Consider the following 71,871-nt stretch of genomic DNA (forward strand, 5'->3'; position numbering starts at 1 on the left):
ACATTAGACTGTGCAAGTCATGAGCATGTGTATGTTCAACTCAATACATTTATAGAGGGGGAAAAAAAAAATCCATCAAGGGCCATTAACAAATGTCTTCCCTTTGGCTCCTAAGTTCCTACATAATGGATTGCTGGAAGTATATACCAAGAGAAATATTATATATATATATATATATATGCACATACGCTTATACTGTTCTCCTTCTGGCCACAGTGGACTGTAAGTCTGAAACAAAGCAGCCATTTTTATATTACTCTTATTTCCATTTTCCTCTTAAAATTGCCTCAAAACAAAAGTTCAATTTGGTCCAAAAATAATAGTTTAAGTAGTAGTTTAAGGCTGCAAAAACCATATCAGAATTAGTTAGAACTTGTCCATCTGCATCTGTCAAATTTACAATAATGAAAGTATTTCTTTGATTATTTTACCTTAGCAAGATCTTCTAATCTACTTCTGCTTTCTTATTACCAGAGATACTCAAAGTGCATCAATAAATCCAGCTAGAGTAAAGATCTTTTAAGAAAAAAAAAGTAATAAATAATAGAATTTTCTCATACCTTGACTCAGTTTTGATTCAAGTTTGTTATATGATAATTCTCCGCTCCTCAGAAAGCCAAAGCAGGTCCATTTATAAGGCCAGAAATGCCTAAAAATGTGAGGTAAAGTCTGTTTGATGGTGTCTGAACAGATGACTAGAGCAGATTCCTTTGGTCTCTCCCTAGGTTTAGAGCTTKAGGGCTGGGAATTCAAAACCAAGTCAGCCTCAAATCTCTGTCTCCCACTTGTTAATGAAAGTTTTGGGTAACCAGCAAAAACTTCTCAGAAAAAATAATAAAAAGAAAATCCAGAAGAATTAGCAAGGAAAATCATTAACAAAGGTTACAGGTAACAGAAAAGCAGAACTTGGCCAATACCTGTCCCTTGTGCTCCCGTGCCACCAGTTCCTCAGCGCTTTGAGGACCAAACTCAGCCAGCTGTTACTTGCATTCAGGTTACAATTAACATTTTTTCCAACAGGTTTCCACTGTTTTGGGACTGCAACTAACTGCATTTAGCCAAAGTGGTGCCTGACATAGTCACTCTGTAGGAAATAAGGATTGTTATGATTAAGAAAGCATGGAAACGCTCGTGTGTTCCTTTCCCCAACTACTTTAGTGTTTCTGCTAAATAAAAATCCATTTTTATTCTTAAGGGAGCTGAGCAGAGAGATGTTGTTTTACGTCCCAGTTTTTGCCATTGATGATGTATGTCCCTTTTACAAACTTATCTCTGGGTTTTTGCTCAGTTTATAAGCTAGGAGCAATCTTTCTTTCCTAAAGCTTCCTTCTCTCACAGTCTGCAGGAACCTTGAGATTTCCTGCTGGTGATTTAAAGGGCTATAATGCTCGCAGGCTAGATTTGTTTTAGTGTCCATAAAACTCAAAAATTTCATAAAACAATTGGTGAAAATAAAATTACCAAAAAGTGATGTACTGCCAGCAGACTGTATAATAGTTACGGGGGAAATGGAGAATATGATTCACTGGGGTATAAAAATGACAATGTATTTATTGCAGCGCAGTGACAAGAAACTAATTTGTCCCTTTTACTTTTCAGACAGGGCTAGAATTCCGATTTTTCTCTTTTGCCTCCACTGTGACAAGGTAGCAAAATGCAGCCTACAACCATTTGGCTGAAGAGGCAGCTGTATCTGCACTACAAGTTACTGTATCATTGAAAGAAAAAGAGCACAATAATATTTGCCACTTTACAGAGTGCAAATGCTGTAGAAAAATTAACTGCAAACAAACAGCATTGGCTAAAGTAAGAAGATATTAAAATATTATTCCAGAAATCAAAGCAGTTTATTTGACTAGATGAAAGAGAATCCAGTTAATTTTCCTAAATCCTTTTCTTCTCAAAAAGAAAATATATGATACTTCCAAGACCCAAATGTTTCCTTCTTTGGTGTCTCCAGATACTCACAAGAGCGAAAATAGTCTTAAAAGCCATCAAATATCCCAAAAAATAGAGGCAAGTGAGGGATCTAGCTCGGTGACATGTGTTTTTTGCTAACCTCCAAGTGTGAAATGCTTGGCACGCTCCTTCCCTCCAGCCTTTGGGCAAGCTGCTCCCCTGTTCTGGGTGTCTCAAGGCAGGAGGAGCTGGAAAACAAAGTTAAAGCACAGACTGAAAAACAGATCTGGGAATTGGAGGAATACMTTGGGGGAATTTTTGGAGGAACACATGCACAGAAGAAGATTATGATGCAACTATTGAACTAGAAAGCTACAAAAAAGTCCATTTTGATACGTCCAAAGAAAATTTTGCCTTTTTTTTTTTTTTGAAGATATGCAMAATGAAATTAAAACATTCAAAAAAAAAAAAAAAAAGGAACAATGGAGAATAGTGATTTTTGGCACAACAAAGTCAACTGTATGGGTCACACCAAGCTCCAGTTCTTTTTTCATGGTCTCTTTTGTTCAAGTTATGCTATCAATTGCAAATAATTCAATAGCACAGGGACTAGAAAAAAAGCAGATGAGTGCCTTCACACATCAGACTCCACAGGAAGGTTCTCCATGGCCCACAATGAGGATCATTTTTGTCTATACATCTGCTTCCTACAAAACCTATAGGTAAATGCAATAGTTGTGTTTTGTGCCTCTTTAGAACATTGGGTCACGTCATAAAAGGCTCCCCTGGCAGCCTCTGCTCTAGAAAGCCMCAGAATAGACCAGAATTGATTCCAGGACAGTATAAACTAAGTTTTATGAGGCAAGTGAAGCATCTAAACAGATTGCCCAGGTCATAGTCCTAAGAAGCAAACATAAAAAGTGCTCTAAATTCTCTATGTTTTGGGGATGGAATGAAAACCTTACTTTTTTTTCCAGCTTATACAGGTCTCCAAAGTTAATAAGATTCTGCAGATTATAAAAACTCAGAGCTGGATTTCAGCACCGTTTCAATTTTTTCTTTCATTTTGTGATATTAAATGTATTTATTTTTATGACCATCCGTCTTTCCCCTTCTATTCCTGCATGCCTGGGAGCATAGGAGATATGCTGTTGTTTGATACTAGCCCACAATCCTATAACTCCTTTTGGGCCCCACCAGCACCTCCCAGAGTTCCTGTATAACATAAGAGGCAGTGGGCCAGCTATATGTGAGCTGACTTACAGGATGCTGTTATGGAGATAACTCTAAATGTGTGATCATAAACAAAAAAAATGTTTGTCTGTGCTCTTTCAGTGGCTAATGCACAACACACAAGTTTTCCTTCTTGGTATTTCTTCTTAAGTGAGAGATGCCAAATTTTCCCGTTAGAAAACTGTTTAGCAACAGATATAATCAGCTATTGTCCTTGAGATTTTCTTCATTCAGCTGCTAATTTTGATTATACTTTGCACCATATTTGTACGGGAGAGAAACTTAATTCAGGTTCCTCAGTAGGCAGGAAATTTCTGTTATTCCAGTCTACAGAAGGGGCTTGTGAACTTTTAGGCTGAAGATGAACTTCCTAGAAAATGAGATATACCTGCATGTGGACTTTGGGATCAGCAAGCTGTCCATCCTCCCATAGCTCCTTCTGTTGATAAACTAAAATTTGAGTTACATTTTGAATACCCAAGTCCTCCACTAATTTAACTTCTTTCCAGTAAAAAGTCTCTGTATTCTACACATTGTAATTCTATGACAAATGAAGCAACTTGGTGATTAAACAGTCAAAAACATGCTGCTTGCATCAGATAATAAACACTGGTTTCAGTTAAGACATTGTGAACTTAATCTTTCTATTCACACGGTCAAACTATTAATTTTGGATATGGAATATCGGTGCATGCAGCTTTAAACTTCATAAGAAAAAAGGTTTCAAATCAGCAGATTTACACTGTTTGAATTTTCATAGGAAGTACTTGACAAAGAGGCGTGAATACAGCTGAAAAATTCACTTGAGAAGTTTTACACTTCCTTCAAATTGTACATGTGTTTAAGAGCTTTGCTGGGCTAAGAACCAAGAAACTGGTCACAAAACCACTTGCTATCCACCCTTCTATTTTGTTTTAGTAGTTCTGTTCCACCCACACAAGGCTGAGGTTTCTAGCAGACCTGCAACACTGGAGATGATGCTCACTGCTGAGCTCTCATGTTCCACTTGCATTGTCAGACAAGGTCTGCTGCTGTCAAAGGAACTTCTCAAAAGTAATGTGAAGCATCTCATTTCAGCAGTACTTCCTCAATTAAGTCTATTACTCTTTAGAGACCAAAAACAATCTCAACATATAGTTTTGAAGACAGGACAAAAGGGCAGACCGTTCATAATCTTGACACTGTCCAGCGCCAAAGGTAACAGTCACAGGCCTACAAGCAGCAGGACGGACGCTACACCCTTCTCATCAAGCGAGGAGGACACCACCATCAAGTGATGTTTCTATGACCAGTTAACTATCCCTACCTCTTTTTTGTTCACCAGCATATATACTCCAGAGGATACTACATTGCTGCCCAGTAATTTTTCAGAGAGATAGTCAGGGCTAGTTTAAATATTACAGGTCGATCTGATCCCCCAACCTACCCTGAATTTTTTTGATGGCAGTTTCATAGCCACCTCACCCCACCAAAAAAGAAAAAAAAAAAAAGTTGCACACATTAAAAAAAAACACATTTATGTTGCATCACCACTTGTCCATCCTGGATTGTAATTGCAGAAGTTCCTACTGGCCCTTCCAGATTTTCAAAGTGAAAGAAATTCATTATGAAAAGCTACCATCCTGCTAGTTTGGCTTGCACTTGCTTTGCAGCAAAGGGAGCGACACAAGAGGAGGCAAGCAGAGTTTCAATAGCAGTAGGGTAACACCCCTTGGTCACTTCATTAATTAGACCTCAGTGTCCAATAATAAAAAACACAAATAAATATTTCTGGATAGATGGATAGATTTAGACAAGCACGACACATCCGTCTAACTTCTCTCCACAAAGCACAAGTAGCTCAAAATAAATAAATAATGTTTTTTTCAACTAGTTTTTATTTGCCTTAAAGTTCCTGAGTCTTTACAGTGGAGCCAGATCCCATTTTAAAGCTATTCTCACAAACCACAATTCTCACGCAGCCTCCAGGAGCAGGGGCTACAAATACAAGCCCTGATATCTCAGGCCTCAATAAAAGCACAACACAGACAACACTGTCTCCAGTCTCAAGTATTAAAAAGTATTAAAAGCTCTGGTCATTAAAGGTTATAAGCCCAATACTGAAGGATTTGTGACCTGAGAGCCTATCACACAGTTGACTTGCGCAGCTCTAATTTTATAGATAAAGCTCAAAAAATAAATATGCCATGTAAAAGGTCATTGACAAGTTCACAGAGGGAAAGCCATCCTGGATGAAGGTCCTCGTGTTGACTCCAAGCAGCTCCAGGAGCTCCATGGAGCTTTGGAGCTGCAAGACCCCGGGTGATTCCCATCCCCACCAACGACCAGTTTCAGCAGATCTGTTATTTCTCTAACTACTGAACTTCTGGAAGAAGAGAACAGAGGAAGAAGCAGGGAGGGAGGGGAGGAGACTGAGAGGTTTAAGGCAATAGGAGTATTTGAGAAGGGTTTTAAAGCTTCCAGTTAAATACAAATACATTGGCAGTTGGGGCGATCAGATTTTACTGTCAATTTTACATTCACATAAAGTTTTACAGCAGCAGATGACCCTGCGTGTTTCCATGTTCGCAGTGACCTGCTGGCTGCCCTCGCTCTGCTCCTCGCCTCGCCCCATAACTGATTATTTATCTGATGCAAGACCGAAATTAAATCTTTGCATCAATTTACTGTAAGAGGACAGAAGCAGGTGGTGGGGACCGGCACACATCCAATGAAGGATGGATTTCCCCATTTGCACGTGATAGTCAAACCTGGTCACTTCAGGGTGCAACGGCCCTTTAGTGCTTGAGGAAGAGCCACAAGAAAGTTGGTGTTTCTGAGATGCTGGAGGCACCACGTCCTCTCAAGTCCTGTTCTCCAGCAGCAAGTTCCTGCTTGTGAAGGACAGCAGCTCCACACTAAGGTAGAAAGTCAACATGTTTCACAAGGGAAGGGAGGGCAGAGGGCTGGAGGAGTGAGCGTGGACAGAAAAAAAWCAGAAGAAACATAACTAGACATTTTTTCTTTGTTAAAGGATATAGAGTTGGATCAAGCAAAACAGCATTTTGTTAATTCCTACTGTTTTCTCTTAACCATCTCAGTCAAAACTGCTACCAATAAATTCAGGAATCAAAAGCAAAGTATCATCTGTACATTTTCAGAATAAAATATTTTCAGGCAAAATGAGAAAATATTTTGAAGTTTATTTTAGATGATTTGGGCTTAAAATGGTTCAAAAATAACCACGCTGCTCTGTTTGCCAAGAATTTGGGTTGGCCAGAAATCAACAGCTCTTTGACACTCAAAAATCTGCCAGTAAGCTGGAAAATTAATGAGCACTTATTCACCCACCTTTCCTCTCTTCCCTGGCAGCTAGGGCAGTGYGCTGGTGGCACAGATGGTACAGGAGAGGGTTCTCTTTGGGACATGTTCTCCGGGATACCTGAGGGGAAGATCTTGAAGAACGAAGGGAAGAAGGGGCAATGGGAAGGGAAGGCTGATGCTGATGGTTGAGGGTCAGGGTAGGCCATGGAGGTGGCCTAGCCCTGACCTAGGAGGGCTACAGGTCTTTAACATGACTCGTATGGAGAAACATGCAAGACAAGTACGGAGGTTGGTCTCAGCCTTATGCTTCTCTTATCTCGTTTAGTTCTGTATTTAAGCAGTGCATCACTCAAATTTCTCTAGAAAGGATACAGCAACAAAATGAACATGTAATAAATGCTATAGGAATATCCCTCATAATGGATAAATTCAGAGTAGAGCCCTTTTGTCTTAGTGTATCAAAGGTGTGTCCATAAAGTCTAGCATCTTCTCTTTGGCCTCTCAAAAGACCACCAGCCTTTTCTGGTAGTCTGCTGGTAGTCTGCAGAATACCCAAGTCTGAGGAGCTGTACAGAGATCCCTTCCTGACCTTCAGCTGGAGGTTCACACCCAGAAAAGAGTCATTTAATAATCTGAAAACATGTAGCTTCACAAACTTTAACACAAAAAGATGCTTTGAGAGCTACAAGTGCTTAAGAGCTCACAATGGAATTAATCTTCGTTGCAACTTCGGCATGCCCGGTTCAAGAGGAAGAATGGAGGCTGCAGACAAATAATTCTTCCTAAAACATGGTTAAGCTACACCATAGATGGAAAAAAAAACTGAGTCATGTCATTAACTGATTAGCTGCTGTATCCATCACGGAGAAGGAGAGACATCGTTCATGTAGTGGTGCCACGGGCAGCCAAATTCATCCATAGAACCGAGATGGGGCTAAAGATTCAAATCAACTAACTTGGAAGTTTGAGAAATAAGCTCATACCTCCCATATAACACCCCATAGTGCCACTACTGGGGCTAGTTGTGCTGAAAACACAGAGCAGAGTGAAGTCACTGTCTAGTAAAATCTTAATTGGCCTCTTTTTTTTTTTTTTTTTTTTTTAAATGCTGATGGTCTCCTCAGTAGAATTAATCATGTCCTGATTAATGATTGACTTCAAAGCCATACAAATACTTCACTAGAGGGCCTCCAAAAAGCTCTGCCACCGTTAATGGATTTTACATGATTCTCAATTCCATTTTACAAAGGGCAAAGACAAGTTAGGGAGATGCTAGCACTGGCACAAGCCAAGAGGAAAATAAAAGCACCTTGGCACCCCGACATGCACAGCAGAATTCCTACAGCTCTGCTGAGGGGCAGCGGGAATAAAAAGCCAACCATCCAGCTCAGGTTACCCCTTGTATGTACTCAAAGYGCTAAAAATAAACCTGCAAAAGAAAAGCTCCCGCCTGGCGCACCAAAACACAACAGGCATCAAATTGCATTAGAATGTTTATATAGAGGAAAATTGCATCCTGCAAACTTAAATTATCTCTCTCCTCCCTCTCCCCTCCCACCTGCCACGGCCCATTTCCTATTATATTTTTCTAACAAACCAATAGATGCTTGAAATCACGGAAAGCCATAAAGAATTGGAATCAAATTAAGTCTACATTCTAACTGCATTAGGTGCTGTCAAGCATAGTTTACTCACTTTTCACAGTTCTATCTAGAGGCTAAACAATTTTGTACCCTTTCTCTACTAATCAAAACTGATTACTCTGATAATGGACCCCTGACGCTGAACACTTTATGAAGGTAAATTATGCCATATCGAACAGGAAGGGGAATGGAAAAATCACCCAGAGATAAATAGGTCTAAAGATGCATATATTGATCTCGCACTCATTCTTTCTCTCTCTTTCAATGTCTGCAACGGCTAAAGGTTCAATCAATACTTTCAGTGCTGTAATGCCATCTTTTATAATACCATCATAATTGGCCGTTACCACAGTTTGCCCTCTCGTTGGCTTGTGCTGGGGGCCTCTTAGAGCTCAGGTCTTTCATTTCTCCCCTTCTCAGGTCTCAGAAATGAAGGGGCAGGTTAAACCCAGCCCCATCGCACTAAGATCAGGCTACCCCTGCACACCCAGGCAAGGGCTGAATAAAGATACTCAGCCATGGCCTGGAAGCCCTGGCCATTCCAATTCACCTCCCAAGAAACACTCAGGTACCAGCAGCTCTTCAGGGCGAGTGTATTGATTTTTGATTGCAAGAGTCGGTGCATTTTGATTGTTCTGAAGCTTTGAAACTCTTCCCATCCATGAAAAAAAAAAAAAAAAGATGGCTTTAGTTTACAAGACCTTTAACAGGCAACAAAATGGACTGCACAAGACGAAGAGGTCCCAGAGAGCTGCCCGCCAGGAAGAATTTCAAGAATTTTGGATAATTTTGTCAAAGGACAAGAAAACCAACCAACCACCACAACCTGCTTCCCTCCTTTACCCTCTTTACATTATATTGCCCCTTGTCCTATCACTGACCACCACTGAGAAGAGATTGGCTCCCTCCTCCCTGCATTCCCCCTTCAGGTACTTGAAGCCACACGCAGTTCAACAGGCACAGCCCCTCTTCCATCTCTCCTGCCCTAAATACTGCAAATCTGTTTTCTTGCAGATTATAGGTAAAACACAGTTCTACAGAAATCCTTCTGTTTTCAATCCAGGATCAGTATCTTCCCTCTCATTCATTTATTATCTTTAAAAAGGAGATACTGGATGTTTTTTCATGCAACCTGTGAGCATCCTGAATGATAACACATCATCTGCTATTTCTATCCACTGTCTTCTATGGAATTGGAATAAGAAATGTGTGATCTGTAAGGTAAGGCCTCTGCAAACACAAAAAAAAAGGCGCTGCTTTAACAGTGGAAAGCCTCTGCTGTTACAACAGTCTAAAGGCTTATAAAGTCATAAAGAGCAATATAAACATCAAATTCTCCATAATCACGGGTTAGGACACAAGATGCACTTGTGTAGATTGASTAAGCTCCTCTAGAAAATCAGTTAGCAAGATAACTAGTTATTAGATAGTTATCTTGTGTAGCAAGATAACTAGATATTTATTAGTTAAGATATCTAGATAGTGCTCAAAACAGAGAGGAAATTTGTTACATCAAATGAGAGCCCTACAGAAGATATAAGCTAAGATTCCTCTAAAACAGGCTGTCTGGTTACAAACTAGATCACAGGGAACAGAAAAGATCCCCTTTCAGTATTTGGCAACATTATCCTGGGAATCATCTTCAGATGAAGAGCAAAAAGCAAGCAAGGCAAGTGGGAGCACATACCAACAAGACACCTCAGCAGTCTACTTCCCACCTATCATCACACCTGGTCCAGACAAGAAGACCCATACGATGTCCTAACAAAACCACTGTGCCCCAAGGAGCATCTCCGCTTTCCTGTGGTCTCCACCATGCTTGACTGAAGGAAGACTACTCACAAAGCTACGACTGTTGTCTCRGTTAAAAATTTCTGTCCTGAATAAAATAGATTTAAGTTTGGCTCTAGGACCAGAAAATGGCTGTTTAATCTAATTTCACTCATTAAAGTAAGTCTTATGAAAAGGGGGAAGCAACTCTTYAGTTATTAAGGAGGAATGCAATGGTTTGGATCAAGATCTGAGAAGTCTTTGGAGTTTACAACTCCCTAGGTCCCATCAGGACATAGCTTGCTTTCAAAACACTAGCTCACTGGTGAACATTTAGAAATCAAAACAAAAATAGAAGTGCCATTCAGGGTCCAAACCAGCTTAATTAAAACAGTCCCCACTCGAGCACCATCCATCACCACAAACCTGACCTCTCCACAGACATCCATGTACAACCGCTGGTGATCCTGGACTCCTGGCTTCTCACGGAAGCTCAAAAAGATGAATATTCTCCTCTCCAAGTTGAGATACCTCTCCCACAAATCACTGCTCTCTTCCCCCTGCACCTTCCCTTCCTTCTAACCCTCTTCCATTACTCATCCACAGGAAGAAAATGCAAAGAGTAATAATAATTAGACAAGGACAAATAGGCCGACGGTGATGCGGGTGGTGCGTTGCACAGACCCGGAGCCGTTACCATACCAACCGGCGGCAGAGCGCTGATCTAACAGGGCTCGGCTTAATCGTTCATTATCCAACAACTTGGTCTGGCCTCTCCGAGGCACGCGGCACTGCCCAGGTCCTTGGGCTCCATCCGTTTATGTCGGGAGGGATCGTTGTTCCTTATTAGGGAGCACTCAGTACCCCTGTKTTAGCAGCAAATTGGGTTCAGCTTCCCTTTGGGAGGGAAGGCAGGGATAGAATGAGCAGGATGGGCCACTCCTAAGCCCTTCATGATGAAGAACACCAGAGCCTTGTTAAACAGAAGACCAGAGTGGTGAGAGATGGCCACCACTCAGACATGGACTCAGACTGGACTACCAAGCTGGAGTACTGAGGCTTACTGTGAAACGGGACAGCACTTTTCATTTAGCCACTTCTCCTTTCTCAAAAGCTTGAGTAGACTTCCCTGGGACAAACATGTCCAGAGCACAGTAATAGCTTGGATCATAGTACGCAATAAGGGTTTATAAATAAAAATCTATGGTAGAAACAAAGCCCTCAGAGAGGTCACAGGTAGGAAATGGTCTTCATGTGAAGGGCACCTGCAGTGGCCACACTCCCACATACACGTCTCTGTTGGGAAATGGGAATCTTTTTTTCTAAGATGTCAGAAGCTACAAGGACATCCATGAACCAAAAGGGAGAAATTAAGAAAGGGATCAATGGCCTCAGTCCTTGTGACAGCAGGAAATCTGTGCCGTTCCTCAAGCTTCCCGTGACCCAGATCCAGCAAGGTAATCCTYATGAAAATATAAATGATTGGGCATGACATGGGACATAAGATCAGTTAAAGTTGAATGGGAAACCTCTGAGACTTTATATCTAAACACAGTTTTCTGATGTAACAGCACTCACAGTAGCAATGTAGCTACTCAAAGATCTGGATCCTTTAAAGAAAAGAAACTCCCCTTTGATTTAAGGAGTAGACAAACTCTCTCTCTGATCCTGGCAAAGTTAACAATGAAGTWAGCAACAAATCAAGCTCAGACATTTTTGGAAAAAGCTTGTCGTGGGTGCTCTTTGAAGGTCAGCAGCAAGCTACCTCCCCACACATGTGCTGCTGCGCTGTGATTTTGGTGGCTGTTCAAGAGCCTTCATAATTCCTCCTGTCTGCCCTAGGATCTCAGCTCGTGACTTCTGAAGTAAGAGCATAAAACCCAATAAGCCTTAAATAGGGCCTACAAAAAAAACCAAACAAACAAACAAAAAAAAMCCCTGTGCTCAGCAGCTGCACACTCAAGATCATGGATCTTATAAAAACCTTGATCTTTGCTCCTAGTTTAGGTAGGGGAGTGTGGAAGAAACGACAGCCTGGGAGGCCCATCAAAATAAATACAAGTGTCCCTCTCTGAAGCATGTTTATCTCTGGGATTTGATCATAAAATGCCCTATGCTCAGTTTTACGCTTGATTCACCAGGAAAAMCAGCAAAAACATGTTTATCTTCACTCCATCTCTCCTCTTCCTCCACTCCACATTATGTCCTCACAGGAAAGGCCATGATCCACCCAAGTTATTCACTCAAGCTGTTTTTACTGGCCATTTTGCTTTGCTGGAGCATTGCACATCAGGAGAGATACAGCAATTAATCTATCCTGTAATGTGCGGTGGATTTAATGGCTTAGTTATCTGAGATTCTGAGATGGAGAAGTGTGGTTTTTTGTTTGCTTGTTTTCCTCCATTTCATTACTCTAAATGTAAATTTTCAAGGCACAAAACTGGAATTCATCAGTCATAGATGAAAGGAAATGGAGATTCCCTTCAGTGGAAGAGCTATAAAAGCCTGTCAAAACACTGGGCACAGAAGCACATGGATAGAGAGAAGGCAAAGGCCATGGCAAAGGTTGCTGAGGGTCAGAAAAGAAGCAGGAGCACATGAGGATTGTTAGGGGCAGGATGCTGACAGAACCCAGCACCCACAGTTCTCCATCGACCAATGCCATGATTTGGGCACACATTTGCCCCGACAAACCTTATAGCCCCACAGCATGTGTAATGACAGTATAATCTTTAAGACATGTTGTTCTCATGCTACTCTAAATCTTAATTTCCTGGTCCCTGCAGCASAGGATGATTGGCTGAGAGAGGCAAGCTCAAGAGGACCCTCTGCCTCTGAGGTCCACCAGGTGTCCGACTCATCTGGAAAAGGGAGCTTATAGCCTCACTGCACTCAAGTATAGAGCAACCATCTCAGAGGTAACATCAACAGGAACTGGGGAAGAGCACTTGGAGCAAAGCAAGGCTGTTGTCATTTAAATACCTTTTGATAACAGGTGAGGCTGCAGTGTGGATGGAGCATCCCTTCTTTTGCCCTAGTACTTTCAACACTAGGAGAACTACTAGCAAAAGAAAAACCTCTGAAAAAAAAGACATCAACTTTTCTGTTATGTGAAATGGATGGGGAAATGAGGAGACTCAAACTTAAATACCTTTTAAATTATTGCAGAAATTTTTCATGAAAAAACAGCTGTTTCATCTCTCACATTGGAAGGGTAGTCAATTTTTCTCCCGAAGTTTTTATATAAGATTTTATTATGAGACTTAGTGACCACATATTGATTTAATTAAATTAATCTGTCTTTACTCTTTGATCTGTCCTTGCTGCATGTAGAATAGTCAATGTCACAGGTGAAATCTGCAGTGCATTTCCAATGGTAACCCTATCCATCACTGTAAACATTGTCTTCTCATTTTAGGGTCTTCAAACAGAAATTTAAGGTGCAGCCATTTCTAGTATCATATAGAAATCTGACGAGGACAGCAACTACTTWAACATTTCTTCTCTATAGCTAAGTTACATAAATTCCCTTCTTTGCTAGCTTCCTTTTGGGACTCTCCTCTTCCCCACYGCTCCGAACCTTCTCAAGGAAGCTTTTCTGATACCATTTCATTAATATGACAGGGATCTCATGCATACCTTAAGTTAGTATTTGTTTCTTCTTCTCCTTCTTTATTCCCTAAGAGAGTTGGGCAAAAGCTCCAGAAAAGACAGACTGCTGGAACAAAGGGACATTTTAACAAAAAGTCRTCAAGCTGATCATTTAGCCTTACACAGAAACTTCTAAAATATGCAAAATGGCAAAGACTTTACGAGAGGACATGAACAYTGCTGTGGCGTACCAATGCTCACCTTGGACAACAAGCTTGTTACAACAGTTTGCTTTTCCTTAGTTACCTTTGTGGGCCATTCAACAGGAGTTGTGAAACTCCAGGAGTCTGATGTTCACCATCTGGAAATGACCTCTTTCCATAAAACGTCCTTCTCAAGCAAATGGCCACTGGAACGGGGGTCTTTTTCCTGGACAAGGCCTGCTCCTTACCTACAGGTGTCTGCTGTCACTGACTTCTGCTCCCCAGGTGCAGCAATCCCCAGGCTCTACCTTCTGGCTTGAGGTCAGATCTTGGCACATGAGGAAGTCAAGGAGATAACTGGGTTTGTTGCCGCCCTGGCATACCTTGCTGATCTGATCTATTGAAGAGAGAGAAAGAAATAGGGCATTAAACCCCCCAGCCCCATTTTGTCTGGCAGCGAGCTTGGGATGTGACACCAGGCCAAGGTTTCTGCCCAGATGCTGGGCAGATTTCAGAGAGATTTCAGAGGACACCTGCAGCACTGTTGGCTCTCCCCAGTGCTACCAGCTCCTCTCTTCACTCCATTAAAAATCCACAGCGTTTTCAAAAGCTTTGGTTAACATAACCAACCTCCGCGTATTCCAGTTCCCTGTCTGTGCCTCTCCTCAGTGCTGCTTTGTCCCCTTTGTGCTCAACAAGACAAAGAAGATGGTTAACAAGAACTTTTGCAGATACATTTTATTTTTAAGACCTTCGCAAGCCAACTCATCTGCTCTCATGGGCTTCTTGCTGATACGTCTCACTTTATTAGTGACTTCGGCCTTGAGCGTCTCAGCTGTTTGATCAATACTGCAGGGGGTCAGTGATATTTTCTCACTTTTAGTGTCTCGCTGCCTTTAACTTTGTCACCTGATGAACAGCGCTACCCCTGCAACGCTTATCTCGTATCGATTTTCTCCAGGCTCCTACTGCATTTCCTGCTGTCCCGCCATTTCCCCCCCTGTCACCGCATGCCCATTTAATGTTAACTTATCCCCTTTCTCCTCAGCGCTTCGTTCTTACAGTTCCTCCCCTCCTCCCTCCCCACAACAGCAGACTGTCAAAAAGGCGATTTCCTTTTTTCACCTGACTCACTGTCATCCTTCAGACGTTCCTAGTTTGTCAGCCGGGCGCCCGCAGCCTCCATTGCAGCAGCTCCACATGGGGACATCCTAGCAAAGATGCCAAGACCAGGCAGACCGAGCGAGGCCTTTAACGTTCTTCATTACAACTCCCTTATACCAATACAGATACTTCGCTAGATACTAAAGAGCTACCAATCTCAAGTTTATCCCAAATCCCAAGTTTAATGTATTTGCTGCAGCTTTGACGCTTTTTTAAAGACCCCTGTAAAAACCTAACCTGCTCTGTCCTTGAACATCCTAGAATTAGGCATCTTCCCGCTAGCTGAGCAAAAATACTTACAAGCAGAAAGCGCATCTTCCTCACCAAAAATGAAAATATTTCCTCCCATCTCAGTAGCTCGGCAAAATCTTAGGCAAAATAAAGAGCATTTCATGTGGCCTAGGAAACTGAAATGCTCCCTCAGTGGTTCCCAAATGCACAACTGTCTGTCTCTCTATTGATGTAGATTTAAGCCAAGTCCAAAGGATTTCTTGGGGAATCCTGCATAGATCTTGAGGCACAGGGGGTTTAATCTCACTGTAAAATGCTCTGAAACAGCTRGAGTACAAGGAAACCTTTCATGTTTCAGGAACATCACTGGCAGCAGGCAGCTGCTTTTAAAACTAGCCAAACGCTGCCCCAAATATCTCTAAATATCCAAGAAACTTTCCCAGGTACTAAACCAGCTATTCCAACCAATCTCATTTCCAGAGCCCTTGGATTTCTACCCTGTCCACCCAGCAGCTGATGACTCCCACTTCACATCTTAGCTCAAATCTGAACAGTTGGACACATCGTGTATGGGAACACAAATATACATGTCCTGTGATTAAGCAATTTTACAAAGCCTTTGGAAAGAGAGCCTCTTGGGGCAATTATTTTCAYTTTTTTCCAGGTGGGTACATTACAAGTACTGTGAGATCAGTATAATCTGTACATGTACATCATATTTCCTCCAATGAAACCCACTATTATAAAGGAAAAATAAGTGTACCCACTTCTTTGGTCTTATTTCAAGGGCTGAAAGCTCACTGCACCTATCCTGCATGCACTTTGTGTACAACAGCTGCGAGGCAGTGAACACAAATCCATCAACTCATTTATTTATAGCATATGTAAAACTTAAGATTACACCTAGAATTAAACAAAATTTCACTCATCCACTTTATTTATGGAAAAAAATAAGCCCTAAATTTGGCATTTGGAAGCAGCATCCCTGGAAATCCCTTCTGCAACTTCCCATTCCCTGACCTTGTGTGGTTGAGCCGTGAAGCAAGCAGAGCGGGGGGAATCAGACAGGGAGCAGATCCACAGGGCACAAATATAGAGCAAACACAGAAAGRAAAGAGGCAGAAACAAGTAGTTAGGGGTTAGCTTAAGCCAGCACTACAACCAAGATCAGAGTTTGTGAATTCATTTAGATAAAGATAAAAATTAAAACAATTTTGGAAATATTAAGTCATTTCCATTTCAGAATTTTTAAAATATTATCATTTTTTTTTTCCTTTTAGAACAGCAGTTTCACTTGCAAGTGTGCCTCAGTTTAAAGCTAAAAGCAAAATGAATTAATTCACGTGGAACAGAACATTTCATACGGTCTAAATTAGAATTTTTGATTTTGCAATCCAAGAGCAAAAGGCAAAGTAAAAATATGTTTCATCTGATACTTAGATTTTTAAATTTCACTCATGTAGAAAAATAACAAAAAAAATCCAAAAGAATAATAAGTTGCACAGTTCTATTTTCAGTCCTGTTAGAAGTCCACAGACGGGGGAATTCCATTGATTTCAGTGAACCAAATCTAATAGGTTTCCATATTTCTATTTCCTGCGGGTCTATTAGAGACCCATGATTTTTAGCCTTTAAAAATCCCGAGCTCAGGGATGCAGAGAGCGTGAAAGGTGATTGCTTACCTTGTTGTACTTTTGCTATAGATTGTTGGCTGGAGATACCCAGCTGGAATTGCTGTGGTTTTAGGTACATAATATGCTCAACTTCAGGAGAACCCACTGCACTATCTGTATTAATACAGAGACGTTCCTCTGCGAGACTTAAGCCCAACCTATTCTTGAGTTTTGCTTTTTAATATATTGTTTCAATTAAAAAAATCACTTTTCCTCACTTAAATGTCTTCAAACTTGCAACTGCCTACATGTTGTGTTATCCATCTAGTGCTGCAGATAATTTCTAAACATTCAGAGGTTAATCCTTATGTCTAACAGATCACACTGTAGAATGAAAAAGATGTTATTTCAGAAGGGAAAAAAATAAAAAGTACAATCTCTTTTTCCCTGCCTCAGGTCCTGCTTGTTCTGGGAATTTCCTTCTACCTTGGGGTTCAGAATGGATCAATTCTCTTTGCTTGACTTCCTCGCTGCATTTTGCCTTTTGGTGCTTTAAGCATTAATGCCTTCCTATGAGTGCTTACGTGGGCAAATGCTGCTCTGCTGCGGTGCTGAATGAAGGGAGTCAAACCTCTTTCACGTGCTGCAGTGGGAAGGCTGGTGCATTGAGTAGCGCCTATGCCCAGCTCAGCCCTTGCACTCAGGGAAAAGGAGAAAGGAGGATTTATTTGCAGCCTTTGTAGCTGAACTCTCACCAGGGAGGTTGGAGAAGGATGATATTTGCCATTCCTTAGGCAGGACTGAGCAGCAGGACTTCTCCAGAATAACGGCTGTGGAGAAGGACCAGCGAACACTCTTTAGCAGCAAAGGGTTTTGCAAATGCTTCAATTTTCCAGTGGGACTAGTGGGAAGGAATCAGAGGCTGCTCACKAGCAGTTATGCTGGAGTCCCAGCGAGTGGCCAGGCAGAGCAGGACAAGCATAAGGGCAGATACAGCAGAGAGAGCACATCCCCAGTGCAAGGATGTGGCCTCCCAGCTCGCTTCTGCTGAGGCCACCCAGTCCAAATGAGGTCTCCAACAGGTCTCACCCACCTCTTTCCTCCTACAACAACACACCTTTCTGGGCATGGTGGGCAGCTTATTCCTGCCATGCCTGCAAGGAGCTCGGAACCCCTCTAGGTCTTCCTGTGCCCCCCATCCAAGCTCGCCCGGAGGCTGGAGCACAAGGCTGGAGTGCGAGCAGGTTGCACRTGGCTGCTGAGCACTCAGCAAGCAGCACGAATGTTCGGCGTCCGCCCTGCACAGCCTGCTCCGTCCCACGGCATTAGGCTCCCTGATTTAATGTATATGTGCTCCTTTCTTCATCTAACAAGTTTATTCCTTTGTCAGGTGCAGCCTCATATCAGAGGGCCGCGCTGAGACGGCTATGCAGGGAATTTATTGCTCTAACAGGTTTATTCTTACAACAGCTATTCATTTATGCAGACTCCCCTTTATTCGGTGTCGCTGTGCATAAGCGCACAGAGGAGCCGTCGCCTCGCTCCAATGCRAGCCTGCATTGCCCTCGTGTGGCCAGCTCCTGGATGGGAGCCCGGGAACATTAATCATAGCAGCAGGAGTGTAAAATTCAATTTTACCTCTCCATTCATTCTGAGATGAGTTGAAGGCCGGCCTTGTACATATAAACCACACTTTACTTCATCAGAGCCCTGGTAACAAATGGAGTGTCKTCTTCGGGGAGTTTAACCATCAAAAAACACTGTGCCATTTAATTCCACGCGTGCCTAGGGTCAGAGAAGGAGCTCTTGGCATCAGCAAATGCTTCAGCCCTCAGCTGCGCAGTAAACTATGTGTTAGAGATTGTTCCTCAATGCGAAATGATCAGTCCATTTATCTGCTAAAGCAGCCTGTCTTTTTGTTCAGTCTCCCAATATTTTTTCCGCTGACCTGATCTGGACAATAAACCAGAGTCATCTTAAGATATTCACCGTTCAATTTGTTACTCGAGTGCCTCCACGCCGGGCTCTCCCTGATGTCAGCATTGCAGATTCCCCAGCTTTTCCCATTAACCTGCATGGCCACGTCAGAGACCCTCAGAGCAGGGGGACAGAGACGGGTTCCCCAAGTGTAAGGACCACACAGCCACGTGTGGCTACTCCCACGTCCCCAAACTCTCTTGAGCTGCTCTTGTGTCCAGTGTGCCCCTTACACCAAATACACAGAGTGTCCTGTGCAAAGACCCAGGCCTCTGCTCCCTGAGCTGTGGTCACACTCCTGTCTGCAGGCACCACGAAGCTGGTTAGCTCCTACAAAGCAACTGAGCTCTACGCAGAGGGTGCCTCACTTCATCCTCAAACCTCTTCTGGGCGTGAGGACTTAACACCTTCCACTGAAGAAGAGGCCTTAGAAGGTCCACTGCAGCCTATCAAATGAATGTACCAAATGCCAAGCCATCATATAGAGCAGTAATTTGTCTCTGATCTATCTAGTTCTATAGGATGATGACTTCTGTACAGTGACCCATGTTGCTGAGGTCCCAAGAACTAAAGCCAGCAAGTTTGCCAGGTCCTTGCAGCTCTCTGCACTCTTACTAGCAAACAGTCAAGAAACTGTGCAACCTTATTAATCTCTATGTGAATCTCTATAGTTCACATGGAGAACTTTAACAGCTTTATCGCTCTTGGACATCATAATCTTCTTGCTGTATCTGTTCTAGAAACCATTTTTTCTTCCCGTTCACATATATCCACATCACCTTGTAGAGAGGCCTGTAGAAATCCACTTCCAGAAGAGTTCTCACAGCACCATAAAGCTCTCATCTCCCAGATGSACTGCCCTCAAACTCACTTCTTTCTGGCTATCTTAAATGGGTGTCCACTCTGCATATGCCTGGCTGTCATGAACCTTATCCATAGGCACCAACAGCCTCTCTATGCCACATAGAAGATTAGACACTTATACAAGGCTGTGGTGTCTACTCCAGGAGCCAGACATCCAGAAGATAGACCTTGCAAATCCCCGAGTCATGCCCAGATTTCTTTCATGCCTGTAGCTGTAAATAACTAATGCAAGTTTACACTATATTGATAGAGGGTTTTAATCTTCAAAGATGCTAAAAGACTGTCCACACTACTGAACCATACTCACTGCTCAGGCAAGAAGCTGCTTAAAAACTGCTCCTTACAATGATTAATTTTGATTCGCTTGCCATTTCTCATTACATATCTGCCACCACCTTGCTCCATTCAGGAGGATCCACGTTGCAAATTGAGTACCACATAAGCACCAAGATATCAGCAGCAATCTGCTGAGAGCACAAGTTGTCTCAACACATCTCACTTCAATTGCATCACAGAAAAAAAAAAATCAGCCAAAACAAGTTGAAAAAAAAAAAAAAGAGAAACATACCAAAACTCAACAAATTGGCTGTTATTTCATTCAAAAGGCTTTGTGGTTGGAGTGCTGTGTATGTAGGACACRGCTTGGATGACTGGGAAATTACAGAGGGGGCCAGAACCTGACATTTGTCGTGAAGYCCGGGTGGTTTGTGGAAAAAGGTCCACATCACCCTCACTGGCCTCCATCAGGAGGAACCTGAGAGTGTTTAAAAYCCCCACTGACTCACAATAACTGATCAGCCCAGTGGGTCAGACGTACGTATCTGCTCGCTTGCCATCAGTGGCACAGCTGCTTTCAGATCTTACCTTGTTGTGCACTTCATAGAAAACCCTCCAATCCCTAGGACTGGTAGTTCGCTTTTCATAAAAAAAAGTTTTGATATGTTTTCCCCAAGAATGATTCTAAAACTTAATCTGTGTTTTGAAGCATGTCCGTATTTCTATTGGTCTGTTCTCTTTTCCCATCAAAAGGGCCATGAAGCAACACCTTTCTACATCTTTCTATTATAGGAAAGCATGAAGAAGAGAGATCCTGAGGAAACCTTTTGCCCTCTTGACTATGTTAGGAGTATGGAGCAATGGAAGACTTACTTTCTCTGCTACATTTCCTCCTGCAACTGCAAAGAAAGATTAAATGGAGGCAAAGGACATCAATAAACCCCAAAATCTAGAAGTGAAACTGAAGTGAGGAGAAAAATTGCARCTCAAATCAAACACAATGTTTAAAGATCGCTCAGCACTGAAAAATAACAGATGCCAGCAATCTGCTTATTCCAATTTTAGAGATTTTTCTCAGAATGTTTCAACCAGCTTTGGTTAGAGAGCTCAAAACAAGCTGCCTGGCATGCAAAAATATTTCTGGCAAGTGAGTTTGCATCATGTTTGTGGGTAACAATATATTTGACAGACATTACAGTCTCATACTGCTAGAGGATAAAACTGTACCCACATCGGTAAAAAGAACTACAAGTGGAGTTACCCACTGAGACAAACTAACATCAAAACTCAGATGTTCTAGTTTGCTCTRTCTCCAGTCCAAAAATTCACTCCAGAAAAAAAGTCTGGAGAGAGGATGCTGATACAAGACATCCATTTGAATTGAAGCATCTAATTTCTGTGAAAATAGACTAAATTGTCCTTTCCAAAGCAATCCATCATAGTGGACTCTGCAGAGCATAATCTGGACTTTTCAAAGGTATTTTTTTCCTCTCAGAACTAGGCTTTGGAGGACTTGTGAAATGAAAGACCTTTAAGCACTGACTGCTTCCACGTGTTCCAACAAGCACCTCTATGATTGCATCTTGTCCCAATCTAAGTTTGGTTGTAGACAGTTTAACACTTTTTCCATTGCACCTGGCACAGAAGTTTTTACAAAGCCTAAATTACCTATCTTTCCAGAAATAACTATTTTCTTCCATGCACTAGAATGTTTCCAAATCCGAATGGAAACTTTACTCAAGTGACTGAGCCATCGATATWCCTGTATTTCAGCTCTCTTGGTTCCCGGACCTTCACCTACAATACACCTCCCTTCTCTACCACTCCTCATACCATTCATACCAGTCCTCATACTGACAAGGAGATCCCTAAATAGACTTAAAAGGACTTAGTGATGAAGGGAAAGAAATTAAGAARCATCTATAAAAGGCCTTTAGATAGGAAACAGGAGGAGGATATGGAGCAGATCCAGGACCTACCATAGCAGAAACTATTCTTACCATCATTGTATCCCCCTCTTCTCCTTTGATCACTGCTTCCTTCTTTGTTCAATTAATGATGCATATTTTCCACATAGACCTTCTTCCTCATCTTCATAGATCTTCCCTGTAGTACAGCACAGCCTCAGGAGGCCTCCATATGTTCCTTAAATTGAAAGATGCAGATGCAAAGATGAACAGCGCTAGTGACAGATGCTCCTGTCCTTGCCGTAACCTGTGTGGTGTGTTTAACAAATGCTCGTGTGTCATGAACTCAGTTAACAAAAGATTCCATTGGGAACATTTGAAACAGTGATAACTTCGGGCCTCCTGAGATCCTTCTCTTGTGCAATTAACTACTTAATTATTTAAGGGAAAAGTAGCTTTTCCATAGTTGTTTTTTTCCCCCCCACAGCATGGCAGYGTGAACGCAATGCAAGTCTATAGCTCTGTTCAAGAACTTGTGTCTGTTCTGGAGGCTGCTAGATGTGAAACCTTTAGCAAAGCGCAAGGGAAAGGACAGCCTCTTCACTCCCATCTCAGTGGATGTGTTTTGTACTACTGCACAGCTGGAAGCTGGAATTATTGGCTCAATAGCTCTACAGGCTTCCGTGAGCACCATTACCTAGATGAGGTGGCCAAACCCTGGGTTGACTTCCTTCCACATTAGCACTTACACAGATCAGAAGCCTATTATAAAGGTGTATTTTGTCCAAAATTACAATCCCTGGAAATACCTCAAGGCAGCAGGACCTACGAACACAGCTGCAGCCCTTGGAGGAACTGCCTTCCACAAGAGAACCCCACAGTGTCTCCAATCCATCCTTCACCACTGTAGTACACGCTCACTGGCTGAAGAACACATTTCTCACTGGCTGAAGTACAAAGGGTTAAATCAGCATCAGTTGCAATTTCCAAGAAACCAAAGGGATTCCAAGCAAGCCGGGGCCCTCCTCCATGCCTTGCCCAGCTCTGTGCACTTGTGATGCAGCTTGGAGCCCCACCTGGATGCACCTCCTTGCCCAGCGCCTCCCAGGGGAGCCACAAAGAGCCTTTTTCGGTATTTTGCTCGCTCGGACAGCTCGTAATGGCCATCACTATTTCATACTGCTCAGCCTGTATTTACATGTCAGAGTGGCTGCTGTGATCAAAGCCTCGCACAAACGCTAACCCTAATCTATGCTCAGTTTGTAACAGCAGAGACTTAATGTCTCTGTTCCTGGTCCGCCCCTGCTGCTAATGGAAGTCTTTGAGATGTCAGGAAGCATCTAGTCTCTGGAAGAGACAGGACATTTCCTTTGAAAACAAGCACAGTGGGGGCAGTTTTGCTTATCTCTCATTCTTCTGAATAAGGCACGTTCCTTGCTTCTCCTTTCTCCTCCTAAGCCCCTTTTGTATGTTCCCATTCCTGAAGGCAACTGTTAAGATGTATTCTCTTACGCCGCGTTCCAAACTCACATGCACATAACCCCCAAATAAACACACAGCAATAGCTTCCATCCCTCCCACTAAAAGTTACTTTTTAAATAGACAAGACAAAGAAAGAGAAGGAGGAAGGATTAACTCCACCTTACCAACAGGTCATGATATTAGCCCAGCTCTTTCTGGTCCTAAGCCTAGGCCTTAGGTCTGAAACTGTTCATCCACAGCTCTCTAGACTAAGCAAGGTTCTTGGACAGCTCACAGGTCCTTCAGTAAATTCTGATATCTTATTTGGTACTGAAAGGAGAAACGGTAGAAGTTTTTTTATCACCTGGCTCATAAAAGATGTTGCTTGGTATCAGAGCTCTCCCTGTCTGATGGGTTGATTTTTCTGCCAACAGGTTTTTGTTTTGTTTTTTTTTTCTTTGTTCTTTTTTTTACAATAAACAATCTGATTCTYGGCCTGAAGGGAGCCAAGCAGCCTTTACAACTTTTTGTTCTCCTTCCTCTTCCCCATCCCATAGGTTTTGACCTATGGCAGACACCTTTTTTTTTTTTGACACCTTTCATCTTTGCTGCCCAGTAAGTGCATAAACACCAGGGCATACTTTGTTAACATGGTCCATCTGCTCTAACTTAATTCTACAGGAGGACCTTTGGAGATGTGCAGAGCTACTGGGCAGAAATTTTGAACTTGAGGGATTCTATTAATTCTGTTTCCTTATTATCAACATATTTCTACTAGCCAAGAAGGCTACAAAATCTAGATCACTATAAATCTGAAATTTTCAGCTGGAAGTAGCTGCAGAAGAATGAAAATCTTTTAATTTCAGCTGTGATTTGTCACTTACTAAGTCAAGAATAAAAGCCACTAACAAATATTGTCAATCTCCCTGAAGTATTAATACTCTTCCAATACTTTCATACTCTTCCATACTTCAGCTATGGCTTTCTCTAAAAGTACCATTTTTCATGATCTGGGCTGTAATTGAAAGAGCTCTTGTAGAATTTATTGACTCAGGTTGGTTGGTGCTTAAACCAACAGGCCTCACAGCACCCTGCAATTTGCACTAATGTCTGTTCTTGAAATACTGACTTTATCCCACATCCATCAAGTGCTTTTTTTCCCTCCTTGTCTCCGTTTATCACTTAGCAGATGTTAATGTTAAAATAAAAGAAGAAAACAATTTAAAAATTGGGAAACTCCTTTTTCCTGAGCTACTCATTCTGGAAACTGCTGCCTGCCATCTGCTGGCACCTTCTCCAAGTGCAGCCAGGCTCCAGTAAAACTGCACCTTGCTCTGRGAAAGTTTGCAGAGATGAGCTATTAATTGACAGAAAAAATGGACAAGCTCTCAGGGACAACAGCTCTGTAAGTCTTAGAAGAGGCTAAAAGCTAGATATAAGGCCAGGCTTTCCCACATGCTATGTCGTTACCTCTCACAACTTTTTTTTTTTYCTCTCCTAAATCCTGGTAGGAGATACTCATCTTAAATGCCGAATCAGATTGTATTCTTTTTCTTTGCTGATTATTGCTAGTATGGTCACCTTGATGAGGAATAATACAAAATTATGAAGTTGCACACTTAAATACTGGTTCCAAGTTGCCTTCATGGAGCTGATCTGAAGTGATGAACTAGTCCAGTGTTACTTACTGGAATGATGGGATGAGAAAAGTTAGAGGCAAATTGATACTCCCAAGCGACTGAGTTCTGAAAAGCTAAGAGAAAAAGAAGCATACAAGTAATTTCAGTTTTTAAAGCAAGCAGTTGAAATATAATAATTGAGAACAACACAGCAGCCCAGARTTAGCCTTCCAAATCCAAACCTGTGTGTTCTCCAGTGGCCTCTCATCTCCTACAACGTGAGGTGAATGACTGAGCCCCACTTCACCCAGGAACCACAGCACCAAGGTCACCACGTCCGTGTTTGTCCATCAGCAACTGACCTACCTCTCAAATGAGCAGCCCAGGCTTCATCTCCAAGTCAGGGGATCTTATCCCATGATCCAGGAACCAAAGAAAGGATGAGCCCAGTGAGAATGCTCAGATCATTCATTCCTGAGCAGCATCCAGATGTCCACTTTCCCACCAAAGAGGCCAGCAGCTCAGCAGCCATCACCAGAGCAAACAAGCCCTTGTGTAAGTCACTAGGTAAACTCATAGTCAAAGAAATTTTTGCAGTCATCCTGCATGCTTCTCTGCTCTTTTCTTCTCTCCTCCTTCGGGACCTACTCGCCTGACAGAAGATGCTGGTCCAGCCCTTTGCTGCAATCAGAAAGGCCTTTTCAGAATGCAGTTGTGTGTTGTGGTTCTGTCTTGTCCCATGCCGAAATGCTGCTCCGTGCTCTTCCCATATTAGCACCTCTCCTCATTTTCCATTTCTGGACCAGGAAATTTGCTCTGCTTGCACTAGGCAACAGGGCAGAACAGATCAGAACCACCAGAATCTACAGYGAGTCACAGGGAAATGGAGATAGCTGATTCGGATAAACTTTTTTGGTTTAAAGATATATGCAGTCTGAATTACCACTTTTTTTCCTGGAAGGTGCTTATTGCAACACTTATTCATATAAGCTAGCTTTAAAAAAATAAAACTGCTGCACACATAGCTCATTATATACCCTGTTCATTCACAAAATATCCAGATGAATCAATCCTCATGCATCTGTGTCATGTATAAGATCACATATTTTTAAATCATATGCTACACAGAAAACACAGCGCTTGCATCTCACTAAGCATTTGTTTGCTTTCATTTTCTGAACTTTCATTGAACTTTCATTTGAAATTTTATTTGAACTTGTACTGCTTTCAATGCTTTTGACTAAGGCCACCCCAGGGCCTCACTGCTCGAGCTGTGGCCTCCCTGCTTCGTGCTGGGCTGGGGGGACCCTATGGGCCTTCATGTGGCCTCCCAGGGCCTCCACACGCACGAGGATAGGGAGGGAGCCTAAGGGCCTTCATGGGGCCTGCGGGTTTCTCTGCGGGCACAGGGCTGGGGGGCACTACAGGCCCTCGTGCAGCCCTGGCGCCTCCGTGCACACGCGGCTGCAGGGGCCCTGCAGGGCTGCGTGTGGCCTCCCGTGGCCTCCATCCCCACGCGGCACGAGAACTTACAGAAGCAACATGTTATTTTTCTTAAAACTATTTTCCAAGGGCAGAGACATGGACATTTTATCAGTCCTCATGTCCAGTTCTTTTGCTGATCCTTTCAGAGGGGAAAAAAAATTAATAAAGGCAAGTGACGGATCTTTTCAGCAAGTGCCCAAGATGTTCTTGGCTTTGACTAGAAAACAGTCCCTACCCCAAARAGCTTCTATTCTAATACAGTAAAACAGAGAAGATGAGGTTCATTGAGAAACAGAGAGGGTGACATAAAGCTGGTACCAAATACTTAAGATGGGTAGGTCTTTTCGCGCTGGCAGTCAATACATTGACCATACGTTGCACATGACAGAACATATTCACTCTGCAGCTGTTTAAATCATAATGAAGATTCAGAATATTTTCAAGTCAATTCTAAGAATAGCAATATTTACATTCTATACAGATATTTTCACTTATTTACATAAAGAACAAAAAAAATGTGGTTAACATACCCAAAACACATCCACCAATCAACAGCCTTACAAAGATAAAACTTACAGACAACATGTTTCTAAAATAAGTAGCAAAATGCTAGGAAGAAAAAATAAATATATGTGTTCCATCTACCTTGTCTATACACAAAAAAGCATAGGTCTTTATGGAAAAACAGCCAAGGAGTCCCTGTTAAACTGGCAACAATTTGTAATATCTTTCTCTTACAGTAAAGTGACAAGTCCTYGCAGCAAAGACCAGATACTTAATAAAGAAAATAGATAAGACTGTTCCTTGTAAGAGATGTACAGAATGTTTTCATCTTTCTTGAATGAGTGGGTCTAAAAACAGTGTTCCATGATACACTTTTGCTGCAATTTTCAGCAATTGCCAAGTGGTGATAGGTTAACACTTTTTCTTTCATTGGACAGAAAAAAAATAAAGCCTCAATTGTGAATTTGAGTAGCTGAACATATATGCATAGTCTCCAGCTTGAGAAAAATGTAAAGATCTTCTCAGAAAGGCTCAGCTACTTCTCCTTTCTCCCAAACAGCAAATCCCTGCACTGACTTCCACTGCTCAGGAGCATGAGTTGCACCAGTTTGGGACAGTCAGTCACACGGAATCAGTGTTTCCAGGGAAGCCCTTTGCATTTCAAGGTCYAGTTCATTGCTCTGAGCTATCTCTTGCCAGAAGTCAGCCTCCGTCACAGTGCTCCAGGTAATTCAAGGCACAGCACCCCACTCCCTGCTCTTCTAAGATGATTATACCATTCCAGAAACTCAGTTTTCCTCTTCAAGGTTTTAGTTCTTTGTGGTCCTGTGTATTCTCTTCAATTTTTAAAAATCAGTTGTCTACCTTTTTTACAAGATGCCACATGCCCAGATCAACAACAGTGATCAGTTAGATGAGGAACAGAAGGCCCTTATAGATCCTGACAGGCACTGAAACGTTGCAGTTGATGCCTGGTCGGATTGCTGACGTACTGACTGCTGAACGGRCTGTAGGCAGCTTCAAATCACAGGTAGGTTCTGCAACTGCTGTCACAAGAATTGTCACATCAAATCAGTGACTCAGTCATCTCCTTTGACCCTTTTTGCCTTCAAAGAAAGATGCTGCAAGAGGAAAAGAAAAGCTGCTTAGTGGCACCACAATTCCAAAAAGTTCTGTTAGAATACACTCGGTCTTTAATCTCAAATTAAATTGACTCTCACACAAGTATCAAAACCACCCCTCGCAAGACCTGCTTGTTATTGATAAAGCGAAAATAAATCTACAAAGCCAAAAAATTACATATATCTTGGAGTGATTTTGCRTGCTGGTATAATACGCACTATATATTATATATACTATATTACTTTGGAAGTAAATGTAAGTGTATGCACAATTTCCCATTGAAAACAATTTATCAATGTGTAAAAATACATGGAGAGAGACATGTTCTCCAAACAATACACCTGCACATAAGGTGTAGGCACAAAGCCATAGGGACACTACTGATGAGCCATTCCTAATATAAAGGTGCTACACACAAAACAATCAAGAACCTGGAACAGAGATTTGCACTAATAGTATTTATTCTTCCCCATTTCGAGTATTAAGTGACTGGTACTGATTTTTTTCAGGAAACATAATTAACACTCAAAGGAGATCTTGGGATTTGCATAAACATTTGCAACGAATGCAAGGATTCCTCTAAAAATCAAAGTGTGAAGTAGGACTTAGGAACCAACCCAAATTAATTTTTATGTCATCAGACACACATGAACATTTAAAGGTTTATATACAAGAGCTAGTAACACAGATAGAATGGTTTGGGGTCTATGCCGATTCCATACCGTTCCCTGCTGGTAAAAATGAGGTGCCAGTTCCAAGAGCCACGCAGACTCAATAGCAGTCACATCTCTCATGTAGTATTTGCCAGTCTGAATGACTTCATTGTAGATGACCCTAGGAGAGAGAAAGTTCAAGCCAGTTATATTTCTACRGACCCTGTGCAGCAGCTGTAAGAGCAAAAGCAAAAGGAGACTGAGTACCTAGGCCAAGCTTATGCTTCACAGTCACAGCAGTGGGCAAAAAAAGACAAGTGTTTTGACAAGAGGCAAATATTTAGGTTGATCGTGGTCAGCTGGTAGCTAGAAAGACCCTTCCATTTGTTAACACAGTATTTCTGGCACACAAATTTAAATTGTAACACCTAAGTTAGATGAAAACACAACCATTTCTCCTCAGTCTTTCAGACAACCATAAACTGCCATCAAACATTTTGCCTCACACATTGCCCTCTCATACATCAACCCTCTCCTAGCAAGTCTTACACAATGTCTGCAATACCTGTTTGACAGAACATTTACTTAAGAGTCTAATAAGAAGTAATTAATTCCAGTTCTGTCTATGTATCAAGAGCACTCAGAGAGCAATTTAAAGTACAGGTCTTGGCTTTTCAACTTCTGCCATTTATTGATAGTGCAAGCCACACATTTCCCCTGTTTTACTGGAATATTGCCTATAGACAGTTGAAAAAGAAATACCACTTGAGTTCTCACCACTGATCTCCTATGTTTATTGCTCCACTGATGCAGAAAAGTCAGGGAAATGCCTGGATGCTCCAAAATGACTTCTCCAGGACACAAAGCAAGCAAAAGCAGCTCTAACTTACCAGCGAGGAGGTTTTTCTGTATACAACACAGAGGTGGGATGAATATGAAGTTCATGATTATCACGTATAGTCCTTGAAAGCAAGATATTAGTTCAGGATGTACACAGATTTATTATTTAACATTTGCTTCTTTTCATCCCTCGCCAGAATACTGATAAAAGGTGACAGTGAAAGAGTTGGGGCAAAGTGTAAGTGTTTAGAGTTAATGGATAGGCTTTCAATTAAAACCAGGCTYAAATCCTGGCCAAAGAAATGACTGAGAATTTCATGTGCTACAAGTTTTCTACCTATACTAAATGTAAAAGGAGCAGTTCAGCTAATTAATAGTAACAGCTACCCATTTTTAATTTATCTAATTGCTTGTACTAAGAAAAAAGAAACACTGAAGCAGTTTGAAAATACAAAACTTGAAGGCTTACTACAGCAATTGCCATGTATTTTTTACTGCTAAGATCTAGAGATGCATTGTGCATTTATCATATGAAAGCAATTTGTTGAGCTGAACAACATTTCCAATGAAACTACATATTCTTACCTGTAAGCTCCAGTAGAATGTAATTTAGCTGCATTAGCAAAGAATCCAGAAACTATACACCTCAAAACTGTATCTGGATCACCTGAAGAAAAGAATATTTTTTGGTAAAATGTGTCAATGCAAGGRCAAAAAACAACCCTCTAATCCGCTTAATCATCTCAAACAGCTCTTGCTGTCAAAGCCTGATTCAATGCAAAAGTTTGAAGGCAAACTCCACATTTTGTTCCAGCTTCCATTTCTCTACATATCACAATTTCTATGTAAAAACTCATAGTAACCAAGCCCTTCCAACACAGCTGAAAAAATAAAAAAACCTCAATGCCTGTGTATCATATCAAACATAGTAAAGAAAWCATCATTTTTAAAAGGTAAAAAGGGAAACTTGGTAATTTATCATGGAMTKTTATTTTATTTTTTATTTTATCACGGACTTTTTATTTTATTTTCTACTTTTAATTTATTTTCTRCTTTTTCAAAATCTGAAATATGTAAGTGGTGATAATCTCTATATAACCATGCTGGAAATTTTAAGAACAGAATAAATGTTAATTGCCAGCACAGCTCATGTTGCTCTTTTACAGTCATTTTTTAGGAAAAAAGTAGTTGGATTTAAAATTATGTTAAATGCAGAAAACACTCAAAAAATAGTTATATGAAAAACAGGAAGTGGACTAAAAATGTAGAGACTACCTTCAATATATACTAAGCAACAGGTTTTAAAAATATATATAATAATTTAAAAGTATTAAATAATAATAAAAATAATAAAATATATATAATAATAAATAAATGCAATAATAAGCAARTCTTCACCTTCACTGGATGAGTTTGGCACTTTGAAGCGGACAAGAAGCTTTTTCAGCTGTTCTCTTACAACAGAAGCTCTAACAAGTCCTTTGTAGTTTAGAAAGTGTTCCTGACACCACTGAGAGCTCTTGCTGTGCTGAACAGTGAGAAGGGGAAAAACAAAAAAGTTGTAATCAAAATACCACCACCAGAAACTCAAATCTTACAGACTACATGGTTTTATTCTTACTGTTCTTTTTTCCCCCTATCTCCTACAATGTATTTGTAATTTTCCCTGAAAATTATCTATTTACAGAGCAACCAGCAAGACAGCCTACTGCCACTAACTGCAAAACCTCCTTCAAATAACTCGTAAATAAGAGCAGAATAAACGGTCAGGGGATATTTTCTCAGTGTACCTCATTTCTTCCTAAATGAGGAAGGAGAAGAGAAGCAATCATTCCATTCTCATAAATACTTCATATCATGTATCAGTCTCAGTTTTCTATCTCAACACAYGAGCAGCCTTTCCTGTACACTGTTTTCCTTGGTCTCCTCTAGTCAAAGAGCTGTTTCTCCTGAAGCCAGCACTTACTCCAAGAGTCTCTGCATATTGATATTTTTAATAGTTTCACAGATTTAAAATTTTAAAGGCAAAATTTCCATTGTTGCCTGAAAATATATAAGTCTATAGAAGTCTACAGATAAAACTGTATTGTACCCAAACCAGAGAACTCTTTCTCTTCCCTGTTCAGAGGGACTACAGGAAAGAATATGGCAAAATATGACCAGACACTTCTTAAATATCACATTTATACTACTATTCATTTAATATACTTTGTATGGCTGAAGTATTTCATAGACTTGGCGAGTCTACAGCTTTGAGGATGCCATATCCAGGGCTTCCAGATTCAGAACTAGAAACTTTACCCATTCCTGAAAATCCACATGTATACAAACAGACTCACTTTGACAAAGGCTTCATAAACATTTAGCATASTGAGGTGATCACCTTCTTCCACAGCAAACTTCCTGTGCTGCCTGGCCTGGAAAAGAGGAAATGTATTTTTATAAGCAGAATATTTTTTGCAATAATAATTTCCARTACCTTCAGTTTCATCATCTTCAGTATTTCTGGAGACTACCCTAATTCTTTGCACAAAGCACAGCACCTTTAGGCAATATTAATCTACTGGCTTATATATATTTATCTATCTGTCTATATCTATAGATATATATCTGAGCTCCTATATTCTGGAGCTCAGAGGAGCTCCAAAATTGAAACTTGAAAAATGAATTGAAAATAGATGCCAAAAATTCAAGAGAAGGATGCATATGGTTGCTCACATCCATTTAAGGTATCTTAAGCCTGCTTTTTGTTCTTTTCAAAAGGAAGTTTTTAGCTCTTTTACAAACCTTGGCAGTTATAAATATTGCTTTATTTTTCATTTTGATACAAATTTGCAGTGTAACAGGCATTGGACAGAAATTTAGAAATATTGACCCAGGCAAAAAAGAGACATGACTGAACTTACAGCTTGTGATTTTTGGTTTGGAGGGATGACAAAGATGTTCTGAATCTGCATCATGGCAGCAATGGTCAAAATCTCCTCAGAGCAACCAAAATTTCCTGAAGAATAAGTAGAGAAAGTCAGGAACGGAAACTTTCCTTCAACCTAACAAAATATAGGAAAATGCAGAGGGAAAGCAGAATACTTTTTACCATCTATCAAACTAAAATATAATCTTACATAGTTCTAAATATCAAATAAATATGGCATTGGGTTGAGTATAATAGAGAATATTTTTAATAGGAAGCTTCAAAGACAAATTGATTAGACTTCAATTAACTTTATTAGAAATGTCCGAGTTAAACCAAGTCTTTTATTTTCACTGAAGTTCACACCATATAGCTTGTTCCAAGTCTAGGAAGCATCCAGTACTACACAACAATTACTCAAGGCATTTTTCTTCTCCTCAGATGAGCGTGAATAAAACTGGATTTTTTGGCTTACCTGATTCCAGAAGCATCTTCGCAAACATCGGGTTCAAAGGAAACTCTGCTATTCTCATTCCAAGAGGCTCTGTTAAACGGCAGTGTGAATCCAAACCTGCAGCACATTAACAAATACAACTCTAATACAGGCTAAAGTAGCACTCAAAGTCTTTTTTTAAGAATTTATTGTGCACAAAAGAGCAGAATTAGGGACTAAAATAAAATAAATGCACCTAAAAATTGCTGAGTTAGTATTAAACTAAATTTGTGAGCTATATATTAGCTTATTCCCTCAAAAGTCCATGGTATTTCTTTTAAATGAAAGGTACTTCAACATAAAAGTCCCTTTGTTTTTGATCAAGTTCTATTGCTCTGGCAAACAGTTTAGAAAACTTGAAGTCAAATGCAATGCAACAGGCCAAGTGCCCGACTCTATCTAAGAAGGGATTATGAGGGGCCTGGAACATCCACCCTGTGAGGAAAGGCTGGGAGAGCTGGGCCCGTTYAGCCTGGAGAAGAGAAGGCGGAGGGAGGATCTGATCAGGGTCCATAAACACCTCAAGRGAGGCACTGAGGAGGAGGGGGCAGCCTCTTCTCAGTGGTGGCCAACGATAGGACTAGAGGAAACGGCCACAAACTGAAGCACCAAAAGTCCCACAGAAACTTCAGGAAACATTTCTTAAGAGTGAGGGTGACAGAGCCCTGGAACAGGCTGCCCAGAGAGGCTGGGGAGGCTCCTTCTCTGGAGATCTTCCAAAGCTGCTTGGACGCAGCCCTGTGCCACGTGCTCTAGGACCCTGTGTGTGCAGGGGATTGGACTAGATGATCYCTAGAGGTCCCTTCCAACCTTAAGCATCCTCTGATTCTATGATTTTTGGATAGTGCTTAGTCTAGAAAGTTAAGTGTTAGTCGTGCATCTCCTTTTGAAGCATTTAGCGATATCTTTAAACAGGGTGAGGAAAAGCAGGAGTGCTGATAAGAAAAAAAATGAGTATAATTATAGTAAGAGACATAATTGTGGTACAGGAAGCAGCATTATGGGATGACATGCTGTCATTTTTCTGAGTCATAKCTGCTTAGATCATGGAGAAAAGTGATTTGATTTTAATATCTAAACTAGATACAAGGAAGGCTTCTCTGCAGTTTATTCTGCCTCATGCATCAAGTACATGTTGGCCACAGTCCAGATGCAGAGAGTTTATGGGAGGAGAAGAGGCCCAAGGCAGAGACACAACACCTTGATTTTCAGTTCCCAGTCACTCGTGAACATTCCYGCATATTTTCCGTTTCAGATAAACRGCTTCCTAGAATTAAATTGCTGTAGGAAGTGCTACCCTTGCAAGCCAYGGGGTGATACTTTCTCTAAACTTGAGCACTGTGTGGAAAATTCAGAGAAATAAAAATAAATGGCAAAGCACTCCCCAGGAAATAGAACAAGAAACAAATACAGATGAATGACACAGGGAATGATGAGAAGARCATCGAGGGGCAGAGCACAAGAAAAGCTGCGCAAGGAAGGAGTAAACAACAGGATTGGGGAGCACTTTAGTCTGCATAAACAACCATAGCAGAGTAGATCRAGGAAGCTACTGTGGTCCATGTGTTATATAACACGCTGTATGTCAAACTGTATGGTGAGCAAAGCACAGTTGTRCTTTAGTTGGGTTTCAGGGAAAACCAGAACCACACATGAAGTCAAAGAGCGAGATCTTCTCCTGCGACTCGTGTCAGCATATCTAAAGCTGCAAGTATCTCCATCAAGTGCTCGCTTTCCTTCAGCGTTTGAGATGCTGCAATTTTATGACAACGAAAGAAGTTCACTACACCCTTACAATGAAAAAAAGGCCTAACAGACATTTCACACATTGCCAAAATACTGTTCTAAGAAACAGCTACAACAGGCAGCTTATGTGAAATGATTAAGTGATATATATCAACACAAACTGCAAAAAGCAAGGTAGGTCATTTGACCAGGGCAATGCAACATGCTCAAGTGCTACCATCATTAGCACCTTCAGCTACTTAGTCTTTCATCTGCAGAAATAAAATTGGCTTCATCAGTAGAAAAAAAAAGAGAAATTACGCTCTTTTTAGCTTCCTCATCAAGCCATAATTGTTTGGCTTCTGCCGAATCTGCAAGTCTCAAAACAATTTTGCATGGATCTGTGGTTTATGGATAGGGCTCTTTGGTGGGTATTTGGGTGTGCTGCTACAGAGGTCTGCATGAGATATAAGTTTGGCCCAGGTCAAAGTTTCCCTGAAATAATCTTGGAAGCAACTACCATGCCAGGTACCTAGGAAATCAGCTCTTCAGCTCTTCCCTAAGCTCTGCTTAGGAAAAGGTCTTAGCTAAACACACTCAGGAGAGCTCAGTCAAGTATTTTTGCCATTAAAATTGTCAAGAAACATTCCTAATTATGTGATGGGTCGAGGAAAAAAGAGGCTTTAAACTTAACTGGAAGGATTGTTTCTAATAGGCCACAACTTACAAGGTAACATTGAAGATTTGTTTGTATCAGAAATAAAGCTAAAAATAAAGCCCCCTTTTTTTTTTTAATCTGTTTTTCTCTTTTTCTCCTACATTAGACTTAAAATAATGACCTCAAACTGACAGGTGAGTTTTTCAAAGGGGCATCAAAGGATAAAGTTGAAAGGATATTCCTGGTGTAATCAGTTCTGAAAATGTGTTTATCCAACAGAGCTATCCCAGCCATAAAAGTGTCTGCTCTGCACAAGCTTCCCAGGGGGTACCACCTTGGCACGACAGGATCCTGATCCTAAATTGCCCATTTGCCTCTCATGCACATAGTTGCACAAGAAAAATTTAGTCCTTACTGCAAACTTTAGGGTAATTTCACCTCTGCAATTTATATAAAAGCTCCTTAATAAGTCACCTTAAACTGCAGCAATAAAAACTAGAATAAATCTGTATCTCACACAGCTGCACACACCTTCCTTTGGGTTAAACATCCCCCCTTGCTGCCAAAACTGAGCAGCCAACAGAGGAGAGCTCTGTACTTGCATGTGAATCTACCATGAGCTTAATGTTTTGCCATTAGCTTGCCAGAGCTAAGCAAGGAGTTTATTGTCCTTTCCTCTCTATTTCCCTCCGATGGTTTTGGCTGTGAATCCATCCTTGAAATTCCCTGGCTCCTCACTGTTTTGTGGAGCTGGTGTGAAAACTGGTGTTCCAAGTTGAAATGGCTGCCAAGAACCAAGTGCCTCAAGGGAAACTCTCCGTTGTGCTGGATGGAACTGAATCAGCCCAGAAAATAAGCAAGGCCAAGACAGACACATCTACACAAGAGGTGTGCACACTGCCATAAGTTAAAACACAGCATTTTTAAGTGATGTAAAAATAGACACAAAACTCTAGAAGTTTCCAAAACCTTACACAAGCTCTTTTACACTACCCTTCTCTTCATCGTCATGTTAGGGAGCAAATATTGTTTTGAATTAACTCCCAACAGTAAGTTWAAGTGCAGCAGAGCTCATTTAAATCACATGTTCCTGTGTCAGGTTTTGGCTTTGCTTGAAGGAAATAGTATATTGTGTACAAAAATACTACTCCAGCATGCTTAAAAATGTCCAGGTATTCAGCAGGAGCCTGTGTCAGACTGGCTTTTCTGCAACATTCATCCTTATCTACTTGCTTGTCCATAACCAAAAACTTTAACCCTAAAACGAGAGCAAACATTGTGTGAGCTGCATAAACACAGGCATCGAAGAGCTTGAAAAGCCACTGTGCTGTGCAATGAAACACAGATGCTACACATGGGAAATGCAGCTTCAGTCMCCCCAGGTGTAAATTTGCTGCTTTGGGAAACAATTAATACATTTTTTAAGCGGTTRGATCACACATTCATAGCTGATAAAGTGAGAACAAGTTCACCGATTAGCCTGCAGCAAGTCAAAGTTTGCAAGCTGAAGGCCAAAGGCATGTTCAGAAAGAGAGTTAACATCCAAATTGTTGTCAGAACTCTGACCCAGTTGCAGGATCAATGATAACACTAACAGGGCCGCTCTTGTAAGATGTAGCCTTTTAATCATGCTACTTTCCGAGTAGCTATACAGGCTAGAACTCATTTTTTTAAGTTATAACTCATTTTTTATAGTATAACAACATGTGTTGTTGATGACTTTTGGCAATGGTACCTCCTTTAWCAATCAACAGAAATGTCTGAGGAACTACAATGTGACGTTTCATCTGATAACAGATAGGGAAGCAAACTATTAAACTTTTAACCTAGTCTCCAGTGCATTGCCTCTCAAATTCAAGTCTCAGATTTTCCTTGCAAAGTCTATGCAGAGTTCTTGCACTTTTCTTATATGTGGATTAACATAGGCAAGCACATCACCACCAGACAATGAGTGCTGCATGCTAACAGACACAATTCAAATGGAAACAATGCACTTCTAAATCCTAACAGGAAATAAATGAAGTGGCAATTACTTTAAACTAATTTCCATGTTATTACAATCAACCTGATAATGAAGGAGTTGACAAACTTGCACTTTCAAAGTTTGTTGTTTATACTTGAAAATACTACAGGTTCTCATTGCACAGTAATGCAAAAATGAATATTCACCACTACACTACCAACTTGAATATCTAACAGCTTATCAAATAATGGGATACAAACAAATTTAGTACTCTTCAGCTTTGTATCCTAATTCCATCTACATCGCCACCCATTCCATCAGGATTGGAGAAAAATGAACAAGGGAGCTGCTGTTAACATTAAACCAATACCCTAACCAATTCAGAGTGCTATTCCCAGCAATAACAGAGTTGACATCTCTCATGAAAGTGCAAGGAAATACACAGTACTTAAATTTCCTCCCAAAAAGTGATTACTGCCTTCTGCTTGCCTGCCTTTCTGAAATAACTTAAGAGGAATAGAAAGTAAACTCCAAGAAAAGCCAGGTGCCCTTTACAAAACACCAGCAAAATGTCTGCAGTGGTCGAGGCTGTATTTTCTTCCACTCAAAGAACTCTTCTCAAAAGCAAGTTTGATTAATGGCTATCCCAAAATCAAATATAAATTAACATTTCTTCCACATCTCCTGTAATGCAAGTAAAGCAAAGCAAAATATTCTCACCTCCTAGAGCATACAGCAATTCCAAAGCTTGCACCATAGACTGTGCAGGAGGAGGCTGAGAAGGGAAAAAAATGTGCATTATTTAAAGTCATCATCATAATAAGAACACATGAGTAGTCAAAATTCATTAGTTTTTCCCTTCCTCTAAATCCTGAACTCTGTTTAGCTACCTTTCTACCTACCCAGAATGGATAGAGCGCTCAGCACCATCCTACACTAGTCTCAAGATCCTGTCAGGAGGCAGAATTAGGCCACACACTAGTCTTGGTCCAACAGCGACAATACAGGTCATCAGAACAAGTACTTCCTAACTTTCTCTCCTAATACTATTATCTTTCCACATCTTTCCACATCAATTGTCTTTCCACATCAATGGAATCAAAATCTTGGCAGAAGGAGCTAAAAACTTTATGGAAAGACATTCAAAATACTGGTATTGTATTTCTTATGATCACGCAGCATTTTGGTTCAGCTGATACGCGCTTTTTTTTCTCTCTACAAAGTTAGTGCAAAGGAGCTACTGTTCTACAGAATTTTAAATTCATTCTTGATCCTTCACAGAAATTCTAGGATGCAAGTTCTCACTATTTCTAAACAGTCACACGTTACTTGCACTAACTGATTCACAGAAAGCTACTTTGCTACCTGATGGTGGGCCATGAGATACATTTTTGAAGGTAATAACAATTTCAATAATTTGAAACTAATCCCTCTGAGGGTTATAAGCAAGATCTAGTGATCCTCCTTCTCACTAAAGGAGGAGAAATTTTATTGTCTAAGACTCACCGAGAGAAAGGGGAATCTGAGCACATTATCGATTCCCAAAGCCTTCAGCTGCAAGATGACAGGAGCGAGGTTACTGCGCTGCATCTCAGGTACYGTGGACTGTGGCAGCTTCTCAAAGTCTTCCTCTTTTGGGAGAAAAGCAAACAAAAAAAGCTATTTAGGATTGCGTTTCAGCTTCCTTTACATACATTCAACAGGACAGTATTTGTTTCAATTCAGAAAAATGAAATACAAACACTTAAAAGGTGTTAAAAATACTGTAACTCAAAGGTGAGGTTTCTCCAATTAGTATATTTTAAGTTACTTGAATTTTAATGCATAGTTTCAATAGCAAATGTTCTTCTAAATTGCTAACTCTGCAGTTGAGCCACATACTAATTTGAAATCTTGTAAATTCATCCCAAAATCTGCAGATGTTTTTTCGTATGTGAGTTTGATGTTTTTATCATGAAAGTGAAACGCAGTGTGCAAATATTACAAAAGCTTTTTTAAAGAGGAGTCAAAACCTGAAACTGAGCATATTTTCACTACAAGAACACTAATTTAAAATAATTATTCACAGAAAATGAGATATTGAAACTAACACCTAAGGTTTGGGACAAAGTACGTGACAAAGCAGAGGTGCTCAGTCTGCTTGGTCTCTCAGTTTCAAAGCTCCAGCACAAACAAAGGGAACCTGAGGGAACCTGATCACACTGCTCTACTGCAAAGTGTTCTGTAATTAAAGAAGGAGCTGAAGTTGGATTGCAACTTTCTGAACATTACCAGATAGCCAACAGATTCATTTATAGCAGCTATTTTTGTACAGTGCCAGTCCTATCAGTTCAAGCAAAGTATTTGGGTTGGCCCCTATTGCTAAGAGAAGCCAGAAAAGGAAGAAATTGTCCTCAATAGTCGGAAGATTTTCCAGAGTTCTTTCTTAGATATGTGCTCTGAAGGAGACTTTCATCATACTACAGTGTATATATAGGTGAGTATTACAAATTGAACTAATTTAATGCCAGAAATTAAAAGCATTATAAAAGACAAACACACTTTGCAGATTTGCCACTGAGTTGTATCACCACGACAGGCTTGGAATTGCTCTCAGTCTCACAGCACCTTTTCCACTCGTATTAAGCATCGAGAAACATTTTCCAAAGCACAAATACAGAATATGCGAGCAATTCATGTCTACAGAATGCCAGACTGAGGTAAAATTGCAAGATTTTTCATCTGCTGCTCCAAGTAAAAATGAAAATGCATTTATGTTCTCCTAACGTTGTCCTAAAAATACTGTAATACAGAATTCTAGGCACAGAAGAGCAAGTTCAGCTACTCTGCACGTGAAATCACTGACCTGTATAAAGCCTGTAGCATTTTCCCGAGCGGTTCCGGCCCGCGCGGCCCGCTCTCTGGTTAGCCGAGGCCTTGGATACCGGCACCACCACRAGGCACTCGATGGCGGTTCTGGGATTGTAGGCCCGAAGCTTCACAAAGCCGCAGTCAATGACGTAGGCAACTCCGTGAACCGTGATGGAGGTCTCGGCAATGTTGGTGGCTACGATGACCTACACACACAAACACTCCAATTATCAGTTACACTAACGAGCCCCCGCATCGGCATGCCAGGACTCAGAGGCCACCTGAAAGATCTTAGGTATGACAGTCCCCATGATCACACTATGGAGTACAAAAAAAAAAGATACAGAACATGCTCTCAACTCAAAATAAACCCAGTTTCTACAGTTTCACCACCACTTTTTTATTCAAATTTATTCTGTCTTTCTAAAAGTGGAAGAATTTGGCTGTCTTTGCAGAGAAACCATAATCTGACCAAATATCAAGTGTCCTCATGCAGCAAATAAAACTAAGAACAGTTTCTTTCTGCTTCCCAGCTCTATTTTAAACATTACTTGCTACAAAGGGCAAGTAGTGGGGCAGTGGCAGATTTTTATTTCCAACTGTTGCAGGAAAAACAGGGAATTTCACTTGGAACTACGGAGGCAACTCTTTGAAGTTGTCTTCAACTTGGCCACAGCCAGAAGAAAAAATGGATTTTCTTCATCATTCAACATCCTCCAACACCAGAAGGATAATTTTGTTATTTTGAGTTCAGTAGGCATAAAACTTGGCATGTAGACCTGAACAAAAAGGAAGAGCAAAGCCAGAAAAAAMCGCTGCTAGGTAACYAGTTTCACTTCATAAAAACTGCCAYGCACACAGTATTCAGAGGCCCAGATAATCCACATATCCCTCCAAAATGGAGTTGGCAACATTTTCATGATATGAGTATCATATATAAAAATCTATATAAAGAAGATTTCTGCGTTGAGGCACCAAAGAGGAACAGTGTACAGCAGCCCTACCTTTCTGACGCTGCGAGAAACTCTCTCAAACACTTTCATTTGCTCTACAGTAGGCAGGCCAGCATACATGGGGAGAACACGGAGGTGCTTCTTCATCCCAGTGCGAGAAAGGGCCCGAGCCTGTTCTATTAGCAGAGAAACTACACTTTCCACTTCTTCCTACAACCGTATCCAAARGGAAGATACAAAATAAACAAAATAATCATCTTGATACAATTTTCATAGTTCAAAACTCCGAGATGTTTGGARCTGCTCCACTAATATTTTAATATTTGCATATAAATCGTTATTTAGCTGAATACATTCTCACATAAATATTCATGTACCATGTTATTTGAAACAGCATCACACTAATGCACAAGAAAAATCACCAAGAAAGGACTGAACAAAGTAAGAAGGAAGCAGGAGTGTTTTCTTGGGCATCTCTAAGCTGTGATAAGCAAGGGAGAGGCCAATSTATTTTGATTGTGCAGAATGCTGTCGTGTCTAGGGCAAGAATGACACAGTAACAGCATTAACATCTGCTGTTCAAATTCATATTTAATCTTAGACCATCTGAGATATTTTATCTTTAAACCCAAGCAGGAAAAAAACGTGAAACACCATCTCCTCACGTCATCAGCTCACTCTTTCAAAGTCAAATTGGTAGTGATAGATGGAGAGATTCTCTTGAAAACCCACAGAATTTAACACAAGAAACTAATGAAACAAAAATCAAGAAAACTTGCTTCTTGATGGAAGAATAACAAGGTCTTCTTATCCTATAGTTAGGTTTTTTTCTGGAAATCATTGGGATTGGCCCAATTCTACTCAATTGGCCCAATTTGGATCATTGTCTTTAATGAATAAARTAGCAGAGCTAAGAAAAGCAGGAGGCCACAAAGGCCATAATAGAACACTGCAAAGCAAAAAGTTATGTATCAATTTTATCTACCTGGCCAGTTAAAAATACCAGAATATCCCCATCATTCTCTATCTGGTGAATTTTCATTGCAGTTTCCACAGTTGCTTGTATATAATCTGGAACAGGGCTGTGGAAAGGGGGGAAAAAAAATGAAGGAAAACAAAAGAGACACATTAGTGGAAAAAAATAAGCACAGATACTTCAGTAAAGGAAGAAAAGACAATTTGAGGATGTTATGGATCAACCACATTTAACTGATTTTGGATTCCTGGGAGTCAGMTTTTAGCAAGTCATTCCTTTCCCTCACACCTTTGTGAGCTTAAAAACTGTTTTATTTACATGTATTCTCCTACTAAGAGCAGACTCCTACATTGCTTTCTTTTTTTTTTTAATAAAATGCTATATTTAAAGCAAATATTCAAAGTGTTTACTTCAAATACATAAACCCAGATACAATCATCACCCTGATCCAAGAAAAAACAATAACTATAAGGATTTATAAACSTATTTTATTCTTTCATATAATCAATTTACTGATTAATGGGATTGGCGCTCTGGACCCAGTATCATGCACCCAAGTTTGAATAACTGTTTCCTTAAAATGTAGTTGAACTTGTAGTTCCTTATTAATTTATAACTAGTCCCTGCACTCTCTAAGGGAAACACCATTATGCTAATGAGCAAAAAGAGRAGGAATGTCCCAAAGCTCCTCCAGTCCCTCATGAAAACAGAAGATTGATTCAATTGGAAATACAAAAGTCACACTTATATCCTTAATTTGCTGGGGCCAAAAGTATTTTGAAAGAATGGCTAAATTGCCCAAATTAAATGTGACACCTCCCCACCCGTGTTCTGGGAACTCTTGAGTGTTTTTTCTAGTTAAAATGATGCCAGGGACACACATTCTCCAACCACCACAAACAAGATCAAACAGGAACTGACCTCTGTATGTAAAAGATGTCCACTGGAAACGTTCTCCCCTCTACAGTAAGGATCACACTGGTATCTTTGCTGCGATCATTGGTCTCATTTTGATTAAAGTAATCTCTGAATTTCTATATTAAAAGCAAAGACAAACACTTTCAGTTTGATACTTTTAAGAATTAGAAGAGAAATACAAACACACGACAAAGTCAAATGAGTATTACTTGAATAACCTCTTCTTAAATTCAACAATCTTGAATTTAAGTTCAGATTTGAAAGCTTTGAAGCTGGATTCTGTTGACCTTTATCCTGGTTGGGATTCAGGTATTTAACACAGTTACATTGTCTTGCATATTTAYTGTCCTACCAAAGATTGAAAAGAGGCAATTTGTTACATAAGCTGATACAGCTGGACAAAGCTGRTGCATATTCATTTTCTTTGGGTCTTCTGCAGTAGTAGCAAAMTCAAAGCTAAGCAGAGCTTCAAAATGATTATTCTTAAAGGTTTGGGGGAAGGGCCTGCATATTCTTTTATATGTTAAGTAAATTTTACAGCTCTTACCAAACAGAAATGTCTCTTTGTACAAGTTAGGCTGACTGTAAACTTGTGTACATCCCCTTCATACATTTAAATTTCTTGCATTAACTTTTTAAAATACCCTATAGCAATAGAAAGAACAATAAGAAACCAAGTAGATTTCTATTTTTCTGCACATTAAAGTAGACTTACTGCTCTTAAACAAATGTGTATGTAGAGACGTAAGTCAACCTGAGTAAAATTATTAGTATTTCTTAATGTTAATGGTAACAAGCCACGTCAAATGTAACCTTCACAAAGCACAGCAATACAAAATAAAAAGTGAACAGAACAATTTAACAACAGCAAAGTCTTTCCTGCATTTCTCACTGCCTCCACTCAAACCACAGCAATGCTTCCCAAGAAACAGTCAGCATATAAAGAACAAGCTGTAAATAAATAGAAGTGCAGTTGCCATTTGAAGKCACTTTATTTGAAACCAAACCTTTTACCTCTGCATCCAAGGTGGCTGAAGCCACAATCAGCCGAAGATCCCCACGCTTCTTTTGAATCTAAGAACAGACAGCAAGAAAATAGAGGGTAAGAATTGTTTTTGAGACACAAGTCACAGAATGGTTAAGGTTGGAAGGGACCTCTAGAGATCATCTAGTGCAACCCCAAGTCCAGAAATAAAGTTTCAAAGCATTGAGACTACCAGTGATTCCTCTTTAGAAATACTCTGGTTGCCATAAAACAGCTAATGAATCCATATTGTCCAACCTATCAACCTGGAGACTGTGTGTGCAGCTTTATATATTTACATATATTTGAGGTTAAGAACGAAAGAACGCTATTTAGCCTGTAATCATTATAGCTTCCTATTAATTTCGGGGGGGAATCAGAAATTGTTGGCAGGCTCAAAATTGTCAATAGATGCCAATCAGGCTATCAGATCACAGGAACAGCAAAACGAAAAATGACTTTTTGCTAATGTAATCTAACTAGAAGAGAAATTCCTATGGTGGGAAAGGGGTTAGAAGGAGCTGAGTATCAGATGTGGAAAATAAACCTTAAAGTACAACCTGTGGGATAAACACAGAACTAGAAATTCCTCTCTCAGCCATTTTAACTACAGGTTTAGTGAAAAGGAAGTGTCATATGTAAACATATGACAAAAGACATTAAAAAGAAATAACCTTTTTTAATAAGCCAATGGAAATGTCAGTATAAAGAGTCCTTTCATGGGCTTCATCCAGCATGAGGACACTGCAAATAAAGCAGGAAGATAAGAACTGAGGAGCAGTTTGACTGACACTGAAATCACTTTCTTGAAATACCACAATTTAAAACATCTTGGCCTATCAATGCTAACATTCATTAAGTGGAGAAGTTTAATTAAAAAGGCAAAGAAGCAAATCTTTCCATTTCCAAAATAGGTAAGACCATGGTAAATAGAGTATAATAGTACCCTGTGGTATGTACTTATTATTCTTTAGTTTTGAAAACGGGTGGAGGAAGAAAGACCTATATGACATTGGAAAAGTTTCCTGGATGCCAGAAATAAAATTGCTTCTTATTGCTTTTCTTTTGTTTCTAGTTTGATTATTGTGACAAAGAGAAATTGGAAACAGGTAAATGAAAAGAAAGACAAAGATAAAAAGACCCCATGTCGCCTGTTTCTCTCTTGTTCTAAAACCACAGCACAATGGGCTTGGTGTTGCAACAACCAAGTGATTTACTAGCAGTAGATAAAACATTAAAAAGTCAAGTTTTTAAATAATTTTCAAAGCTTTATGTTTCAACTTACACTAACGGTACTTTAGTCTAATAAATAAAGTTTAGCCAATAACCAACAATATACTTCAGCAAACACTTGTTCAATATTCCCTTACCTGTATTTTGTTAACAGTGGATCAGCCATCATCTCCCTCACCAGCATACCATCAGTTAGAAACTAAAAGTGAATGCAAATAAAAATGCAAAATAATTCAATAAATAACAAACAGTTTCAATTATCCAGGCTATTTTTAAGTATCTGCCTAAATTTCTGCTTGCTTCTCATTTTCTAATAGTCTATGGAATTGATCTACTTTCAGCGTAGAAGATGAATAGATACTTCCATCTGCTAGTCCTGAAGATAAGCAAAGTAACCTTTTTTAAACAGTTTTGAATTTGGGAAAATTAATTATTTTTATATTGAAAAATAACAGACTGGTAACACTGGAATAGYGTCATTAAAGTTTCTTCCTTTACTTTTGTAATATGAGTAAACCTGCTGCACAGGTACCATTCTCTGCACTGATCCAGTCCTGGCCCTCTCAAGGAAGGGAACTTGAGCATCATTTAACTACAGCACACACACAAAGTAAACATTTTAACAAAATATAACATTTTAATTTACCACTTTCAGCCAACAGAAAGACACCAGCCTTATGTAACCGTCAAAAAACAGTTACTATTGATCTGGGCCTGAGGCTGTGGCCCTGAATAGGGCAAGAACTGCAGATAAAAAAAAAAAAAAAAAGAAAAAAAAAAAGGAAAAAAGATTTCAGCTGCAATTAAGACATCTCCATTTCCTTTGCTTTAAAAAGTACGGGTAGCTTCAGGAAAAAAAATGAAATGTAAATTATGCAGTCTCAAGTCATCATCACTGCTATTCCAATTAACTAAAACTAGCCCCCATCTGCACGCAACAAATAACATGAATACTGCTCACTGTGCTAAAGAACAGCTGCAAAGGCTGCAATTTAATCCAGAGCAGATCACTTCGGGCCAGTCTGTTAGATTTTGATAAAAAAATGCAGGAAAAATAAAAGTATTTTTATAAAGGTGAGGATGTTTTAGCTTCGATTCACTGCAGCCTTTCACTATTACTCTGAGTGGCAGATCAGCTCCTATTAGTTTAAGCTCATATTAGTTGAAGTAGCCACAACAACTTTAGGCAAGCTCTTAGTATACCACCTGCAGAACAGAAATGCTATCTACCCTCTTTCCTTGACACCACAAAACTCTAATTTTGCAGAAACACCTTTAGAGCTTCAACCAACCATTTCAGACTACACACATTGTTTCACCTTAATTCTTGTATTGAAATTCTTGTATTTACCTTAATTCTTGTAGCCCGTGGATCGGTGCAGTCATCAAACCGGATACAATATCCAACTTCATGACCCAACACTGCACCCCTTTCATCAGCAACTCGGCCTGCAACCTAAGAAAAGAGCCTTTAATTAACRATTGTATACTGAACATACAATTTAAAATATAATATATATATTACAATATATATAATATACAATATATTGAATATACAATTGTAATTATTTTTTAAACATTTTAGTGTATTTTGCCAGATCGGCTTCACAATGAATCTACTTGAGAAATCTACAGTACAAAGATTAATCGTAATAAACTTCACGTTTTTTCTGTTCCATTCTCTTACAAGGGGAAAGATATGAAATTGGGTAAGAATTGCTAGAAGAACACATGCTTCTTCCTCTTGTTATGTCACTGTACTTATATTTACCTCACTACTTCACTTTGTGAAGGAAATCAAGGATCACAAGAGCAGAATTACAGCTCAGATTCAATTTTGTGCCATCTCACACAGCTGTAGCTTCCTCTACACAGTTCTGCTGATGTAATTTAATTTTACTTCAAAGCCTCTACATCTGCTATTCTAGATTTAGCATCTTTGACAGGACCTACTCATCAGGCTGAATTCAGTGTTTAGCACCAGAAATCTACAAAGAAGATAAGAAGAAAGGTCTACTAACTTGGGAGCTCTTCCATAGATTAATTCTGCAACAAACTAATTAGTCAGCTAATACAATAAACCTCCATTTCTTACTAAAATTGAAAAAAAAAATCACAAATAGCTAGAGAGAATGAACAGAAAAATAATTTGAATAGGAAATTATAAGGATAATTCTGTAAAAAAAAAACAAAATGGATGTGGAGAAACTCACAGAAACAGCAGCAACTCGACGAGGCTGCGTCACCCCAACAACTCTCCCTTCAGCCGTCCATCCAGCTTCTGCTAGATACTGCAAATGAATATGCAGGGGTAGAAAACAGTTATCCTCTGATTACAGCAAGGTTCTGGCTCTGTAGACTCCATATTTTTTGCTGATTCTGGCACTAATTGATTGACTATGCAGTTATTTAGAGAGTTTACGAATGATTTGTTTTTAATAAAATAATTCATAAAGTTCTTTGTAAAATAAAGGGCAATTCTACATACGTACCTGTGGAATCTGGGTTGACTTCCCACATCCTGTTTCCCCAACAATCACCAGTGTTTGATAGTTTTCTACTAGGTAAAGTATGTGATTTCTTAGCTGAAAGAGAGAATAACAATTACTACCCAGAGCAGATTTGCATAAAACTAAGAAAATAAAAGAACACTATATAGGCAATAAACATAGTAATTCACATAGCTTATTGTCACAAGTTAAACAGTTCATTAAAATCTATTTGCAGTGTGTGCAAAACACAGTAATTTAGATTAAATCTAAAAAAAATAACCTCCTGGTAATAGCTGTCAAACTGAACAACTGATGCAAACAAATAGAGAGAATAAGGTCATAAAATCATTATTCTATGCTGTAAAGTGATTCTGTATTTTTTTTTCAGAAATACCTACAAAATCCAGATACCACTGAAGAAATTCAACATAATCAAGAACTTTTTTACCTTAAAAACTGGCAGCTTTTGTCTCTGTTGCTCAATAGAAAGGGAAGCATGAGGATTATAAAAGATGTTTACAGCRCTACTCTCAGCGGGACTCTGTCTCTCCTCTGAGATACTGACACCAGGACCTTCTGTGCCTAGAGGACACAAGTAAAGAATATTTAATAAAGAAAATCCTTCAAAAAAAAAGGCATCTCCTACTAAAAAAAAAATAGGTCTAATGTGAGTGTCTACATTTTTATAGGCACACTGAGGAGGAAAAAATAAGCATGTGAGAGAAATACACCTCAAGGCATTTGGCTCTTTCTTGTTTTTCACCATAGCAGTTCAGATACATTTTTAAAAATCCTTTTCAGAGGCAGAGCCACATGCTCTAAGCTACCAGTTAAACATACAGCAGAACCTTCTTTGCCTGACAAGATTTGTATAAACCAAACGTGTTTGCTTTTGAGATGTGCCGCTCGCTTCAGATCTGAGTTTTCCTCAGTAACTGAAGTGTGATTCACTCCTGCTGCAGGTTACCATAAAACCACTGACAACCAAAGCTGGTAAATCACGTAAGTGAACTTGAAAGAAAAAGACAAAAACCCTTTACTACAGGAAGTTGGAATTCTTAGTATAGAAATCATTTGCAGTTGCCTTTTACATTATTCAATGAGGAAAGAGCAAAGCRCATTCCCCTGCTTTGCAGGATCTGTCTGTTCAGGTTATTTCTATTTTATCAGCCCAATGCTGTTCAAAAGCAGTTAGGCCCTATAGAGAAGGTCAAGAAAAAAATATATGGCAAACCAGACTAAGTTTAGGAACAAATAACAACAGTTCCTGTAACTACCTGCTCCGCAGGACAAGGGATTTAAGCAGCAGCAAGTTGAAGAGCTGGATCTTGGCAAATCAAAAGATGCTGCTCCCCATCACCCACATTGTTTATTTCATGGCAGTTTCTAATGTTTTCTTTACAGAAATTAAGGCCAAATACAAATATTYTACTATAAAATACGTTCATTACATATTAAAGAAATGCTATATATGTATATACAATATATACACTTATTAGAATACATTGCCATAACACACAACTAAGAAACTGTTTTCTGAGCTACTCTGGACGCTGGAGAGCGTCATAAACCCCAGTACCACAGCACAGTGCCCAAATTCGGGAAAAAGACAAATAACCCCCAACCTCAGAGCCCCAAGTAGCCTCTCTCACTGCGCGGATAGGCCCCTCCTCATGGAAAAGGAGCCTCGTCCCGCTTCAACGGACTGCTCAAGGCCGTGGGGACCCTGTCACCGGGCCGGGCAGCCTTCCTGGCCGCCCCCCTCAACAATAACCCCCATTTCCTTGTATTCAAGCGCGAATTCCTGCACTCCCGACCCTCACCCGGCCTCCAGAATTTCACCGGCCCCATGGACGCCGCCATCTTGCCTGAGAGGGCGGGAGGAAGCGGCGGCTACGTGACGCAGCCGTTGCCATGGTGCCGGGCGCGGGCGGTTACGTCACGCGGCCGCGGCGGGAAAAGCTGTGAGGCGAAAGCTGCGCTACCGCCGCTTCSCCTCACGGCAGCAACGTCGCCGCTTAATCCGGGCTTTAATTAACAACCCGTCGATCATGATCTTCTCATTATACTTTCCAGATACTGCGAGTGCTCTCTCCTGGCGCAGGTGCTGGAATTTAATAGAACTTAAGGGTCCCACTCTCCAGAAAGCCTTTTTGTAAATTGAATAAACCTGATCTCTTCCTCCATAAATGAGAGCACTTAACACCAAACCGAAGGCTTGGAAAGAAAATCTGTAGCAATAATAGTTTTCAAGATCAAACCTAGTCTTGCCACAGAGTGAGTGTAGTCAAGGAAACTATCAAATTTATTCCAGAGCTCGGGTAATCAAGTACAAGCAGGAGTATTAAAAATAGAGTATTTAAATTAAAAAAAAAAAAAAATGCTGGCTCTGGGAGAGAGGAAAAAAAAAAAAAAAAAGGCAGTAATTCTCATTCCAGGAAAATCTAATACCACTCCCCCACTTCTTATTCTTTCTTATCTTTATTAATAACTTCAAAATGTGGAAAATTCCACAGTCATTTGTTATGCTGAAGCTCAAGGCAGGGTTTTGTTAAAACTCTAGATGTTTTCATGCATTTTTTTGTGTGAAATCTCTCAAAAACGAATGACCTCATCTCTCACCACCGTATTTTGCATCATCATGCTACAAGCAACTTGTACCAGAGCTGGCACCAGGAAAGAGGTGTTTATTAAAAGAACAAGCCAGCTAAAGGTTAAAATTATAATTTTATAAGTGGAACAAAGAGCTGCAGGTAACCATTGTGAAAACAAGATACCATGACAGCATACAAAATTAGCAGTGAGATTAATTTTATTCTTACTTGTAACTATGCTTCCCATAAGCCCAAAAAATATATGTCAAACTTCTTTACAGGAGGGTAAGCATTATACTGTTGAAGTGTACATTACTGAACACTTACAGATTAGGAAAACCAGAACAGTCCCATGATTGTAAATACAGAAGAAAAACAATTTATTAGTTGCAGTCTAATCAGTGCTTTACTGCAGTATTATACATGAAGACCAGTTCTTATTTTCAAAGGCATAATATAGAATAGGCAACCTATACAATAACAGATCCTATTTAATATTGTCCTGCTGATGTCCAGTACTATGAAATACCCTAAGTTTAACCATTTGTCTTTGAGGCCCACAAGACACTTAGATATCTAAGCACTTACCCAAGATTTCAACAGCACATTCACAAGTGCACAGCTGCTGTCACTGAGTTAACACGGGTTTTCAGTCCCTTAGAAGTGCAGTGCATCAGTATACAGTTATTTGTGGATTATTTGTTGTCTTTTTTCCCCCCAGAAGAGGATTAAAAACAAAAAAAACAATGAATTTGTGTGAAACCTTAAAAAAGTCTAGTTATGATTTTTGTTATTGCCTATTCAGCAAGAGTAAGGCATGTGAGAAGTAGCAGCAGMTTCTCTGATTTCAGAGCTACTCAGTTTTCCCATGAATTGGTCAAACTCCAGAACCAGACATAAAAAAGCGAGAAGTAATGTCAAGGAACTAGCCTCACTTGGCTCAGCTAGAAGCTTCAGCAGATTMTGAAGAATGCTACCCCTTGCATGCAAGTATTTGTAATGCATTTAGTGGGATATTCCACAAGCCAAATATTCTTTTAATTTAAAAAGTTGAGAATCTGTCATGGCAAAAGCTTTATTATCCTGCCATGTTAGTGTGTTGTGCTTGTTGCATGGCTTTGTGAGAAGAACGTGTAATTTGAGGCCTATCAGACTGGTATCAGTCTACCCAGGTACACACTTCAGTTACTCCATTTCAGGTTTGTGCCCCAAAGCAGTTCACAAGGAGCTTATAAAACACAAGGCTAAAGTTAGACTGATCTTAGAGCATTGAGAATGTCCCGCTATTCTTTTAGAAGACCTTTAAATAGAAATTTCTATTCAAAAGTCTTAAAAAAAAAGGGGGGGGAAGGGGAGGGGAAAGGTTGAGCTGCTGAGCAAAGATATTGCTAACTCCAGAAAATGCTTAAGAAAATAGGTTGAAAATAAAATCTGACAGAATACTAKAAGTCAGTAACAGCTCTCAAGATGGTAGATTTAAAACAAACACCCACACATACTTAGGAGCCTAAGGCAATGCCGTGACTGCATCTGCTCATCTTACTTATAAGAAAATATTATCAGATCATTTTAGTGGTGCATTTGTCCTTTTGCTTTTTAGCAGGAGCTGTCACCTCTTAGTGCTTGTCTTGCTCCAAAGTTCGCTCCAAAGAAGGAAGGAGTTTAAAGGTCTCTTACAGGTAACAAAATGGTTCAGACACTCCCAGACCTCGCTAGAACTGGAAACCAAGTTAAGGAGCTGAGACTGAATGTTTTAGTTCTGTGTAACAAGAGGAACAAGAAAATTTTCTTTGAAGTAACCCCAAAAGAGAAGTACCAATGATACACTGCAACACTGCAGCATGGCACCCTGTCCTTCAAACATCTCCTCTTTTCCCCCTTACAAGGAAAASATTTTGCAGCAGTACCTTTTCCATTAATATTCTTACAGATAATTTATACCCCTTTCTTGGGGCTTGAACAGCAGAAACATCAAATCATGACTGTTCTCCCAAAATAGTACAGCTATAGCAGGGTGTTAAGGTGCTAGGTATTGTTTTCTAAAGATGCTCTCCTGGAGGCTCTGTTAACACAGGCACACACATAGACATAAGAAGATGATTAAACCAAATAAACAGTTACCTCTGTACTGCTTAGTCCCCTTCAGAAGGCTTAAAATATGGCAAAAGCATCTAGTGAAGCACAAGGGCCTTCAGSTGTTCCAGCAGAGCCTTCACTTTAATGTAATGCATTCATTTTTTCTTTGAATTAGAAAAGAATTCACTCTGCAAATCTTTAATTAGGTCATTTTCCCTCCTCCCAAAGATAAAGTAGAAATAAAACCCAGTAATAATAACAACTAAAAAAGAATATACATTGATATAACAAATCTGCAAAGTCACTGTGAGCAAGTTCCATCTATCTCCGATTTTTCCAGGTTTAGATAACCTAAAGCCAGAASATCAGCAATCCTACAAACTATTAATAAGTTTACTTTTCAGGTTACACATACCCTATTAAAATGAATGCCTACCACTAATACACACAAGCGTACCACACAAGTATTTACAGTACAGATAAAACCATTTTCTTGTAGTGTTTGAATTGCATAGAGTAAAAGTGCTGAAAAGTGATAGTCACACGTATCATCGGTGAAAGTAAGTAGTACTGGGAGAATTAAGAAGTAGCAGATATACATATATATTATACTATATATATATATAAAGTGACTGCACCAAAAGGACTGGAGTTTGTGCTCCACGTTCAGCTAAGCCATCGTCATCTGTTCAGGGAGAAGAGCGAAACGTCTCGGAGGCTTCKCAGGCTGGCACTGAGGTCGCGCCGCTGTTTCAGAGTGCATCTTCCAGGGTACTGGCTCGGGTAGTTTTCAGGCAGGCGTCCCCTCCGCGACAGGATATCCACCATGTGGCTAAGCCTCGACCTGATGGTAGAGTAGTGAAACTGTCTCTCTTTATGCAGCTTTTGGAAATATCCCGCCCTGGGCCCTGCGGGATACTCAATGGACCGAAGAGAAGACAGRGAACTGGTAGAGCTGGCCAAGGAGCATTGCGATGATGATGAAGACAGTGATCGCAGACTGGATATGGACTTCCCGGAGGCAGAGGAAAGCTGTCGGTGAAGCAGTGGGACCTCAGCACGTGCACCTTCCTTGGTCTGTGCTTCCCTGGTCTGCGTCACCGCCGTCTTCAACAGAACTGACGTCTGCGTGCCCGTTATTCTAGCAGCAACGCTAGTTTGAGTGCTGCTTTCCACCGTTGCCACGCTGGTCTGCGTGACCACGTCACGCACGGCCACAGGCTTCTCCTCCCACRGGCTGGTTTGTGTCGACGCGTTCTTCTGTTCCACCGGGGCCTCCAGGTCRCTGACCCACTCCTCTTCAGCAATGCCAGAACGTCCCAGGTTATCAAGCATCTCTCCTGGAGTATCTTCAGCCACATCCATTTCTTTCAACAGCTTCTTTGGAGTACTAGAGAATCYGGCAAATTCTACTCTCAGGTTGCTTTCCGTAGCGCACTCTTTTGCTGATTCTGTTCTGATCACCAGGTGATCAAATATCCCACTGTCCCCGCGGCCTGATGGCCGTTTAGCACTGATAGGATTTGACTGGGCATAGAGAATCCTGAACTCAAGATCAAAGTGTTCAACCACTTGACCTGACAGTAGCAACAAGTTACTGCTGTTCAGTTTCCCATCGGTCCATGTGAAACTATTGAAAACAAGCCAAGAATCAAAGTTAATCTCAAACTTGTTTCAACACATAATTATTCATGAAATGGCATGATTCAGCTTAGATGTGTTTGGCATGAGCTTTGCATGCAATCAGTGGAATACTCTCTTCTTCAGAGAAACTCCTGTTTAGACCCTACTCATAGCTGAGCTGACAACTTTGTGCAAAGCAAGTTTCCATAGTTCCAATGCGAGCAAAAAGTTCAGCTTCCAGCCACCCGCTCTCTCCTATTCCCAGTTCAATCTCACAACAAAAAGGCAAGCGGGCATCTGTTGAGTCTCTCTTTTCAGGTGTCTGCATACAGATATTTGCCTGCCTGAAGATATGCAAAAGTCTGCTAGACTAGGTCAGAAGTGTTAAAGCCTAACAGCAGTCACAGRTAATTTCCAGTCAGATCAGAAACAAATCAAACATTTGAGTTCGCTATCTACTACAGACAGGAACAGCATTTTTCATTTCTTGATTTGATTTTCAGTTGAAACACAGCCCTTCTAAGATACCAGCCCCTTTGCTACCCCAGGTCCAGGCAACTAAACCATTAGGATGTGGAAAGGGATTATTACAAAGACACAGACCAGTTTATGCAAGACACCTCATACACTGCTAGCTTTACTGGCTGATTAATCTGGATGTTAGATACATACCACTATRTGTGTGCAAACATGCAAGTTGTGTTCAGATTTCCAGAGATGTTCCCACCTTTGTGTTAGTCCTACCAAGACCCAGCTAGTCTGCTAGACATTGGTATTTATTAATACCTGAAAGGGAGCGAAGCTGATCTACCCATCTTTCCAAAACTGCCCCCTTTCAAAGCTTTGCCTTGCACCAACACACACCAACACCCACCTGTAAGAGCCCGTTGTCACTCTGATGCCATCAATTAACATGAACTTCTCATGGACTTTCCCAATAATTTTGGCCCCTGTCCTCATGTAGTACGTGTTTCCAGTGAGTGTCCGAACTCTCAGCATCTGTTTTGGAAGAGAGAAAGAAATAAGCAACGCATTCAGGCTGGCTTCCCAAAGTTTTGATCAGAAATTCCACACAGAAACATTTAGACACAGCGCAAAAGAGAGGAATAACATGGGCTTCCTCATACTGGTCCGCAAGGCGTGTTACTAGTCACATGGGGCTCTGTTTCCATTGGATTAGGARCCTGTGGAGAAGCAGCCTGGAGGGAACAGCCAGTTCCAATAAATCGCTGCCTGTGAGGTCGGGCATGAAGCTGGGAGGGCTTCCCAGCCTTGAGAAACTCTTGCTGGCATGAACACGAGTTTGCCCAAGCCAAGACAGAACAGGTTTGTGCCAATGCACAAGCAGAGGAACTAACCATGCCACCACATTGCTCACACCACATGGATGCCAACCCCTTTCAAATAAAACAGCTGGGTACTGGGAAAGAAAAGAGATGTCACCAAAGCCAAACTACCCTCGAGCTTAACATCTCTTCTGTTTTTCTTTCATAAGCTCTTCCTTGACACACACACCCCGTATTGAGCACTTACACTTTCCTGCTCAGGACAGACTCCTAAATTCTCGCACATTTCCAAGAAATGGGGGAGAAAGTCCTGGTCCAGAAGGATATAGACTGGCACTTTACGGTTCTTATAGGCATCCTGGATGTCACCAAAGATATCAATATCTGTGAAGGAATCCATCACAAGGGCAATTACCTGCAAAGAAAAGAAGGCAATACTTGTTTAAGAGCTTTATATCACACTACCCCAGACTAGACTCTCGCCTCCCACAGCCATTTTCTACTGCTGATATCAAAGCCTTAAGAGTTGGGCTGCTCCCTCTGGAGCACCASCCTTCAGCTCTCACTACACCAGGATAAACAAACCTGGCTCCTCACCAAAGCCCTTTTTACTGTGGTCGTACTCTAGTACTTGTATGAGTAACAAAAAACTGTCTCATCCTAGAGTCTACGCTCTGCTCTTCTCTCAAGGCTTCCCTGTGTGACTCGGATGCTACCGCTGGCCTCCCTCTCTATCACAGGTAGATATCTCACCTGCCTTGGCTATTTTCTCTTCAAACCCTCTGGTAGGGATGCACCCCTCTCGMTAGAGAATCTACCAAGGGATAAACTAGCAAAAGAGTGTGTCTGTAATGATGGATAAACAGAATGGATCTAGTAGGAGCCAGGAAAGAGCATTTCAAAGCTTGTGGGAAAGAGTCCTCTAGATAGGAGACCCTAGGATGAGTTGAGAGCCTTTCAACAGGCCACAGACAGGATAACAACCATCTGTTCACCAACCACCTTTCCAGACAGCTCAGACCAACATCACACCTTGCTTCCGCACTGGGGCTCCTGAACGTCACAACAGGGAAAAGGTGGCTGAGAGGCAAACACGTGCACAACTCGGGTATCGGCCTGWCTCCTACCTTCCTTTGTCCCTCAGCTGCTGTCCCATTAGAGCAGCTTCAAGGAGGGCGATTGCCCAACGGTTGCAATACTGGGACCTGCCCTGCTCCCCCCCAGCACCTCCCCTGCAGCCTCAGGCTGCACAGATTGCAGAAGAGCAGCATGTGCGGCAGGGCCACCCCTCACAGGACACATTTCCCACAGGAACAGCCTCAGCTTGGCATTCACACCTCTGCTCAGCTCCTTAGGAACCTGGCTGACATCTATAGATAATCTGTTTTATGACATCTKTAGATAAGCTAGCTTATGCTTTGGCTTCTCTTGCCTTTTCCACCCTATCACCTGGCTGAGGGCCAAAGGAAGRTAGGAGTCAGGTGCACTTGGCAACACCAGCCACTGGAAACAGGACAATAAGTGCACAATTCACATTAAAGCCCCTCTGGCCACTCTGGACAGCAGAATCACAGAACCGTTATGGTTGGAAAAGATCTTCAAGATGATGGAGTGCAACCCTAAGCCCATCACCACCAGGCCTGCTAAACCCTGTCCCTAAGCACCTCATCTCATCTACATGGTCTGCAGCACTGATGGCGACTCCACCACTTTCTTGGGCAGCCTGTTCCAATTTCTCACCACTCTTTCCATGTAAAAAGTCTTCCTAATGTCTAACCTGAACCTCCTCTGGTGCAACTTGCAGTCATTCCCTCTTGTCCTCTCTCTGGCTCTTCCRGAGAAGAGATGGACCCCCGCCTCCCAGAACCTCCTTTTGGGTAGTTGTGGAGAGCGGTAAGGCCTCCTCTGAGCCTCCTCTTCTCCAGACTGGGTAATCCCAAGGAGAGGCAGTGTATGGTCCACTCACCACTCAGGCTGCACCCATTCTATCAAGCTGCAAAGGGACTAAACGGCACCTGGAGCTTTAATCGCACGCACATGAATTCTGAGGATTCAGCACTGGCTGAGGAACACCAGAGAACATCTGATATCAGCAACAGGCAGAGGGGGTGGCTTTTCCCTCACCTTTGAGTGCACAAAGCAGCTGCCAGGAACAGGGCATCCCCTGCTCCAGGCATCCACAGCGAGCAGAATGGGGCTGTTGGCTCCACATTAGGGAAGGAGCTTCAGCGGAGGCTACAGGCAAGGACAGCATTTGGAAAAAGAGAAGCTTTCTCCAGCACTTCCTTGAATCACCCTGGTCTCACCTATTTAAGAGTCAACCTGTGAGAACAGCTTCATGAGTGACGGTTTCTGGCAAGAAGCCGACTGTGGATTTGGGAGGTGCCCGAGACAGGCGCAGGCTGCGAATGGAGCCGGGTGATGGCACCTAGGAGGAAGCTACGCTTTAAATTTTAAACTCAGCCAATCTCAGGGCTGCTCTGGGAAAGGTGGTTCCCGCCCGGGATCGCAGTTGGAGGGCTGCAGGTTTAGGCACTGCAAGGAGCTTGGATGCAGCTACAAGTTACCATAGCTCAGCCCCATTGTCAGACAAATTGGGCTGGAAACCAAATCCGTGCCTGCAGAGCGGGAGTGCTTCTAAAAGGAGCCTTGGASCAGCAGAGGTGAAAGAAGCGGGGTGTCATTAGGGGGCGATTAAAGCGTTTGGTCCGGACACCTGCAAAGGGCTGCAGAACACGAGAGGGCCCCGAGCAACGGCACAGAGTCTGGGAGGGCTCGAGGCGGGCAGGGGGCGCCGAGGCCGCGGCCGCGCTCACTCACCTGCCGYGCGGAGCGGATCTGCCGCCGCACGGCCTCCTTGCAGCCGTAGCGGCGCTCGCCGCAGCCCGGCTGGAAATGCGCCTCGGCGCGCGTGAGCCCGCGGAAGGCGCCGCTCGCGAAGCGCGGCCAGCCCAGCTCGAGTGCGGGCGGCTCCGTGTCCGAGCGCTCGGGGAAGTAGGTGAGCGAGGAGGCGTCGAGCGAGGCGCCGAGCGCCGTCTCTGCCGCGCGCTCCTCGGCGGCAGCGGGCGGCAGCGCGCGGCGCGCCAGGGCCCGCGCCTCGGCCTCCGACAGGAAGGGCGGCAGCCGCTCCCGCCGCAGGAAGGCGCGCAGCGCCGCGGGGCCGCCCGCCACGAGCGCCTCCAGCGCCAGCCGCTGAGCCTCGCTGTAGGGCGCGGGCGGGCGCGGCGGCCACAGCCCGGCGCCCTCCTCCAGGCACTGCGACTCGGCCGCCATCGCGCGACGCCGCCACGGCCACCAGCGCCGCTCCGGCCGCCTTTATAGGCGCTTTGAATCCAAACAGGGGCCGCGCCGCCGCCGCCACTGGGGCGGCCGCGCTCCGCCCCGCGCCCTCGTTGGCTGCGCTGCAGCGCGCCCCGCCCGGCTCCTTTCCCGGCGCTTCCCTCATGGGGCGTTTCCCGCCTGAGGCGCTTCCCTCAGGAGGCGTTTCCTTCATAGGGCGCTTCCCTCAAGAGGCGTATCCCTCATGGGGCACCTCCTGCAGGGGGCGTTTCCTTCATGGGGTGTTTCCCTCAGGAGGCACTTCCCCCATGAGGCGTTTCCTTCAGGAAGCGTTTCCCTCATGGTGCGTTTCCCTCAGGAGGCGTTTCCCGCCCGAGACGCTTCCCTCAGGAGGCGTTTCCCGCCTGAAGCGTTTCCCTCAGGGGGCGTTTCCTCCATGGGGCGTTTCCCGACCGAGACGCTTCCCTCAGGAGGCGTTTCCCGCCTGAAGCGTTTCCTTCAGGGGGCGTTTCCTCCATGAGGCGTTTCCCGCCTCAGGCGCTTCCCTCACGGGGCGCAGAGCCCGGTGCTCAACGCGGGTACCCGCRGCAGCCCCGCCGGGCCGAGGGGCCGCGGAAACGACTAAATCCAGGGAAAAAAAAAACAAAACCAAATCACCAGCTTTCTGTTTTGGTATTATTAAAAGAAATTTAATACATTTTTTAAATTAAAAAAAGTTCATTCTCTCTATTAAAGACACTGAAGTCAGGTGCTAATACTGTCGGGCATACTCTTTTGGCATGAGATTTACACGCGCTTTTAGGATTTTACACATCGCTTCRATATGTTAAGAAACCATCTTTCCATACTTAGAATAGCAATAAAGTCAGTTCCATACAATATCAAATATCCTCTTAAAAAAACAAAAAAGAAAATTAAATATATTAGACTCTGATTGCCAAAAATGCCATTTTATACACAAAGCTGCTAATACAATATACAGTTCTTACATTATTTTTTTTTTTTTCACATAAAATACTTTTCATCAAGTTTTATTTGTACATCACTTACTACCGGTCRATGGAGTTAGTGGTTATTGCAGAGGGCTTGCCACCACTTTTGGACCCCCTGCAGCAATCCAGTGTAGCTGTACAAGGGCTATGGACACTATTTTTCCCTCTATATCCTTGATCTGAGGCTGAGGAGCAAGAAGTGGGCCTACCATGGCTGCATTTTTCCATAAATCCTCTCTTTTCCCCCCAAATTCCCCCAAAGTCCTTATTCCAAGCTCTCATTTTGCCACGGATCCCAGTCTTGCTCTAATCACATGTGAGGCTTTAATGGGTCCCTCTGCAGCTGGAGCAACATGTAAAGCTGGAGAACAGCCAGGAACTACCATTGTACAGCCACAGACAAAGCCAAAAAATCCCCCCAAATCCAAATATTAACAGTGCTCTGTARTAACAAGTCAGCTCTTGCTACCACGAGCATGCTCTGGACCCTGTCTGCAGAGAACTGTTGTCACAAAGTTGACTGATGTGATCTGTTAAATTAGGATGAAGTCACTTTTAAATATTTGCCATCTCTGCATGAAAGGAAGAAAGGTGATCATGAGAAATGAAAGAGCAAGTAAAATTTGCAAAATACAGCGTGCTGTGAACAGTTTTCCCTTTGCAAAATAATATTAGAATTCAAAACAGCCTTGTATTGTCACCACAAACGTTTTGGAGGACAAGTCACTGAGCTCGTTCTAGCAACTATGATAAGGCACAGCTATATCCAGACAGAGGGGGAACGCCTTCCAGCAAATAACAGCTAATCCATGAGGATCCCTAGAAAACGATCCCATCRCTCTCTCCTGTTTCATGGTATTGATGATTTGGTCCAACTTTGAAAAGTGGTGGAATCAGATGTCCAATGTTAGATCAAAAAGGATGCTACACAGAATTCCATCTCCTGGGTGGAAAATTGGGAGATGAGCACTCTCATCTGCAACCCATCTCAGTATCCTAGAGAATTAGTAGAGTTATTCCTGGGTATTGCACCAATTTGTTATTGCTATTTCCCTGCTATGCTCTCTAGCTCCTTCCCTAGCAGGAGCTGCTCAACATCATGCCTACAAGGTGGTACAGAATCAACCAGCAAAAGGCAGTTCTTCCCCAGAATGGAAACTGCTTTCAGGTCCTGGAGCACCACAAAATGGGARTAATTGGGCTAAAACTACCACATTTGGTCCGTGAAAAACAGATGCGGGTCTGAAGCCAAAGAAATCTCAGCAACTGTAGTGAGATTTCTAACGATCCATTCCCGGGACTTCTTGGTGGAGTCTCAGCAAAGCAGAGACACTGATTCGCGTCTGAATAAAGTCTTCTAACATGGAGACTAAAACTGCGCTCATCAACCAGTTGGTTTGCTAGAAACGCTAAGACTTCAACATCTAAGAAGATTTTTCAAGCAGAAGGTTTGTTCCTGTGTGCAGATCTGCCTAACAGGGAAAGCATCGCTCCACTTTGGGTGGTCTTTAGCAATCCTTGGAAATGCCACTTGGATGCAACTTCCAACCCAAACCCAGTGGCTGACAATTAGTTGCCTTTACCATGAAACATATCCTGTAATATTTATCAGCTATTCACTTTCTTTTCTAATAATCATTTTCATGGTGCATCAGACACCACCAGAGTGAGGGCGCTCATAAAGCTAGAAGAGCTCCATTGCTGCCAATTTGACAGCTGCAATATAAAACATCCCTGGAGTTGGACTGTTACATCCTACAACCTGTAATATCTTCCTCCTAATCATAAATCAGTTGTTGCTTTGCTCAGATCACAGCTAGCATAATGAATGCCTGGAGTTTTATGTATAAATAGAGTGAAATACTGATGAAATGAAAGTTGTCTAAAACAGACAGGCTTCATGCAGGTTTAATATATTAACTACTCACAAGCCTTAAACTAGCTCACATAATTGCATTCAACTGTCTGCTTTTCATTTGCCTGGTATGACCCAACCTACTCAACAGCACAAAAGTGCTCTCACAAGGAGACCTAACTCCTCCCTGCTAGGGGAGGGATGGCTGGAGAGGCATCATCTGGTCCCGGATTTTGCACCACTTGCAACCCAGCAACCAGCAGCACCAAAGGTTGTTACCCTGATTCCTGAATTCCCACACGAATTTTCTTTAGGGTAATCCCAAGACCCGCTCTTAACAGCCACCGTCAATGCTGTAAAGCCTCCAGCTATCAAACCAACTTATCTCAACCAGAAAGCAACGTTTGAATCCCCTTGAGGGCCAGTAAAGCACAAGAAGTGTTTTCAAGTTTGATACTTAATGTATGGATTCGAGTAAGGGAAGGACAGAGTGGTCACTCGTGCACACCACCAGAAACCAGGACGTAAGGCAGACAGGATAGAGGTGTTGCTGTTCCCTTTTTCTAATTTATTCCTAAACTGATAAGGAAACCAAATCCTCGGTGTTTCAAACAATCGTCAGCCTGGTAATAACCTCAGAGATCCCAAGGTATTTGGGTTTGTGGTAGCTTTTTAGGGTAGGGTTTTAGAGGAGGAGAAGACCAGAGCCCTGCATGGTGACGCCAGCTTCAGACACAGGCCCATGTCACCATGGAGCAAAGCTGCCACATAAAACACGGAGAGGACATTCCCCCACGGAGACCCACCTGAAACCCCTCCCAGGCTCTCCTTGCTCCTTCACTTACTGCTCCTGATACCACTGCAGACTGGTTCCCATCCCTCAGTACATACACCCTTGACTAGCCCCTTAGTAGTGAACAGTGTTTCTAGGTGATGGGGAGTGGTGGTGGCAATTAACAGTTCATTTTAGACTAAATATCTTTTTTTTTTCTATTATTAAAACTATTAAGGAAAAAAAAAAAAAAAGGACATGGGATTCCCTGAAGAACATGGGATTCCCTGATAGGGACCTTGTGCGTGAATCTCTGCAAAGAAACAGGCAATACTGATGCCTAGCTGCCAGCTAACAGGAAAAGGACTGGACGCTGCCTGCTGCAGCAGACACCCTGCTGGAAGCAGGATTTGGCTTACACAGACACAAAGCCAACGTGTTTCCAGAGCCTGGGATTGAAACTACCTGAGGAGACACATACTCCTGCAGGCAAATGGTTAGGAGTGCAAGAGCTTCTCTCAGTGCCAGAGAAGGGTGAGAAGAGCTACCCGTGCTCCCGCAGGTACTGCTGTTACCTCAGCTGCGGCTGCTCYTCTGAGCTGTCTCCACAGGGGGAATCTCCTTTTGCCTCCTTCTTCTATGCAAGGACTTGAGGAGAAGAGGCAACGCGCAGACCCCAGGGGACACCACCCTGGTGTCTGCAGGGCTAACAGGCTGTGCAGGCACCGGGGCTGCCAGGCTGAGCTGCATCGCGGAGCCTTGTGGCTACAGCACGGGGCTCAGCAGGGGAGCTGGACTCACATGTGTGCAATATACAGGGGGCATTAAACCCCATTCTGACAGCGAGCAGCCACTGCCACTGAATTCAGCACGGAAGCTGGAAAAACAACAACAAAACCATCCGTCTTCGCCCTGTTGCAATGCCCAACCACCGGAGCAACAACAGAAACTACCTGTTTATCAGCCAAAGAACGTTAGCACAAGAGCATCGCAAAATCTAGGGAGATCAGAAATGCTTCTGTGGCATTTCTGGGTTAGTGCAGCGAGCCCTTCCTCCTCCTCATCCCTCCCAAGGCAGGGAGTCAGGACACAAAGCAGACTGCCCCGAGCACTCGGAGTAAACAAACAGAATCAATATGAAAGTGAGATCAGCAAAAGTCTGTCCAGTTTTAACAAATTAAGAGTTTAAATAGTACAAATATGTTTTTTTAAATTACTTATCCCAATATAGACCTTTGTCAGTATTTTATTGCAGTAAAATTCTATTGCCAGGGCCCCTTATTGCAACATCAGTTTTCAAGCCTGTTCGGCGGCGCCTGCTCCGTGGAGGGTCCTGCTTGATGACGGTCGGCAGCGACTGGTTTATCTCAGCAGAACAGGCCCCAGGCAGGTTTCTAAAGATGAGCTGTCACTGCGAGGAACCCCCACCTTGCAAATGTCCTAAGGCGAGCGCAGTGTCTGCACCCCTTTCGCTGAGCCCCTGCTGCGTTCTGGATCCCACCGCACAGCAAGGGCTCAGGCTGCTCTTGCAGACCCTGCGTGGGGGCTGAGCTGCCTTCCAGGGCCACCTGCATTGCACCCAGGAGAGAATTCGGGGCTGAAGTGGCACCTTCCAGAAGCTTGTTGGCTTGCAGCAAGAAGCTGCAGGGATTTTCCTTGAGGTCGTCTCTTCTGCCGAAGCCACCTGAGGAGTTTGCAGGGATCGGGAAGCAGGGTGCCCAACCTTCCTCCCCAGGGAGCAGCACTAGGGCACTGATAGGGCACCCGCTGCTCTCCCACGAGCCCTGCTCCACCTGCAACACTCATTCACCAGCAATGGAAGTAACTGCTAGGGCAAAGTACAGTTCAAAACGGGCAAGGCTGCTGCAGCCAGGATGTGTGTACCCAAATTCTGCCCTTGGAGTGCAAACAACGCRGCCTCTGCGGTGGAGCCGAGCAGCCCGCCCACGCTGGCTTTCCTCGGGCGCGAGGGACAGGGCGAGACTAGGAAATCCGGCAGCACCCGTGCACCTTCTCTTCCATCTCCTCCATGGGAGCTTTGAATTTCAAGAGGGGCGGGTCACCGCTGGACACCGTGTAATACACGGAGGTGCCGTTGGTGCTGTAGGGGGAAGTCCTGGACGCCATCAGGTGCGACTTGGCCTCGCCGCCGTGCTCGGCGACGCCTCCCGCGCCGCTGCCGAAGTGGGTGCTGAGGAAGGGGTGGTTGAGGAGCTTGGCTGCAGCCCGTTGCCGCTTCAGTTCCGAGAGCGTTTGGGGGCCGTGCTCCTTGTAGGCGCCCCAGAGCTGCTGCGGGTCGGGCAGCCCCGGCGCGCCGTAGGGCAGCATGTGGCCCGGGTTGCCCTCGGGCTCAACCTCCATGTTCCAAACGTCCCCGTTGGAAAAGGTGTAGGGGTAGGTGCTGGCRGAAGCCCTGAGTCCATTCTGGAGGGGGATTTCTGCATCGCACTGGGTRCTTTTGTTTGCCAGCTCCGGAAGCAGGGAGGAGTTGTCCAGCACTGAGTTCTGCAACAAGAAAACATTAAAGAAAAGCATCTTCCTGCACRCCCCAGCACTGCTCAAAACCACTGAGTTCACCCAGGGCCCTATAATGCAGCGGCTTCCAGCCAGGAATGTGGAAACTTCCACTYAGAACAAGCTGCTTGGGGAGGAAAAAAAAAACAAAGCCAACAAGCCCCCCTCAAATCCTCTCTCTCTATGTAACTTTATGTGTGTCTCTGTGTGTATTAGCATAAAAAGCTTGTTAATACAACATGACAATAACTGAATTAAAAACMAATAACTGCAGAGCAAGATGACATCCTTTTGTCACTGCCAGTCTGTTAACTGTGAAGAGAAATACACCCATGATGACAACCRTTTTTTCCAGTCTTTCCACTTCAGTGGGATATTCCAGGGAATTGGGTCTTTTTCTTTAATCTGATGGATGAGGCATAGGGATATTTTCCCTCTGCGTCGACCCGCCGCCCAGCCCCRCTCCGTGCCTCCCACGGGACACAAGCGCCTCCTTACGGGGTCCGTGTTCTCCTGGTCGGACCGAGTCTCCCCCATTTCTCCGACGAGGCCTGAGTTTCTCTGCTCTTCGGCTGCCTCCATCTGCTGCCAGACGATGGCCTCTTTCTCGCACTCCTTCCTGTAGAGGTTTGTTCGGTCCGAAAGGCTGGCCCTCCGCACCACCTTCCTGCGGAGGAGGGAAAGGAGCCTCAAAGCCGGGAGCGCGACACGGGCTTCCCTCCTACCCCAAAGCCCTTCTCGCACCCGCCCTGCACCCCATAGCATCTCCTGCTGCAGTGGGGCAGGAAAGCAGCTTCCTGCACCCACAGCAAGCACCCAAGGGCTCAAACTTGTGCGTCGAAGGTGGGAGGAATCCTGAAGAGCTTTAAAGGAGGCACTGCTAGCCTGGCTTAGATGGCACGCAGCGCCCCTCACGTACCCACTCTGCAGCCAGAGTGAACACAGAGAGGGGCCCACGGGTTGTTCCGGGAGCTCTGCAGCTTGAGAGCTGCTGCTTTGATGTCCAGCAAACCTCTCATAAAGCCTCTCCTAACACAGTATTGTGGCCATGAGCCTCATTGTCCTTCCCCTGCACCTTCCTCACTGCAGCTACCAAGAAGCTCACATTTGAAGCACTGCTTGGCAGGCACAGTGTCCCCAGGTAAACTCTCACCACATGGTGCTCTGGCCACAGAGGCCCTTCAAGCATCGCAGAGCCCCTTTCACACGACAGTCAAAATCTGTTACCAGTGAAGGAACCCCAACCTCCAAGGGGGCTCTGCTTGCAATAGCAGCGCCTGTGTTTTGGGGGTTTGTACCCCCAGGACAGAGGGGCTCGTTCCCAGCGCGCTGACCTCCAAAGCTGCTCTGGAGGGACAACCTGGAAAAGTGCACGTACCCCCGACTGCCGGTGCTGGAGGTCCTTCGGCTCAGGGAGGATTTGTGCCTCAGCTGGGATTTCATGATCACGTCATGCTTGTGTTTCAGCTCCAGAAGTAACACCTTGAACTCCTCTTCTTCGCACAGATCTAAGGCGCACACAAAGCAAGCCGTTGTCAGGCTGTTCTAACATGGTATCCTTGCTGCTGTGTCACCAACTTGGTACACATGCCCCCAGTGGATAGGATAAACAGAAAGGGAATTTAATCAGAGTGGGTTTAGTCACAACCAAGGGGTTTAGAAGAGGCAGKTTGGTTTGGATGAACAGCATGAGAAAACAAGAGCTGCTGAGTGTGACAGGGATGGAACTGTGTGTCCCCRCATCAACTTTGCCCCAGCTTGTCAGCCAGGTTGTGTCCTGTTGTTCACAGCAAGCTGCATCTTTACCCATGAAAGGGTAAGAGATACAATGATCCTATCTCAATGCTTCAAGCAGCTGTGAGCTTCCAAAATGAGAGAGGAGATAAAAGCAGAGCAGGTTAGGAAGAACTTTCATTCTTCAAAATGAGGATGCACAGGTTTACAGTTAAGGCTCAGAAAACCATTTGTCACTAGGAAATGCCGCACAAGTTTAGAATGCACGTAGTCAGATGCTAGCACTTTGGCACGTCCACTTCCAACCTGTTCCAAGATTACTGCACGTTTTCTCTTTCCTCTCCAACCCCAAATACTTTATCACACCCAGATACCCAAGTTTTAGGCTTGCAGGTAAGCAAGGATGATGAGAATGGGTTAAATGCAGAACAAAAAACCTTATGCCTTCTTTTTTTATGTGGTCAAGAGGAAGCACTTTCTGAAGCACCCAGAACAAATTAGGCACTTTAAAACCTTGACCTATTTAAAGTCACTGCAACTTTGATTCTAAAGACATCTGAAAAAATGAAGTGTTAAAACACTTTTGAGAGCACCATCTGAAGACTCCAGCCAGCTTAGGAGGTGGAAAAAAAAATCTCTAAAAGTTTTGTTCTTGGTGTCTTTGATCTCATCTATGAGCTTAGCAAACTCACCTATTGGCATCTCATCCATAGATGTCCTGGCACTCAAGCTGGCCCCATGCGATACAAGCAACTCTGCCATTTGCATCTATAGAAAAGGGGAAAAAAAATAAAGTTGATGTGGTCTTTTTGGCAGCTGTTTTCTGCCTCAAAGCTGAAAAGTTAGGATAAGCTAAGAAGCATTAGTGTGTATGACCAAACTGGCCTAAAATTCTTCTGGTACATGTGAGATGTCAAGCACAGCTCCTACCGTTCTCTGCACTGAGCTGTGTACCAGCCAGCTGCACACACATCCTCTCCCAGAGCCTTCTCAGCCCAAAAAGCTCTGGTACCAGAAAGAAGTCACCTACCCACAGCTAGYGAGTCCAGCTTGCACAGATTTCTTTGTACAAAAGAAATTTTAATTTCTAGAGAAGTCCTCAATTCACCCAGGCAGAAAGCCCCTTATGGCACCCTCACAAGACATTTGCAAAATAAATGATTACCTGGCCCCAAAAAGCAGCAGCATGGAGAGGTTCCCAGCCGTCCCAGTCCTTCACGTCCAGGCTTGCCCCTTGGTCAAGGAGGACTTCAGCTGCATGCAGGTAACCATTGGCTGCAGCTATATGGAGCTAGGAGACAAGGAATCCCCCGTGAGGACCAGGAATGCTTTTGTTTTCCCCACATTGAGTTGAACTGGAATTGCTTGGATAATGCCTGAGTTTAGGTTTGGATTCATGGCACATTTTATGCCTGGCAGATGCACTTCCATCAAGCCAGAGACAGCTTGCACCTGATCCTGAATCTCAGTATTAGCAAGTAATTCTATTTGGAGATGAAAATGCTAAACTGTGCCTAAAATCACCTACGTATCTGTGTTAGAAGAAGAATGGTTTCAATTTTTAAATTAAGGCCTTCTAAGCACTTTCCAGTCTGAAAGTAACCAGCACCATCCAAACAAAAGCCTGGAATGGAGCCCACCATCCTGGTAAGCTCTGCAATCTTCACGGTAGAAGATTCTCCTCTCCCTCCAGTAAGTGCTGATTTTTTGAACAAATTTTCAGCCCATTTTAACCAGGACTCCCTTCATGCAGCTGTGCTTCCATTCACACTGTGGCTGCTTTCACCATTCAAAAGAATGGAGCCATCTAAATCCCCGTCTACTTGTAGTTAAGGGGGCTGATTTCTCAGATACGGGTCTCCAACTGCATCGATCACTTTGAAAGAGCAGTAAGAGTCTCCTGAACTTCACCAAGACACTTATATCTCTGGAGGTTTCCATAATACTTGTCTGATGCCACATTAATGAGCAAAACATTGATCTATGAGCTATTCTGGAGATATCATCCCATTTCAGCTGTGCTGAAGAGGAGAATAAAAACTTCCCTATTTACATTTCCACATGGATCACACTCCAAATTCAGCAAATGCTGGTAACAAATGCTGATGCTTGCTGGCAATTCAAATATTTTCTATCCAGACTTTATTACTGTGGGTAGTATCTTCTGGAGGTTGTAGAAATTAATAAGGAATCGACTTTCAGTAATGCTCTGAAAAACAAAGTTTGAATCTGATGCCAAGAGCTGGTAAAATCATTACCAGTTCTCCAGGGCTGCTAGAAGGCAGCTAGAATCCCCACAAGCAAAGCAGGAGTCATATAAAAAGAGAAGTCAAGAGGTCTGCTTAAAATTATATATGTAATCTCTGCTAAAGGGAGAAACAAGTGAGAAAATAAGATGGAATAAAGACTTCTGTCATCCGAGTCTATCTGACTGGATGGGTTTGCCCAGCCAAACCAGAGGTCCAGTTGCCTTGTGCTGTACGTTGTACCTCTCTGCCCAAGCAGGGCCATCCTGGGGGAATAAACACAACGCTTCCTCCTGCGCTAGACACGAGGCAAAGCAGAAAGACAAGAGGAGACCAAGTCACCAGGGGGCCCAGCGCCCAATCCTGCTCCCATTGAAGTCAGAGGACTCTCCTGAGCTCCCATGCAGGTCAATGCAAACAGCGTTAGCCAGAAGTGAAACATTCCTGGGAGGCCTTTCAAGCCCTGAGCGTGGCGAGAGACCATGTTCTCCATCTCCTCATCGCAGGATTTCTTGGACCTTACAAAGAAGCTGCTACCAATTACTGTCACACATGACTCAGGAGCCCGGCAGCCTCTGAGCTGCTGGATGAGAGAGAATCATGAACTAGGGACACGAACATGAAACTTTCTTCAGAAACTGCAAGCTAGATCCTTGCTTAAGCCAGCTGCACTCATGAACAGAGCCTGTTCCCATGTGGCAATAATCAGGGGAAAGGACCAACTGGTCTCCTCTCACTGAACTTGCACCTTGTGGTTTTCCATGACCTCCTGCTGCAGGGAAGGTTTCGTAACGTGGAGGCTGAAGGAGAATCAAGGGGCAACCACAGCAGTTTCACTCACCAGCGTAGCACCTTGGGCATCAGTCCTGTTCAGGTCCTGCCCAGTGGCCAGTATGTCATGGATGTCACAGATCATGACCTGCTCCGGGGCGGCCCGCATCTCGTTGATCTTTTCCTGCGTAATTCCTGTGAAAATTCCAGCCAGAAAGAAGAACAGAAAATGGTTTCTGTCTCCATTGACCAAGGAAAGCTGTATTTAATTCCTGGTTGATGTGACTCTCCACCCTTGTCAGGGAGGGTGGCATGGCTGAGGGGACTGACAGCCGTCCTTCACCACCCATCAGAGACACTAGACAGAGCTAGGTTGCAAGAAACTGTGYCACACAGCGGCTCTCTGCTTTTCTCCAGGGGGAAATCAAGGCAATTTTTAGTACCACACTGGCCCGCTTAGGTAGCTCACGTGTAATTGGTCTCCTTACCTTGATATGCCATGCAGGTCTCAATGACATCCAGGGTTGGCTCATCTTCACAGAGGTCATATGGCATGTTGCCATCCGCATTCACTGCCAATAAGTCCGCTCCACTGCAAGAAGAAAATTGCTGAAAGTTGCTGAAAACTGATAGACAAATAAAGGAGCCCAGACATGGCAGAGCAGACAAAGCCAACTGTTGGGGCAGCAAAAAGAAATCGTGGCCTTAAGTTGCCCAAATACCCCCAAAATTTGCGTGAGATGAGGCAAATTTGAAGAGAAGATGTSCAGTTATGAAGAGGAAGGATAAATTCTGGTAGTAGATGCAATCTGCCTCCTTCATGGGATGCAGGGAAGCCACCCTAACTGAACATGAGCCATGAAGCCTTCCCTGCTCTCCCCTAATCCTACCTCTCTTCCCAGTGCTGGACAGACCAGTGACTTTTCAGTGATTTATTCACCCAATTTGTGGAAAACAGTGCCAAACACCCCCCAGGTGCCGCTATCAGGGACAGTCCTTCAATGAAAAGTTTGCAGGCCTCAGAAGAGTTTGGAAGCCTTCAGTCTAGCCAAGGGCACACTAACAAAAATAATAATTAAAAAAGAAAATCTTGGCAATGATTTATTATTTTCTTCTGGTTGTTCGAAAGTTTAGTTTGTATCAGGGCACGTTTTGGAAGAACAGCCAGCTAACTAGTTCCTCTAGTCGCACAACACAGCGGCAGGTTTGTGGCCCCTCCCCAGCTGTGCCATTTTGCAGGTACTCGGCAGCCCCACTGAACTGAGCTCTGATCCACCCCCAAATCTAGCAGCTTTTGAAGGACAGCAGACAGGATTCAGCTGCACGAAGCCTCCCCTCCCTGCCTGCACAGAACTACCTCAAAATTCACATTTGCAAATTAGCAAGCAAATAAAACCCCAAGGAATGGGCCGTCTCTTGTAGGCTACTGCCCCACACTGGGCTGGACACCACAGAAAGTGAATCACCTCAGTCCTGTTTCTGAGYACAGGATCGTGACGTTAGGTTACTGGAGTCTGACTGAGCTGGCAATAGTCAATACAGGGCAGCCTGTGGCATCCAGGGGCCCAAACACGAGCTGCAGCTGCTCAGCCTGCCACCCATGCCCAAGATGCTCCCTTGTCCTCARTTTCAGTCAGAAATACACTACATGGCTCCCTATTTTGTTCCCTTTTTCTGCCCTCATCTAAAAGCTCCCTATCCCACGGGATTATCATTTGCATCTCTGCCACACTTCCTTCATTAAAAGATCAAGAAAAAAGGACCAAAATTTCCAYGCTAGCCTCCAAATGACAGTGTGCCAGGGACAGGGGACATCCCTGGGATACAAGCATGTTAATAGCCCCAAATTACACAGGCAGTCAGCACACAGAGCAGGAGGCTCCATACAGAGCCAAGACTATCTGCTCCAGACAGGCTTCCCAGCAGGTGCTCACTAGATGCTCCTCACAGAGCATCTCAAAACACATCTGCCTTGCTGCTCACCAGCAAGTCTGGGACAGCGTTAAGCTTTAGGGCCTTTGCAACAGCAAGAGGAAGGTCCAGCAGGAGCAGCCTGTCAAAGCCGGGCAACAAACCCATTATAAGGAGCCAAATGGTTGCTAATTAAGGCCCACTAACGGAGGTCACAAAGTTCACCCTAATATTTAAGCTATATGAACGTCCTGTCCTCTGCATCACGGACTCTTTGTGGCTGGGAGACTTGAAGGGATGTGTAAAAGCTTCCTCCTACTGGCTGCTCCTGTTACCCCTACTACGAGCAAGGCTCAACAAGCAAGGCAAAAACAGGGAATGCCTCCAACTGCTCCACACTTGTCGGCTACCAAGCAGCCTCAGATTCCAGCAGCATTAGCAGAAACTACAGCTCAAACCAGACTTGCAKGAGGGAACAGACACAAAAGGCCACCTACTGCTGGATGAGGATCTTCACCAGGTTGATGTGACCACATGTAGCTGCTGCATGCAACGGAGTCCACAGCTCGTTATCCTTGGCGTTGACATTGGCCCCATGGTTGAGRAGAAGTTTTACTATCTCTTCATAGTTGTCTATGCAGCACTGGTAAGCAAGAAATGCAGG

The 71,871-nt window shown here is 42.7% G+C and overlaps 3 protein-coding genes across 4 annotated transcripts in view; all 3 read right to left on the minus strand.

Moving 5' to 3' along the window:
* Positions 1–26,572: 26,572 nt before the first annotated feature.
* DHX35 (DEAH-box helicase 35) lies at positions 26,573–49,417 on the minus strand. Its single transcript, XM_026042037.1, has 22 exons — positions 49,378–49,417; positions 48,003–48,136; positions 47,555–47,647; positions 47,276–47,353; positions 46,414–46,518; positions 45,200–45,261; positions 44,504–44,573; positions 43,820–43,879; positions 42,809–42,921; positions 41,897–41,993; positions 40,963–41,121; positions 39,954–40,164; positions 38,615–38,739; positions 37,829–37,883; positions 32,745–32,840; positions 32,265–32,359; positions 31,698–31,775; positions 30,757–30,886; positions 29,944–30,025; positions 29,409–29,480; positions 28,588–28,699; positions 26,573–27,864 (listed from the first exon to the last, which is right to left on the minus strand). The coding sequence occupies exons 1-22, from the start codon at positions 49,415–49,417 to the stop codon at positions 27,823–27,825; spliced, it is 2,109 nt and encodes a 702-aa protein (XP_025897822.1). The 3' UTR covers positions 26,573–27,822.
* Positions 49,418–52,836: 3,419 nt separating this feature from the next.
* FAM83D (family with sequence similarity 83 member D) lies at positions 52,837–58,406 on the minus strand. The gene is made up of 4 exons (XM_026042089.1): positions 57,954–58,406; positions 55,381–55,548; positions 54,722–54,846; positions 52,837–53,854 (listed from the first exon to the last, which is right to left on the minus strand). The coding sequence occupies exons 1-4, from the start codon at positions 58,404–58,406 to the stop codon at positions 52,906–52,908; spliced, it is 1,695 nt and encodes a 564-aa protein (XP_025897874.1). The 3' UTR covers positions 52,837–52,905.
* A 5,138-nt stretch (positions 58,407–63,544) lies between these two features.
* PPP1R16B (protein phosphatase 1 regulatory subunit 16B) overlaps positions 63,545–71,871 on the minus strand; it is a 52,910-nt gene continuing 44,583 nt past the window's right edge. For both annotated transcript variants that reach the window (XM_026042077.1, XM_026042079.1), the window contains 8 exons: positions 71,705–71,850; positions 69,785–69,888; positions 69,367–69,491; positions 67,445–67,570; positions 66,972–67,047; positions 65,924–66,053; positions 65,044–65,212; positions 63,545–64,536 (listed from right to left, as the gene is read on the minus strand). In XM_026042077.1, the coding sequence (XP_025897862.1) occupies positions 64,015–64,536; positions 65,044–65,212; positions 65,924–66,053; positions 66,972–67,047; positions 67,445–67,570; positions 69,367–69,491; positions 69,785–69,888; positions 71,705–71,850 (1,398 nt within the window). In that variant the 3' untranslated portion in view covers positions 63,545–64,014. The remainder of the gene's footprint in view (positions 64,537–65,043; positions 65,213–65,923; positions 66,054–66,971; positions 67,048–67,444; positions 67,571–69,366; positions 69,492–69,784; positions 69,889–71,704; positions 71,851–71,871) is intronic.

Source organism: Nothoprocta perdicaria, unplaced genomic scaffold (assembly GCF_003342845.1).
Source record: "Nothoprocta perdicaria isolate Ctin4 unplaced genomic scaffold, notPer1 scaffold_3, whole genome shotgun sequence".
Lineage (NCBI taxonomy): Eukaryota > Metazoa > Chordata > Aves > Tinamiformes > Tinamidae > Nothoprocta > Nothoprocta perdicaria.